Genomic DNA, 61,782 nt, shown 5'->3' with positions numbered 1-61,782 from the left:
TTTGCAGACAGATAAAACTGCAGATACTTATTTTGTTCAGCTGAAACAGGTGCAATGTGATAGCCATTTGCTGATTCATTCCACAGGGCAGTGCCTTGACCAGAGTCAAGCTGCCTTTAAATGTCAAACAATGCTTGATAGTTCCCTGTCCGTCACCACCAATTGGTGCATTCTCCATGGCAACACCTCTGCCAATTGAGTCTTTTTCCAGCAATATTCTACAAAAACAATTATATTTGGAAATGTAGTTTCCAAAATAAAATTTAATATCTTTGCTTGCATTGCTGACAATTATTGTAGAGATGTGGCCGATCAAAAACTTTACGAATCCTTTCCTGTTCTGAATTTTAATTACGTTCAATCATTTCTAGCAGTATTGTGATTCTTAAGTTTTTATTGCTGGCTTAGTTTTTCAATTAGAGATGTGAAATTATGCACTTTGGTAGGAAGAATAAAGGAACTGAATATTTAAATTGAGGGGCTGCAGAAAGCTGCAGCACAGAAGGTTTGGGGTTCCTCATGCATAAATCACAAACGGGTAACATGCAAGTTCAGCAAACAATAGGGAAGGTAACTGGAATGTTTGCCTTTATTTCAAAGGAACTGGAATACAGAAATAGCGAAGTCTTGTTAAAACTATACAAGATGCTAGTTAGATCACACCTAGAATACCGTTAACAGTTTTGGTCAAGCTATACCGGCATTAGAGGTAGTTCAAAGGAGGTTCACTAGGTTGATCCCAGGTTTTGGGAGGTGGGGTTGGGGTGGGGGGGGGGAAAGAGAGTTTCTTTGAGGTTGGGACTGTATTGGAACTTAAAATCAGGGGCAACCTTTTTGGGACACATAGAATTCAGGGGATGTGACAGGGTGGATGCTGAGAGGTAATTTTCCCTTGTGGGAGAGTCTAGAACCAGAGGGCATAATCTGACCAAGGGGTTGCCCATTTAAGACAAAGATTGGGAGGAATTTCTTAGAGGGTTGTGAACCTGGAATTCTTTACCAGAGAGCTGTAGAGGCTGGTTTGCTCAGTATGTTCAGGGCAGATTTTTAATCAGTAAGGGAATCAAGGGTTATGGGGATAAGGTAGGAAAGTGGAGTTGAGGATCATCAGATCAGTCGTAATCTCATTGGTGGAGCAGACCCGATGGGTCGAATGACCTACTTCTGCTCCTACATAGAGTAAAATTTATGGCAAATTGAAAAATAGTTTTTATAACTGCATTCAGATAAATTTTAGTTTATTGATAATGCCGACTTAATTCTGCACTGAAAAACCACTATGCAGAGTCAACTCTCGATCTGAATATGTCACCATTTTTTTAAAAAATGGATGCCGGTCAAATGTTGACTTGTTTTGTAACCCAAGACTTGATTGACCAGAAGATTACTTCCAGTTAATCTATCGCTTTTAAATCTGTGGCGGAATCAAAGGCCATTCAAAACAGTGAAATATACAACTTTTCTACAAGTGAGAGATTCTATCCAAGTGCCATGAGTTGAAAGTGTCACTTTTTAAAAATAGGAAAATTCTTACCACTGAAGCAAAGGAAGCTAAGGAAATGGTTCTGTATTTGCATTTAAACAATAGACATCAATCTGATTTTAGACATTTACTGGATTTCATATATTCGTACCAAAAGTATGAATGTTTGGAATTGTGGAGACATTTAAAAAAAAACACTGCAGCAACATCATAGTAGAATGATCATTTCTGAAATATCTAATTCAATAACATGATTTTGATTGATAGACGTGCATTCATATGAAAAAGTGTGTTGCAAAGCAGTTCTCAATCTGAGTGAGGCTAAATTTATGTTAAAAAATACACAAATTCACTAACTCTGTATAAACCTCAGTTATACAATTGGACACATTTAATTTTGCTGAAAATAACATGCTGTCACTGCTTTTAGCCTTGCACTCATCAGGACAGAAACAATGCCATTTTCTTTTTAAAAAGCCAGTCAAATGTTGGCTTGTTTTGTAACCTGAGACTACTGCATGAAAAACAGAGTTCTGATTGGTTGGCATGTCATGGCATTGCCAATGGAGAATGCAGGGAACTATTGTCCTTGTGTCTTTGTTTAATTCAAGGACAATGCCTGGATATATTACTTTTGTCTGCAGAGGATAGGTCCCTGCATATGAATGTATAGAGCTTCTACCAGGCGCAAGTGAGCTATATTGTGAGCCCAACTAACAGTCACAAATTGGTTGCAAGTATAATTCTTGCTGAGCAACCCTGAGTGCACTAAGTGCTGAATCACATTTAAAATTTGCAAAAAACACGGACTGATTGAGTACAGCCAGGACCTGGCTTATTGTAATGGACTTGCTATAATAAAGGCAAAATACTGTGGATGCTGGAATCTGAAACAAAAACAGAAAATGCTGGTAAGACTCAGCCAGTCTGACAGCATCTGTGGAGAGAGAATAGAGCCAACATTTCAAGTCTGGATGACTGACAAAAGGTCATCCCGACTCGAAAGGTTGGCTCCAATCTCTCTCCACAGATGCTGTCAGACCGGTTGAGTTTTACAAGCATTTTCTGTTCTTGTTCAAGGGACCTGCTGTTTGCTACAATCAAGTCAATTATAGGGAGGTATTCCCTAGGTACCTGGCATCACAACTGCACTGAAATTTATACATCATGTTACTTATTTGTGGTAAGCAGAATGCATTTTTGACTTGACAGCAGCATCCTGTTAGTGGAAAATGCCACTTGTTATATGTTGAATTTCTGTGTGCATCAGCCCAAGGTTGCACCGATGTTCATTTCCAAGCATATTGAATATGCCAAAGTGAGATAGTCCTATGCTATAGTCCCGGATTATTGCCCGATGGCTCTGACATCCATCATCATGATGTGCTTTTGAAAAGGTAGTGATGGCACAGATCAATTCCCCTTCCAGATTGCCTGGATCCACTCCAATTTGCCTATCGCTGCAACAGATCCACAGCAGATACCATCTCCCCAGTCCTGCAGTCAATCCTGGTACACCTGGGCAACACTAATGTCAGACTCCCATTTATTGACTACAGCTCAGCCTTCATTGCCATTTTTCCAACAAAACTCATCTCCAAACTTCGTGGCCTGGGGCTCAGCTCCTCCCTCTGCAACTGGATCCTAGACTTCCTAACCCACAGACCGCATTCAGCAAGGATAAAGCAAACACCTTATCCACGATTATTCTCTACACCGGTGCCCTGCAAGGCTGTCTCCTCAGCCCCTCACTATATTCCTTATACACCTATGACTGTGTGGCTAAATTACCCTCCAACTCGATTTTCAAGTTTGCTAATGACACCACCATGGGTCAGATCTCATACAATGATTAGAAGGAGTAAAGGAAAGAGATACAGAATCTGGTGAATTGGTGTGATGAAAATTATCTCCATTTTACTGACATTGAGGGAGAGATTGTCATTGACTTTAGGAAGCATGGTGGAGGACATGCCTCTTTCTATATCAACAGGGATGAAGTGGAAATGGTCAAGAGCTTCAAGTTTCTAGGTGTCCAGATCACCAACAACCTGTCCTGGTTCCTCCACACCAACACTATATACTTATGAAAGCCCAATGTCTCTACTTTCTCAGGAGACTAAAGGAAATTTGGCACGTCTGCTACGAATCTCACTAACTTTTACAAATGCACCATAGAAAGCATCCTTTCTGGTTGTATCACAGTTTGGTATGGTTCCTGCTCTATCCAAGGCTGCAAGAAACTACAAAACGTCGTGAATGAAGCCCAGTCCATCACACAAACCAGCCTCCCATCCATTCACTCTGTCTATGCTTCCCGCTCCCTTGGAAAAGCAGTCAGCATAATAAATGACCCCATGCACTCCAGACATACTCTTAAAGTTTATGTATTAGTCACAAGTAAGGCTTACATTAACACTGCAATGAAGTTAGTGTGAAATTCCTTGAGTCGCCATACTCCTGCACCTGTTCAGGTACACTTAGGGAGAATTTAGCATAGCCAATGCACTTAACCAGCACGTCTTTCAGGCTGTGGGAGGAAACTGGAGCACTCGGAGGAAACCCACACAGACACAGGGAGAATGTGCAAACTCCACACAGATAGTGACCCAAGCCGGGAATCGAACCCAGGTCCCTGGCGCTGTGAGGCAGCAGTGCTAATCACTGCTTCCATCGGGGAAAAAAAAATACAAAAACGTCTGAGGTCATGTACCAACTGACTCAAGAACAGCTTCTTCCCTGCTGCCAGACTTTTGAATGGACCTACTTCATATTAAGCTAATGTTTCTCTACACTCGAGCTATGACTGTAACACTACATTCTGCACGCTCTCCTTTCCTTCTCATGAATGGTATAGCGCTCAAGGAACAATACTTTCCACTGTACACGAATGTGACAATAATAAATCAACTCAAAAACTAACATCTGTGAAAAATAAAATGAATAGATTATAGCCAAATAATCTGGAAAAGCAAAACAACATGGTCTACTAGTTAAACAGTACACTGAAAAATTCCTCAGTCAAAACCAATCCAGGAGATCACATGGACCAAAGATTTATCTGTAATGTAGAAAATAAGAGTAGGCTATTCAACCCTTCAAGCCTGCTCCACCATCCAACATGATCATGGCTGATTCTCTATCTTCTCTGACAATGAGTCTAGAAATCTATTTCCTCCTTAGATATATTCAGTGACTTGGCCTCCACCGCTCTCTCCTTCGAAGTTCCAGAGAAGGCTAGGAATCAGTCTGATGAACCTTCATTGCACTCCCTCTATGGCAAGAATATCCCTTCTTAGATAAGGAGACGAAAACTGCACATAATACGCCAGGTGTGGTCTCACCAAGGCCCTGTACAGCTGCAGTAAGACATCCTTGCTCCTGTACTCAAGTCCTCTTGCAACAAAGGCCCAACATAGTACTTGCCTTGCTATTTGCTTGTTTTCAGTGACTGGTGTACACCCAGATCCCTTTTTATGTCAACACTTGCCAAGCTAAAATTTAAATACTCTGCCATTCTGTTTCTCCATTTATTCACACTCTGCTAATTCTAACTTCATGCCAATGTATTACCCCAGTCTCATGTGCTTTAATTTTGCACACTAATCTCGTCATCAAAAGCTTTCCAAAAATCCAAATACACCACATTCACTGGTTCAACCTTATCCATTCTATTAGTTACAGCTTCAAAAATCTCAGGTATGTCAAATATAACTTCCCTTTCAGGATCAGGATCAATAGCCATACTATCCAGCCCTTTAAAGATAAAGATCACCATCAGATCACCTATAAGCCTATGCTGCTCTAAAGTAAATTGGTCAAGGCCCTTAAGCCCTTCACAAGCTCTTGCGAGTTGTCCAAAGCATCAGGTCTCAAGTTGGGAATAATTATTGAAGCTCATCTCTCGACCCAACTACATTACTTTTGTGGGTAGATCAAAACTGCGCACAATATACCAGATTCAGTATGATTAATGTTCTGTATATTAGCAAAATCATGTTTTTTGATTTGTACTGAATGCTTGTATTACTATAATCCAACGCCCTGTTAACATTAGCCACAATTTTTCCACGTTGTTCATGAACCTTCAGTGACATCTGAAATTTGTCAACATTTTTCAATATTGTTCCCTGCAAATCATACATTAGCCTTACCAACATGCATGCCACTACATTTCCCCAAATAACATTTTTCTAGCTTATCCAAGCCTTTTGAATTTGATTCAATCCTCTACTGTGACAACCCTTGCAGAATAAGTGAAGTACCGATGTGCTTCCAGCAGACAAGGGGCAGCTCTGGGAACATGAAGTTGAAAAAGTTACCAATGTTTGAATATCTTAAATCACTGCCATTGTAAATAATTTTAAACACAATCCAAGCAAAGTTCATAGTATGAATGCATCTCAAATGATTGACGCAATTGCACAGACTCCAACATTAACAATTTCAAACTGCCAAGATCTAACCGTACATACATGATTCAATTTGTTGTGTCGGTGCCAGCTTTCAGGAAGAGCAATTAGAGTTCCACTCCCAAATTGTTTCTTGTAGCCCTATTTCTTTTCACTTCAGATAACTATTCATTTATCTTTTAAAGACCAGTCTCCACCACACTTAACAGGTAGAGCATTCCAAATCCTAACCATGTGCTGATTTTGCTAATATACAAACCAGTGGTCATACTGCATCTAGTGTACCCACAATTGTAATGTAGTTGGGTCCAGAGGTGAACGGAATACAGAAAGCTATTCCTCATATCATTGTTGTTCCTAATACTGATCACTTTAAATTTTGTTTTCTGGTTCTCAATACTTTTGCCAATAGCATAGTTTCTTCCCATCTAGCCTGCACAGACCCTCTATCAAAATTCCTTAGTCTTCTCTACACTAATTACAGCCCCAGCTTCTCCAGTCTGCCCACATTGCTTAATTCCTCATACCTGGAACCATTCTCATGAAATCTTTTCTGTAGCTTCTAATGCCTTCACATCCTTCCTAAAGTCTGACCAGAAATGGACACAATACTCCAGCTAACAAAAGAGCAAATTTGGGTTTAATGCAGATTCATAAAACTTTTGTTTTTGTATTTTATGCCCCAAAGATCGCATATATATATGCTTAACTACCAATGTTAATTTGCTCCATCACCTTCAATGATTTGTACAGACATCGCCCCCCAGGTTCCTACACCCATTTTAGAATTGTACCGTTTATTTTATATTGCCTCTCCTACCAAAACATATTACTTCATACGTCTCTGTTAAAGTCCACCTGCCACTTGTCTGCCCATTCTTCCAGCCTACCCAAGTCCTCGAGTTTACCTGGGTTATACAGAACAGATGATCAGAATGAAATTCACAGTAGGTCAATAATTCACACTATTAAATTTCATACATCACCTGGAAATATTTTTATTAAATTTTCATTGCTTGTCTTATGGCAAATGTATGTTGTTTTATGTAATCAGTCAGAGCAAATGGATTAAAGTGGTTGACACTTGTGCTAACATTTTAAAAAGCTATCAAATTTGGCAAGGAGAAAGCCCAAGTGACAAAAAGAACACAAATTCATATACCTGTAAACAAAATTAAATTGTACATTAAGAAAATAGTCATTGCTGCTGAATCCTTAACGTCAAGGTGAATCTTCTAGCTAACACCTTTCAAACATGATAAGGGACCAATTAGTTATTTTTAAAAATGCTCAAAATGTAAAAGACTTTAAAAAACTTGCATTTATGGAGCACCTTTCATGACCATCATTCTTTATTAGAATTTTTGAAGTATCACTGTTGTAATGTAGGAATCACAGCAGCCAATTCCTCCAACCAATAGTGTCATAATGATCAGCTCACCTGTTTGAGATTTTCACTGAAGGATAAATATTGGCCAGGACACCAGGAACAACCCCTTTTCTTCTTCCAAATAGTGTTTTGGAATATTTTATGTTCATCGGAAAGGGCAGACAAGGCCTCAGTTTAATGCCTGATCTGAAAGCCATTACCTCTGGCAGTGCAGCACTCCTTCAGTACGGCACTGGATTGTCAGCCTTCGTCAAGTGTAGTTTTTTTTTGTCCTATAAAAGATTTGCGGGTTAGGTTGATTGGCCAGGTTAAAAATTGCCCCCTAGAGTCCTGAGATGCGTAGGTTAGAGGGATTAGTGGGTAAATATGTGGGGGTAGGGCCTGGGTGGGATTGTGGTCGGTGCAGACTCGATGGGCCGAATGGCCTCCTTCTGCACTGTAGGGTTTCTATGATTCTATAAATGATTCCATGGATAACCTAAACAGAGTTGTTTAAAGAATACTGCTGAAATTCAATTTGCTACATCTATAGGATATATTAATTTATACCATGAATCATTGTCATCTTAATATGGGACATGCAACACATGCGAATAAGTTATCACGAACTCTGAACTCCCTGCCACAAAAGTCTGACATTTCACATTATAAAAATGAAACCAAAAAATCAAAACTATTATACGGACAAAATATGCCAGACTCCTCCCCCCCTTCCTAAATCATCTTCACTTATTTGTCAATCGCAAGAAATATAACATTTCAAGACTGGTCCTACAGCCTGCCTCGGAAATCTACGATTCCAAAGAGTGCAACATTTAATAAAAAATAAGGATGAGATAGATTTCAAAACCAAGATTTACAAAATAAATTCTTTAAAATATATATATATTTTTAGAATAGAAAATTTGTACCTAAATTTTTTCCAAGCCATTAATTGCAGAAATGCTATTTGGCCACATCAATGAATCTTGGCAAAGGCTAATTTGAACAGCATTCCCTGTGGATCTTCTCCCCCCAAAAATCCTATTGGTAACAGTGATACCACTAAAGCTGGACTATACTGGGGATAACATGTTCAAAAGATAAACATAAATTTGAACTGGGTAAGATGTGCAATGTTTGCTCAGGGCCGAATTGCTCCAACTTTCTTCCAAGCTCAGTGTCAAAGACTGGATATTGCAACTCCTCAATTAACATGGATTTGGCCAACACAGTTCTGTTAAAATGTCACGGATACAATATGGAACATATGTTGTTCAGAGCAGGTCACTAAACAGAGGCGCCTTTTGGCTAAGATCAAATGTAGTGTCAACATGCTGTGCTTGGTTGGAGTCCATTAGGTTACATTTTAACTTCATTTGAAGCAATTTTTAAAAGCGACATCTCGGCCTTTTGGCTAAGATGCAAATGAGATCAAGCCTTGGAGGAGGAGCTATTCCTACTCCAATCAGCTTGGATCACGTAGATCAAACCCAAGACAGGCGAGAGCCCTGTCTTGTCAGCTTGGATCGGGAATGTCTCAACTTGTTGAGACTCTGAATTGGAATAAAAATACAAAAACACAGGCATTTGTAGACATTGACCAGTTGCATCAAGACGCAGCATTCCTAGCATCTTCCATCAAGTATTATTCATGCTATGCCATTTTGACACATTTGGAAGTGTGTGATCTGTATCTATTTATTGTAATTCAGTGATGCAATTCTTAGAGAGTCAAAATGCTGAATAATTGATGGAAATGAGTCTGGTAGTAAGAAAAAAGATTACTTTAGAAGTGAAAGGTTACAGGTTTTAAAGCATTTTAAGGCTGGAGGATAAGATGTGTGGAGGGTGCTTGAATTATCTCCTACCATGAGAACAATCCATGGGTTGACAAAATCAAAGGGTTTAAAAGTGCACCTTTAAGTGTTAGCAAGTCTTAAATCATCATTGAAAATATGGAAAGGCTCTTGACCACCTGGATCGAAAACCAAAACCAACGCAATGTGCCTTAGTATGAGGGCCATTCAAGCAAAAGCTTGTATAATGATTTAAACAAATCAACAGGGTGAGGAGTTCAGTCAGAAAGTTCGAGTGCTTGATTGAAATGGTTTAAGAGGCACTGCAATTTGCAAAACAAAGTGATAGGGGAAACAGCTAGTTCCAATACTGATGTGGCTGATCCAATTGCTGAAAATTACCAAAGGTGGCTACTTACCAAAACAAGTCACTGAGATCAGGCATTATTGGAAACGATGCCACAAAAGAACATTTATTTTTCCAAGAGGAAAAGCCAGCACCAGCATTTAAACCCAAAGATAGCTTTACTTGGTGGGAACACTGCAAGTGTGCAGGTTTAAGCCCTTAATGGTGTACCACTCAGATACCAAGCCTTTTGAAGAGCTATTGGCATTTGAAAGAACATCTGAATGTTATTTGCTGATCAAATAAGAAAGCCTGGATAACGGGGACATTTTTTCAAGAATGGTTTTCTCCATACTCGATCCCTGCTTGGAAGGAATATTGTGCCAAAGAAAATATTGACTTCATGATATTAATTGTCTTAAGATAATGTCTCAGGTCATCCCATCAACTTTGATGACTTACTGGAAAATGTTAAGGTTGTTTCCGTCACCCAACTTCATGGCTATAGCCCGAGTCAAGGGGCAATAGCAACTTAAAATTATTTATGTCATACCTTCTTCCAGCTCATTAAAAGAGTGAAAATAAGCCAACCATCAGGGTATTTTGGTGCGATGACAATATCTAAGGGTATCAACAATATTGCTGATTCACGGGATGAAGTTAGGGTAGTGTGCATGAATGATATGTGGTGAAAAACAGTCCAAATGAGTTTCATTGTCCCCCAAAGTTCAATTCAAAAATCACTAACTTAGCCACACAAGTTGGTTCTGAAGAAGTGAAGGAGGCAGACGTGGTGCAATTACTTGAGTCCCACGGAAAAGAATTGTTGAATGAAGATTTAATGCAACTAGAAATACAATGAACTGAAGCAAACTGTTGAAACACCAGCCCCTTGAATGTCAACAACAAAATGATTGTCAAACTTCTAACTTATTGAAGCAGCAATGGAAATCTTCACAAAAGCGATCTAAACAAAGAACGCAGTTCCAAAGTGAATTAGGCAATAATGAAATTCACTGTTACAAGGAGCTTTACCAACAAAAGAAAAATCATCCAACAGCCTTTGGGTAAATCTTTCAAGCTCGTTGATGATCCTGCCCCTCTACCCCATTAACTCCACAACTCATTCCTTCACTTTACCCCACCTTCTACAACCATCACTAGTGAGTAGCATTGTATTTAAATTTACATTTTTATTTTAAGTCATTTAATTTAGCAATGTACTGCACAGGTACAGTATTGCAATTTTTTGATGCAAAATGTCAAGAACCTGACTCCAGATTATACATGAATTCTGATGAAGAAATTCAGATTTGTTTAACATTGTTTCACTTGAGGTTACTCTTCAAGAATGCACTGGCAACGTGTAGCTGATTTTAAAAAGGAGCTGTTGCCTGTACTGCAATATTGCTCGTAGAAGAATCATTATCTACTGAAATTCTGCCATTAATAACCTTTATTACCCTTTGTTTTCAGATATTAATTTACTGCCCCAATTTCAGCTCTCATTTTACACAGGAAATCAAAGTCAACTGTAGATGTGTACAGCTGGTCACCTCCACCCTGATCCAATTCACCAGGTAGCATGTGGCAAAATGTCAGATGCAAAAAAAATAGGGTTGGTATGGTAGATGCCAATTTACTAACATGGAAACAGAGGGAAGAGAGGTCAGTTAGATTAAGTAATAGATCAAACTAATTCTAAAATTGTACAGAGTAGCAGAGAATCCAGTGAATTGCCATGAAATGTACAGATGATTCACTCTGCTTGCTTTGGTCAGCTGTTGATTCCAACTCTGTCTTGTGAAAATATGGTGGCATGTGACCTGCTCCCAAATCTTGGTCCAAAAAAAAAGGGAGAGTGGAACAACCACCACTGAATGACACTTCTGTGCCTCTAGAGCAGCTGACTGGCAGAGGCCTGGATAGCAAGTTGTCAATGTCTCTAAAGAATATGCAACAGAGCAACATCGAGGGGAAAGTATATTAATTGGATTCATCTAATCAATAAAGAGAAAGAATGGCATGTTAAAGTTATATTTTAGAAAGCACATAGCCACTCCTTTATACAATTGGAGCTCGACCAGTGCAACTCATACCCCTACAAATGGTAGCAAGTACCAATGAAGTAAAGAAATATGCATTAGTCACAGTATCACGAATATGGTCACAAAACTGTACTAACTGCATACCCACCATGACTGTTAATATTCATGTGATGCAGGCATGGCACAGACAAACAATTTCAGCTTTTGGGACTCTAGCCTAAACCAGTAGTCCTTTTCTTATACAACAGGAATTTGAATATCTGAATGAACATTGGTAGGTCATTAGAAGGTGGAAGCGATGAGGTCAGCTGAACAGCATAATTGCCATTGATTTGCATCAATGAAAGATTTGTAAAGTGACAGTCTTCAAAAATACACTCTTGACAAGCAATTTTGTTTGAACCTCTTGTTCAGATTTTGCTATGATTGTTCTTCATGGCTTTTCAGTGCGAGCCATTTCTTCCATCACACTTCTCTCCAGTTTGCACTCACTAAACCATTGGGCTACATTGCACAATACCGGAGGTAAGGAAAGCTGGGGCGGGCTCCTTATTTTAATCTTTTTCTGAAAAGAATGGCAGTTACATTGCCCAGAACACCACTCCTAAGTGGCAAGAGGATTTTAATTAAATGTGAACTAACAAGCAAAATGATTTCCGGTTCTAATGTACAAAGTGCACTAAACACATCTTAAATGCATACAGATATCAGAATGGGTTCTAGAATAAACCTCTACTCCATGACTTTCCAGTGCATTTACTGTATACTAGTCATTTCGGTTGTTGCCAGTGTAGTTCCAACATTTCCTACTGCTGAATTGCTGATTTTTCTCAGATGCAATATAATTCACTACCAATCACAGATCCTTATGTGCATTAACTTAAATGTCTCTGCTTCACAATTCCACAGAAATCTTGTCTAATTTTCACAAGAGCGTTTTAAAATATGGAGCTAGAAAAAAATTCTTTTACATTATGTTTAGAGTTTCCACAAAGTAAAGATTAAGTAGTTCAGTAGATCCCGTCTCACTGGTGCGATGGGCCAGATTGATAAAACTGAGCAGGAGGAAGTAATGTCCATATCAAACCAGCCATCTCTCAATTAAACCACAGTAAGGAATGATCACAATTCTCATTCTAATAGATCTGTCATTAATTATATAAAATGCAAGTGAAAAGTTATTAGATGCAGGGCATTACTGGGTACACAGTCCATCAGTTTACCTACATTGATATTGCACCAGTTTGATTTTTAAACAAAAAAAAAAATCAGCAATATTAAACATCACAACAGAAAGAACAGAGCCACAGCAAAGGATACAAGTATTTAAGATGGAAGAGTCAGGTGGTGCAAATTTGCTGAGTTTTCCCTAACCCCTATTTGAATGTTTATATACATATATTATTATACACACAAGAATACAACCTTCATATATAGCATACTTTTTGTGTGGTTCCCAAATGTAGCTTTGTAGAGTGTGCTGTATGTAAATACGTGCTTTTCTATACACCTACATACAACCTTTTGTTAATAAGAACCATTCAGCTTTCTGAGCAAGTTCTTACTAGCATCATTCACCTGTATAGGTGTATAATCATCATTGTGTCCAGGTGCAGTTCCTTCTTTCCCCTCCCACAAACTTGTCAGTCCCAACAGCGCTGGCAGAAGTGTGTGTGCATGTATGTCTCAAGTGGAGTCAGTAGTCCTCTGTGATCGTGTTTACAGCTGAAACCCTTCCATCTGAGCTTCATGCGGCTGAAAGATGTATTGCTGTTGATTAAGATCAACTTGTGGAACAATATTGGCATCTTCCTCCTCTTCTGTACCAAAATAATGCTCTATTAGATCAAATGCTTTTTGATAAACATCTTGGTTTTCATGGCTTTGCAGGAATTCAATCTTATCCAAACCTAAAGAAGATTTAAACAAAGGAAAGTGAGATATTTCTCTTTTAGACACTTTGGACAGAGTTTTTACTTTGGGTGCAACTGGGAACTTGCAATTTTTACAAAGCGAAGTTATGGTTCAGACTTCTACATGAATAACTTTGCATAATTACAAATGTAAAATCTTTAATGAACCAGTCTTTTGGGTCAGCATAATAGAACATAACTGTTTAATTTAAATATTCATTGCTGTATTTAGGTGCGATATCCTGCAATTTTATTAAAAGTAACTGAATATTGGTTTATCATGGATATATTTTCCCAAGTTACCCACCTGTAAGTAACCAGAATTTAAAATCACTGAAGTTCACTTTTAAAAGGACTATATTGAGCAATTACTAATTTCATTGGTTTATTCCACTCAATTTCAACTTGTGCCTGTATAGATTTTAAAAAGCACAATTTGAAAAGCCTCCTTGAACAGCTGCAATCAGCTAAAATTCACCAGCTTCATTATTCTGATCAGAGGGAGAAACAAGTTTTGGGTCACTTGGTGGTTTATTACACGAGATGAGAGATATCCCAAATCAAAAGTAAAATGTTAGAAAAGATAAACTAAAGGAAGCAAATGTGCCAGGATCTGGTGGGACACATTCAAGATTGAGGGGGTTTGGTCATTAGACCCCAGCTATTTACAATCTATATTAATGATTTGGATACAGGGATAGTAGGTACCAGAGTCAAATTTGCAGATTACCCTAAAACAGGTGGGATAGTACCATAGGTTAAGTGAATGGGGCAAAATTTGACAGATGCAAGTTTAATATGGATAAATGTGAGGTTATCCATTTTGGTAGGAAAAATACAAAGGCAAATGATCTAAATGGAGAGAAACTTCAGAGTGCTTCAGTGCAGAGGGATCTGGGTGTCCTCATACATGAACTGCAGAAAACTAGTATGCAGGTAATAAGGAAGGCAAATGGAATCTTGGCATTTGTCAAAGGAATAGAATATAAAAGTAATAAAGTGTTGCTACTACTGTACAAAGCAGTAGTGAGATCACACTTAGAATACTGCATAGTTTTGGTCCCCTTACTCGAGGAGATGTAGTTGCATTGGAGACGGCTCAAAGGAGGTTCACTAGATTGATTCCAGAGAGGAGGGGCTTGTCTTGCGTAGAGACATTGGGCAGTTTAGGCCTATACTCCCTGGAGTTTAGAAGAATGGGAGAAGACCTAATTGAGGTGTACAAGATAAGGTGGATTGACAAATTAGACATGGTGAGGAAGTTTCCTCTTGTAGGGCAATCTGGAACAAGAGATTGCAGTTTTAGGATAAAGGGTGGCAAATTTAAAAGAGGAGAAGAAATTACTTCTCTCAAAGGCTTGCAGTGTGTGGAATTCACTTCTCCAGAGCTAGGACATTAAATTTAAGGAAGTAGTGGATAGATTTTTAATTAATAAGTGTTTGAAGGGCTACAGTAACAGGCAGGAAAGGGGAGTTGAGGCCAAGATTAGATCAGTCATGGTCATATTAAATGGCCGAGTAGGTTCGAGGGGCTAAATTGCCTACTCTTGCTCTTTGCTGTAATGTTCTTATATTATGAAGGAAATGGGGGAAAACAGCAAAAATCCTAACAATTATATTTCTGGTTTTAAGTGCAAGTGTGCCAGATGACTGCAGATTAGCCAATCTAATACCCATTTTCACAAAAGAAAGATTGGTTAATCTGGGAAATAATAATCCAGTTAACATCCATGGTAGCAACAAGTTTGGAATCTATATAGTTTAAACATTTAGATGGAGAGGAGCAACCAACATGAATTTCAGAAAGGAAGAATGAAAAGTACCACGTTTGAGGAAGTTACAGATATGGTAGATGGGAAAAATACAGTGGATGTATGCACACATACTTTTAAAGCATCTTTGACTCAAGACTATTGGACCAGATTAAGGGTACGAAATTATGAATAGCAAATTGGATTCAAGTGGTTAGGAGGAAATAAACTGTAGAAAGTATGGGCAGTTTCTTTGTTTGGTTCGATGTGGTTTCCTCCTGTGCTGCAATTTAGGATTTTAATCCTATAGCCCAGATTTTAGACTACCACATAAAACAATGTTAGCTTGTGCACATGTTTAGGTTTTAAAAATCTTCACCAAAATGCTGGATTTGCAAGCAGTTAACAAAATTGAGCAAAATGTGGATCTGGAATCTTGGCAAACAGGGCATACATCTGTATTGCCAATATTAATGAGATTAAAGAATTATAAAAACAAGGATGAGAAAGAGGGTAAATTTAAATGAATGAATTCAATGTCAAAACAGGTACAGAAAGAGAATTAAAGAACATTGGATAGAGGGGAAACGATTGAAAGGAAAAAGCATTAAATATTTTTAACATTTCCAACAACTCAATTCAAGTAAAGTGTGGAGTCTCATCAATTGCTCACTTTTGGGGCAAAAGAGCATGATTGCAGTCATTAATAATTGTCACATTGTTGAAAGCACAATGGCAATTACTAGATTTTATGTTGCTTGTTTAATGGTTAATGTGCAAATGCAATAACCTCATTGCAAAAACTGAACCTCATCAGGATTTCAAAGGTTTTGGCAGAGCAGCATAAATTAGTCAGTGATTTAGAATTCACATTCTCCTCTTCACCAAAGTTGCTGGACAATTTTCAGATTTATGCTTTGTTCACAGGCTATTTTTTTTCAAATGTTTAAAAATATTTCATAGTAGCTCAAAAAAAACCACACAAATGTTGAGGGAATGGTTAACTTCCGTCTCCTCCTGTTACAGTTCAACTTCAAGACTGGGCCATAGACAAATTAAACAGTTGAAAGTGTTAAATAGTATTTGTTAACAAAATCTTTCCTATAATGAACAGAAATACTCCTGCACGATAGCTTATTTTCTATATTCAAAGAACATTAGCATTTTAAAAGTACCATTCCCATAATGTACTTTCTTCAATTGCACAAAACTTCTTAAGCCTCTATGCAATTTCTGTTAATTTATCTGTTAATTGTACATGAAACAAATTCACATCAACTCACCATAGGCTTCCTCTATTAATGCACAGTACGGATTTATTCCAGTTCCATTTTGTTTCGCTTCCTGCTCGCCCAGTCTAAGGATATTCTCCAAACCATTCAGTGACACTTGAACGATCTTTGCATCCATAACAGTCAGCAAGTCGCACAATGGTTTGATGCAACCCAATTCCACTATATATCTGAGAATGATTATAGAAAGGATACAATCAAATCTCAATCCCAGACTGGCGCACATAAAATATTGTTACAAATTCAGTATTGGTTAATGATTTCCTGGTCCAGGGCAACAGAGGGTCGCGGTCAGTAAAACATTTCATTTATAAATATGGTTTATCAAATGCCCACACAACACAGGTGCTTTCATACTTAAATCAGAGTGCATGCGATTTCCTGAGAGAATAGCTGGAAACTCAAAGATGATTCCTCTTCCATTCACTAATCACCATCCTGATCACCGCAAATACATCCATGTAAACCATGAATTCCAATTTATAATTTAGCCTCATTAAAGCAACCGAGCACAGACTCTCTTCAACCTAATAAAAGAGCATTTCTAACTAGGGTTCAGACTACCGAGTTTTGAAGGTATTCATGGATAAAATCCATTGTCAGTTATGGTCCCATAAACTGTCCAGAGATGTTGTCTTTCACATTACTTGTTAAACTACAGTTCTGTTAGGTGACAAGGTAACTGTTAAATATACTCAGTCAGGGATTAATATGCTCCCTTTGTGACATTTATGCATCTTTTAAAAAGTTTTTTTTAAAAATCATGTCCTCTGCAGCTCTCAGCCTCAGCTTTTTTCATTGTTGCCGGACTGTTAGGAGGAGTCTTTTAATTGCTACTTCAATTGTTTAAATGGGGTTTTTACTCTGGGATCTTTTATGGCCTTGCATTGTGTGTGGGGGGGGGGGGGGGGGGGGGGGGAAGATTGATTGACAAGTCAAAATCAGGTGGTTCCTTCCTCAGAAAAAAAATCTAAGGATTCATTTTTAATTTAGAGAGGGGTGGACATCAAGCTGATTTTGGAAATTCTGCTGTTAATTGGAACGAGTTCCTGGTCTTCCTGGAGTAGAAAATCTGCTGTTGGTGGTTGGCTTGACGAGAGTCTCCCTGGGGTTTTGGGGTAAAGTGTTAGCATGGATTGAGGATGGGCTATCTAACAGAAAGCAGAGTGTCGGAATAAATGGGTGCTTTTCCAGTTGGCAATCAGTGACTAGTGGCGTGCCACAGGGATCGGTGCTGGGGCCTCTACTATTCACTATATACATAGAGGATCTGGAGGAGGGGACCGAGTGTAGGGTAACAAAGTTTGTGGATGACACAAAGATGAGTAGGAAAGCAACTTGCGTGGAGGACAGAGTCTGCAGAGAGATTTGGATAGGCTAAGTGAGTGGGCAAGGATCTGGCAGATCGAGTATAACGCTGGTAAGTGTGAGGTTATCCACTTTGGAAGGAATAATAGCAAAATGGACTATTATTTAAACGGTGAAAAATTACAATATGCTACTGTGCAGAGGGACCTGGGGGTCCTTGTGCATGAATCACAAAAACTCAGTTTGCAGGTGCAGCAGGTAATCAAGGCGGCAAATGGAATGTTGGCCTTTATCGCGAGAGGGATGGAGTATAAAAGCAGGGAGGTTATGCTGCAACTGTACAGGGTACTGGTGAGGCCACACCTAGAGCACTGTGTACAATTTTGGTCCCTTATTTAAGAAGGATATATTCGCTTTGGAGGGGGTACAGAGAAGGTTCACCAGGTTGATTCCAGAGATGAGGAGGTTAGCTTATGAAGAGATTGAGTAGACTGGGCCTGTACTCATTGGAGTTTAGAAGGTTGAGGGGAGATCTTAGAGACATACAAGATAATGAAGGGGCTAGACAGGGTAGAAGCAGCGAGGTTATTTCCACTTACAATGGAAACAAGAACTAGGGGGCATAGCCTCAAAATACAGGGGAGTCAATTTAGAACAGAGTTGAGGAGGAACTACTTCTCCCAGAGGGTAGTGAATCTCTGGAATTCTCTGCCCAATGAAGCAGTAGAGGCTACCTCGTTAAATGTGTTTAAGTCACAGATAGATTTTTAACCATCAAGGGAATTAATGGTTATGGGGAGCGGGCGGGTAAGTGGAACTGAACCCACTATCAGATCAGCCATGATCTTATTGAATGGCGGAGCAGGCTTGAGGGGCTAGATGGCCTACTTCTGCTCCTATTTCTTATGTTATGTAAGCTGTTCTGACTCCATGCTTGTCTGTGTGCCTCAAGAGAACTGCAGCATTCAACCGAAGGACTAAATTCCAGTATCACGTGAGCATTAGTTTTGCTGTGTTAAATCTGTGGCAAAGCCTTTATGGGATTTGTTTCATTGGAATGGTGTTTAGCGGTTAAGATTTATAGAATGATTTTTTTTGTTTCTAATTGGTAAAAATGTTATTGCTAATTTTCTTTCTATATATGTTAACTAAATTCTTAAATAAACTTTGTTTGATTAAAGCTCTCGTGGGTCATTTGAATCATACCTGAAGTGAAGCATTTCATGCTCACTCTAGCCAAATTCAAATGCAAAACTTATGATCCAAGTGGACTTCAGAAAGTCACTTTCTGATCTGAATTATAACCATCTTTAAATGATATCAAAAACAGATTAACTGGTCATACGTCTGTTGCGTTAGGTATCTTGCTGGGTGCAAACTGGCTGGGGTGTATGCCTCTATAACTTTTATTGGTGTGTGAAGCTTTAGAATGTTATTCATTCATGGTATGAGGGCATCACTGGCAAGGGCAGAATTCATTGCTCATTTCAAATTGACCTTATGGTAGTGGCGAGTCATCATCTTGAACTGCTGCAGTCCTTACTGTGTTGTTAGGGACAGAGTATTAAGATTTTGACCCAGTGACAGCAAAGGAACTGCTGTTAATCGATGGTGTCACTTGGAGCGAAACTTGCAAGTGGTGATGTTTCTATGCACCTGCTGCCTTTGTTCTAGGCGGTACAAGTCATAGGTTTAGAAGGTACTGTTGCAAGAGGGTAGGCGAGTTGCTGCTCTGCACTTTATAGATGGAGCAAACTCCTGCCATTGTGCACTGGTTGTGGAGGCAGTGAATGGAGTGTCAATTCAGTGAGCTGCTTTGACCTGGATGTTGTGGAGTTTCTTGAGTGCTGTTGGAGCTATGCTCCTCCAGGAAAATGGAGACTATTCTATCACATTCCTGACTTGGGCTTGTGGAAAGTTAGGGAGTGAGCTTCACATGGCAGAATTCTGTCAGTCAGTCATTGACCTGCTCTTGTAGCCACAGTATTTATCTTACTTAATCATCTTTGCCTGTCCCTCCCTCTCAAATCTTTAGAGACCAGGCATTTACAAAACAGTGAGATGGAACCGGGGCATCCAGTAACAAATTTTGCCCTGAAGTCCCAGTTGAGCCTTAAATGCACAAAGACCTCCTGAGCAGCTGAAAAGGGAAACCTGCACTTGAAGAAGCTTTCCACAGCAGTAACAGAGGAACAAATTGGAAATTGACAGATGATATGGAGGGAAAAACATGAAAAGTAATTAGCAGTGCAGGACCCAGATCAAACAGAAGGAGCCACGAGAAGAATGGACCATGTAAAAATTAGGCAGGTGGCCTAAAAGGATCAATAGAAAACATTTAAGGAGCAGGCGCTTGTTTAAATATTAGACTGTCTTTTCATGAACAAAGCCAAATATTCAATGCAGAAAATAAAGTCGTACTTGATCTGTTCAGGAGTTCCACCAGATGTTGCATTGGTAATGGCCCAAGCAGCTTCTTTCCTTGTCCGGAATTCTGCTGTCTGTAGAATAGTTATTAGGACAGGGAAGATGTCGGCATCTATCACGGCCTGCAAACATTACACAAGATGCTTTTTTGTAAAATCTAAAAAGTACCATTCAACTAGTCAGTAAAATTACAAGCTTTGCTCTTCCATGGAAATTCACCACTTTAAGCTCCAGAGAATCCACCATTTTTACATGGTATGCAGTTCACACCAGGACACAAACATGTGTGTGGAAGTAAAAACAATGCCAGTGCTAACTGATACATCTGCCGCAAATTGAAGCATACCTGTATCTGTGCTCTATTGCCTGCTGTAATATTTGAGATGGTCCAACATGCTTCCTTTTTGATCGACTCTTTTGGGCTGCTCAATAAGTGCAATAAACTCTGCAAAGCAGAGCAATTTAAAATTACCTGGGTGGGGGGGAAAAAAAAAGATCAATTAAGCATCATTTACAATGCCAGTTCATTAAAGTGTTTTTAGGTGTGTATCTACACGTTAGTTGAAGCAGTAAATTTGGGAACTGGCTGGAATGCATCCCAGAGTACTGAAAGAAATGTCAGAGGCAATAGCGGATGCGTTAGTGGTTATTTATCAAAATTTGTTGGATTCTGGGGTAGTGCCGGCGGATTGGAAAACAGCTAATGTTACGCCACTGTTTAAAAAAGGAAATAGACAAAAGGCGGGCAACTACAGGCCGGTTAGCTTAACATCTGTAGTTGGGAAAATGCTGGAATCCATCATTAAAGAGGAAATAGCAGGCCATCTGGATAAGAATGGTTCCATTAAGCAGACGCAGCATGGATTCATGAGGGGAAGGTCGTGCTTGACGAACTTGTTGGATTTTTATGAAGATGTGACTAGTGCGGTTGACGGAGGGGAACCGGTGTTTTTGGATTTCCAAAAGGCGTTTGATAAGGTGCCTCACAAAAGGTTTCTGAAGACGATTGGGTCACATGGAGTTGGGGGTAGGGTGTTAGCATGGATTGGGGATTGGCTATCCGACAGGAAGCAGAGAGTCGGAATAAATGGGCGCCTTTCTGGTTGGCGAATGGTAACTAGTGGCGTGCCGCAAGGATCGGTACTGGGGCCTCAACTATTTACCATTTACATAGACAATCTGGAGGAGGGGACTGAGTGTAGGGTAACAAAGTTTGCAGACGACACAAAGATAAGTGGAAAAGTGAATCGTGTGGAGGGTGTAGAAGGTCTGCAGAGAGATTTGGACAGGCTGAGTGAGTGGGCGAGGATCTGGCAGATGGAGTATAACGTTAACAAATGCGAGGTTATTCACTTTGGAAGAAATAATAGCAAATTGGATTATCTAAATGGAAAGAAATTACAACATGCTGCTGTGCAGAGAGACCTGGGGGTCCTTGTACATGAGATGCAAAAACCCAGTCTGCAGGGTGCAACAGGTGATCAAGGCGGCAAATGGGATGTTGGCCTATATCGCAAGGGGGATAGAATATAAAAGCAGAGATGTCTTGCTGCATCTGTACAGGGCATTGGTGAGGCCGCAGCTGGAATACTGTGTGCAGTATGGTCCCCTTATTTGCGGAAGGATATATTGGCCTTGGAGGGAGTGCAGAGAAGGTTCACCAGGTTGATACCAGAGATGAGGGGTGTTGATTATGAGAGACTGAGCAGATTGGGTTTGTACTCGTTGGAATTTAGAAGGCTGAGGGGGGATCTTATAGAGACCTATAAGATAATGAAGGGGCTGGATAGGGTAGAGGTGGAGAGATTCTTTCCACTTAGAAAGGAAACTAGAACTAGAGGGCACAGCCTCAAAATAAAGGGGGATCAGTTTAGGACAGAGTTGAGGAGGAACTACTTCTCTGAGGGTGGTGAATCTCTGGAATTCTCTGCCCACTGAAGTGGTGGAGGCTACCTCGTTGAATATGTTTAAATTACGGATAGATGGATTCCTGATCGGTAAGGGAATTAGGGGTTATAGGGATCAGGCGGGTAAGTGGAACTGATCCACTTCAGATCAACCATGATCTTATTGAATGGCGGGGCAGGCTCGAGGGGCTAGATGGCCTACTCCTGCTCCTATTTCTTATGTTCTTAATCCAAAGCATGCTGGATCCAAGCGATGAGATTTTCCTGTTTTCTGGTGGTACTTGAATCCTGATTGATTAATTGATTGTTTAGTGATAAACCTTGAAAGTTACTCAAGAGTTAACTCAAGGATTCAAAAATTTACAAATCACACCCATCATTTCTACACACCTTGTGAAGTACTGAGATACTGCAGTGTTAAAAATGTTTTAAGTTAACATTTTATTAGAAAAAATGAAATTATATTCACTGATATGATTGTTAGCTTACTCATGCTGCTTTCCTTTTTACACAACATGCTTCTTCACAAAGATTATTAATTTTGCCTCCGCTTACCTGAGTCTGTATATCATCGCCTGTTACAATGTTTCCTACTGCACGTAAAGCTGGTGAAATCACCTTATAGTCACAGTGCCTGTCAAAAAAAAAGAAAATTACTAAACAAAAAAAACCTTTAGATCCAAAGTTTTACTTGCATATTGAGACCCTGATTTGGAGATGCCGGCATTGGACTGGGGTGAGCACAGCAATAAGTCTCAACACCAGGTTAAAATCCAAATTACAAATAAACCTGTTGGACTTTAACCTGGTATTCTGAGGCTTTACTGAGACACTGATTGGGTGACCAATTGTCCCCAAAAGCACCAAAGCTATTTGTACTATGCCTGTAGAAAGTTGGTACTGGTTTTTCGGAGTACGCTATTGGAGGAAACGTAGTATAGGAAAATATTGGAATTTAAATGGTATGAGGCATACAAATAGAGTCCTGGAAATGGACACAAGCACAATACTGGAACATCTTCAATACAATAGAGTGGTTAAGAAGGAACTTGGAACTCAATAAAAGTCATGCAATAAATTAAGGGAAAGCAGAACTATATGATTATTTTTCTAGTCACTGAGGAACATGCTGATTCACTGTCCAAATACTATGACTTGCTTATCTTGCCTACTCTAGCAATGAATGCAGGGAATCAGCTGAGAGCATAGGTTTCTGGGTAAATGGAGCTGCTTCAACAAGACAGCAGTCAAACAGAAATAACAGGATCCTCAAAAAAGGGTGGTGGCAAAAAGTGGTGTAAAGTTGGGATATTTTTGTTAAATTGGATTTCAAAACAGAAAGTGTTATAAAATGGGCAGAATTAAAAATGGGGCTTTTCTGACCAAATTTCAAAATTAATACTGGGGTCCAGTAGCCTGAGAGACAGGCATGGCTGTTTTGATCCATATACGCATCAAGTAATTGAAGAGGGTTTGTCCCAATGGTTTATGCATCAACAGGTTAATAAATAGATAACATTAAAAAAAACATCTGTTTCTCATGCCATGGAATGATATGCCCCACTGTGTCATTGGCCTTAATTCATTTTGGGCTGTATCCTTGAGGGTTTTTGACTGAAGTGTTCTAGTTTATTTCTAAATTAACATGGATTTGGAAGATACTAAAATGAGCCTTGATGAGTTCCTGCAGTGCATCTTGTAGATGGTACACACTGTTGCTACTGTGCATTGATGGTGGAGGGAGTGAAGTGTGGAGTTTGCACTTTCTCCATGTTTCTGTATGGGTTTCCTCCGGGTGCTCCGGTTTCCTTCCACAGTCCAAAGATGTGCGAGTTAGGTTGATTGGCCATCATAAATTGGCCCTGTCAGGGGGATTAGCAATGTAAATGTGTGGGGCTAGGGAAATAGGGCCTGGGAGGGATTGTGGTCGGTACAGACTCGATGAGCCGAATGGCCCCCTTCTGTAGTGTAGGGGTTCTATGAATGTTTATGGATACAATGCCAATCAAGTGAGCTGCTTTGTCCTGGATGGTGTCAAGCATCTTGTGCTGTTGGAGCTGCACTCGTCCAGGCAAGGTGTGCCCCATGGACAGGCTTTGTGGAATCAGGAAGCAAGTTACTCGCTGCAGGAATTCCTGTCCACTGACCTGTTACTGTACTTACATTATTTATATGGTCAGTCTAATTCAGTTTCTGGTCAATTGTAATCCCCAGGATGTTGATAGCAGGGGGACTCAGCGATGGCAACACCATTGAATGTCAAAGGGTGATGGTTAGATCCTCTCTTGCTGGAGATGGTCGTTGCCTGATACTTGTGTGGCACAAATACTGCTTGCCAGCCCAAGTCTGGATACTGTCCAGGTCTTGGTGCATTTGGGCACAGACTGCTTCAGTATTTGAGTGGTCGCGAGTTGCATTGAACATTTTGCAGTCAGTGAACATCTCCACTTATGATGAAGCAGCTGCAGATGGTTGAGCATAGGGCACTATCCTGACAAACACCTGCAGTGATGACCTGGAGCTCAGATGGCTGACCTCCAGCAGCCACAACCATCTCGGTGCTAGGTATGACTCCAACCAGCAGAGAATTTTTCTCCCCAGTTCCCACTGATTCCACTTTTGCAAGGATCCCTTGATGCTACATCCTGTCAAATGCTGCCTCGAGGTCAAGGGCAGTCACTCTCACCTTAGGGATTCAGATCTTTTGTCCGTGCCTGAACGAAGGTTGTAATGAGATCAGGAACTGAGTGAACCCAAATCGAGCATCAGTTGAGGTTTTTGCTGAGTAAAAAATGCTGCTTTATAACGTTGTGGATGACCCCTCCCATCACTTTGCTGATGATTGTATAGACTGATGGGACGGTAATTGGCAAGGTCCTGTTTTTTTTGACATACCTCGGCAACTTTCCACATTGCCAGGCAGATTCAAGTGTCATTGCTGTACTGGAGCAGCTTGACTAGAGGTGCAGCAAGTTCTGGACCACAAGTCTTCAGAACTATTTTTGGAATATTGTCAGGGTCCAAAGTCTTTTCAGCATCAATAAAAGAGGATGTTGTTTCAGTTATACTCCTGTGCCTTCACATCAATTTCTGACTTTACCTGATGCACTGTTTAATACACCAGCTGTGTATTGTGTCCAGATTGCAGAGTTAAACTATATTGTAATTTGTGTTTTTCCTCACAAAACTTGTAACTGGCGTCTACAGCAGAAGAGTTTCCAGGAAGAGACTCGAATTCCCTTTCCTAATACTCGTGACAATTTTGAACTACTAAATTTCAGTTCTTGGAAAACATTTGTATTTTGTTGTAGAAACTGGTTTCCTTACCTCCCTTTACCTTTGATGAAGGAGGTGGCTGTAGTGCATTATAATTCTGATTCTTATTAAGCCCAGTGGGCGAACAGTTTGTTAAACCTCACCATGCTCAGACATGAAAAACAATCACGATGAGAAGGCTACCAGATGCTGCAGAATTATAATGTAGCACAGCCACCACCTTCATAAAAAAGGTAAAGGGAGGTAAAGAAACAGGTTTCAACAACAAAATGCAAATGTTTTGAGAACTGAAATATTTAATAAAATAAATTTAGCAGTTCAAAATTGCCACAAGAGTATGACTAATATATTAAAGGGAATTCAAATCTGTTCCTAGAAACTATTCTGTTTAGACATCAGTTACAAGTTTTGAGGAAAAACACAAATTACAATACAGTTTAACTCTGCAATCTGGACACAATACTCAGCTGGTGTATTAAATAGTGCATAAGGTAAAGTCAGAAATTGATTTGAAGGCAAGGTATGCCAACAGGACACAAATTACTTTTCATTCTTTTTAGAAAGTGGGTATTAGACAGAAGAAGCAAATACACAAAGAGTGGATGACATTTGGAATAATCTGTCACGGTCAAAATGCAGCTGGATGCTGGGTTGAACTGGCATGAGCTAAGAATCTATGCAAGGTCCCATCCTACTGTGCCTATAATTAAAACCACAGAAACAAAATGGTACTTGTGCTGTTCTCAGGTCTGGCCCAATGCTGTAACTGGAAATGATTTACTGTTAAAAAGGTAAAGTATCTTGTGACTGAGGCCAAGGTACTCTAATTAACTCATTTGAACAGCCCAAGTGCAGCATGCACTTGATTCTTATTCAGCCTGGTGGGCGAACAGTTTGTTAAACCGCACCATGCTCAGACATGAAAAACAGTCACTATGAGAAGGCTACCAGATGCTGCAGAATTATAATGTAGCACAGCCACCACCTTCATAAAAAAGGTAAAGGGAGGTAAAGAAACAGGTTTCAACAACAAAATGCAAATGTTCTCAGAACTGAAATATTAAAATAAATTTAGCAGTTTAAAATTGCCACAAGAGTATGATTGTAATATACAGGCATAAACAAATGTATCAAGTCATTCACCAAAGTTTAAATTGAAATATTTAGAAAGTAACTTGCATCAATAGTTCCACTAATCTTCTGCAAACTCCCGAGTCTATTACTGCTTGGATTTTATCATTGGTTCCATCTGATAAATACGACAAAGCCCAGCAGGCATCAGCCAGAACATCTATGTCATTCAGAAATAGCAGCCAGGACACAACACTGAGGCAGGGAGAAACCTGGGGAAAAAACGAAATAATAGGATACAACAACTTGTGGCTTATTTGTATGCTCCTGGATAAAACAGTTACCTGTGCTGACAATCTTATTTCAGAGACTCAACTAAAGTATGCAAATTTCTACTGAAACTACAGTAGGTTTAGGTGTGCTATTTATCCAAGAGACAAACTATGGTAATGGGCAAATACAAATTCTTTGAGATAGATTCGTACATGCTCGCATTGCATTCTATCACTGCTTCCTAGTTAAATTTGAAGTAGTTTAGCTGCTCTCAAGTTTCCTTCGTGTTGCATTTTGATTTAACTGTTGATCACTGCCTAAACCAATTCCATAACAGCATCACCAGGCATTGACTCCCTATCCTAAAATGTCTGAACTTAAGGTTATTTGCTTCCTTTAGTTGCCTATCCAAGTTCCACCCTGATACCCATTAATTTTGAGGATTAGTCATCCGATTCCCAAGCCTCCGCTGATGTCACTAATTGACCAGTTGTTAAGGGTGGAACATTTTACTTTCCCTCCCTCATTGGGAAAGAATGGCTTTAATCCAGCAGCCCCTCCGACACAGGAATTGAAACCATGGTATTAGTGGATGGGGGGGGAAAAAAGAGGCAGGATCAACTCTCTTCACAACTGATGAGACATAATCGATCTGAAACATTTATTTTCTCTCTCCACAGGTGCTGCTTGGTGTGCTGAGTATTTCCAACATTTTGTGTTTTTATTTCAGATTTTCTGCATCGACAGATTTTGCTTTTTGATGTTGTAGGATCAATGCAGTGTCAACTCACTCCCTGACTCTCTGCTGGAACTCAGCATCAAGCTCTCTCAAAATCTACACGCTATTAAATTATTTCAAATTCTAATCTCCTACCGTCTTGCAGCTTAGAAAGTATGTGCTGACAATCAATGGCCATCAGTAACTGACTGCTGAGATTCATTATTTTTACTCACTGAATTCTCTCTGCTCCCCTTTGGAAAATCTAATCCCTTAAAGTTCAACTTTTCATCACATGGTAAGCTGAGTACAAGGCCACAGACATAGGAGCAGTAGGCTATTTGGCCCATCAAGTGTGCTCTGACATCATTGAGATCATGACAGATCTGATGTGATAATCCTCAACCCCACTTCCCCACCACATCTCCAGAACCCCTGATTCAATATCTGTCTATCTCAGCCTTGAACCTATTTAACCACCCAGCCTCTTCAGCTATCTGCAGTAAAGAATTCCACAAATTCATTACCCTCCGAGGGAAGAAATTCCTCCTCAACTCTTAAATTATGCCCTCTGATCCTAGACTCTCCCATAAGGGGAGACAACCTCTCAGCATCTACTCTGTCAGGTCCCCTGAGAATCCTATATGTCTCAATAAAGTCACCACTCATTCTTCTAAACTCCAATGAGCACAGGTCCAACCTACTCAACTTCTGGTATAGAACATTACAGCGCAGTACAGGCCCTTCGGCCCTCGATGTTGTGCCAACCAGTGAAACCAATCTAAAGCCCCTCTAATCTACACTATTCCAATATCATCCATATGTTTGTCCAATAACCATTTGAATGCTCTTAATGTTGACGACTCCACTACTGCTGCAGGCAAAGCATTCCACGCCCATACTACTGAGTAAAGAACCTACCTCTAACATCTGTCTTATATCTTTCACCCCTCAATTTAAAGCTATGTCCCCTCGTGTTAGCCATCACCATCCGAGGAAAAAGGCTCTCACTATCCACCCTATCTAATCCGCTGATCATCTTGTATGCCTCTATTAAGTCACCTCTTAACCTTCTCTCTAACGAAAACAACCTCAGGTCCCTCAGCCTTTCCTCATACGATCTTCCCACCATACCAGGCAACATCCTGGTAAATCTCCTCTGCACCCTTTCCAACGCTTCCACATCTTTCCTATAAATGCGGCGACCAGAACTGTACGCAATACTCCAAGTGCGGCCGCACCAGAGTTTTGTACAGTTGCAGCATGACCTCATGGCTCCGAAACTCAATCCCTCTACCAAAAGCTAACACTCCGTATGCCTCCTTAACAACCCTATCAACCTGGGTGCCAACTTTCAGGGATCTATGCACATGGACACCCAGATCCCTCTGTTCATCCACACTACCAAGTATCTTACCATTAGCCCAGTACTCTGTATTCCTGTTACTCCTTCCAAAGTGAATCACCTCACACTTTTCCACATTAAACTCCATTTGCCACCTCTCAACCCAGCTCTGCAGCTTATCTATGACCCTCTGTAACCTGCCACTTCCCTCCACACTGTCTACAACTCCGACTTTAGTGTCATCCGCAAATTTACTAATCCATCCTACTACGCCCTCATCCAGGTCATTTATAAAAATGACAAACAGCAGTGGCCACAAAACAGATCCTTGTGGTACACCACTAGTAACTGAACTCCAGGATGAACATTTCCCATCAACCACCACTCTTTGTTTTCTTACAGCTAGCCAATTCCTGATCCAAACCACTGAATCACCCTCAATCCCATGTGTCCGTATTTTCTGCAATAGCTTACCGTGGGGAACCTTATCAAACGCTTTGCTGAAATCCATATACACCACATCAACCTCTTTACCCTCATCCACCTCTTTGGTCACCTTCTCAAAGAACTCAATAAGGTTTGTGAGGCACGACCTACCCTTCACAAAACCGTGCTGACTATCCCTAATCAAATTATTCCTTTCTAGATGATTATAAATCCCATCTCTTATAATCCTTTCCAAAACTTTGCCCACAACAGAAGGCTCTTACCAGGGTTGTCCCTACTCCCCTTCTTGAACAAGGGGACAACATTTGCTATCCTGTATGTGATCTCTCTTGGCAGCAGGTATATATACACCAACAATTTGTGCCAGTGATATGCTTCATATTTCATTCTTCAAAGAGTGTTGTGTACTCATATCTTCCACATTTGCAAAGTTATTCTTTAAAAATGCATTAAAAGACTAATCAGTCGAATTAAAAAACAGATTTGAACAATTTACATACGACAATTACAGTTTGTGGAATTGAAACATTGTTTTCTATTGTATATTTTTACTTCTAAAAAAAGCTAAGAACAAATTTAAACTACAGCTCCATTGGATAGATACTACCTTTGAAAATTCTGGAGCAGGATTCTTCCCTCTACACAGGTTTGACAGTGCCCAAACAGCATTCCTCGTCATTGTCAATCGATTAGGTTTTGATAACAGCCTGAATATTTAAAATAGAGAAGTCAGGTTAACAAATAGGTGCACAGAAATACTTGGAGAAGTTTGGCTTCACTGCAGTTTTAAAATCAAGACACATGGGGATCATTATTTATTTAAATACTTCTAGAAAAGCTGCCCTCTACCAATTTACCAAGGCCAATGAATTAAGAATTACAGACAGACAGATCAAAATTTTCAGAGTCTGACCAGCTCTCATTAAGCTGCAACTTAAAATAGAGGAAACCTGTCAATCTCCACTTCTAGACGGAGCTTCATTATCCAAAACTGGACATTGGCCATAACATCACACAGCTAATTTTGTGACAAGCACTTCCATTTAGTGATTCATTGTTCCACTGGAGCAAGCAGAGGGGGAGTGATTGGAGGCAGGAGTGCTGGTGAGAGATTGATTGAATTATTTATTTATTTAATTAGTCAGTTAGTGTGTGTGTTTTTTTTGGCCTTTACTTTTGTAGTAGTATTTTTCTCAAGTTTAAAGTGAAAACCGGAAGTGGGCTGCTAAGGAGTCTGGGAAGGGTTTAAGCGCGCGAAGTATAAAAGGTAGGCTGCAGTATGCAGCGGGCAGCGTCGGGAGCGGGCAGGGGAGTGAGTGGGAGGCAGAGTGTGAGCTATAAGGGCTTTGGCTCACAGGGCTTCGGGGACAGGGCAAGCAGGGGTGAGTTTAATTCATTTTTGCTGTTTCTACCTGGTACTGGCAAGGTATCTAGAGGGGATGGGTGTGCAGGCAGTGCTGTGTTCCTCTTGCACTATGTTTGAGGTGAGGGACTCCGTCAGTGTCCCTGCTGATTACATCTGTGGGAAGTGCACCCATCTGCAGCTCCTCCAAAACTGTGTTAGGGAAGTGGAGCTGGAGTTGGATGAACTTAGGATCATTAGGGACGCAGAGGTGGCCATAGACAGAAGCTTTAGGGATACAGTTACTCTGAGGAATGAAAACAGATGGGTGACGGTGAGAGGGGCTGGGAGGAAGCAGTCCGCGCAGGGATCCCCTGTGGTCGTTCCCCTTAGCAACAAGTATTCCGCTTTGGATACGGTTGAGGGGGACGACATACCAGTGGTGAGCCGCAATGAGAGGATCTCCAGCACTGTGTCCGTCTCTGTGGCTCGGGAGGGTAAGGGGTAGAGCAGGAGAGCAATAGTTATTGGGGACTCGTTAGTTAGAGGGATAGATAGGAGGTTCTGTGGCAGCAAAAGAGACTCACGGATGGTATGTTGCCTACCGGATGCCAAGGTCCGTGACGTCTCAGACCGTGTTTTCCGATTCTTAAGGGGGAGGGGAAACAGTCACAAGTCGTGGTACACATTGGTACCAACGACATAGGCAAGAGGAGGGACGGGAATTTACAACCAAATGCCAACTTAAGTTTTATGAAAACTGAAAGAGGGAATAAAATCTAAACAGAACTAGTTAAGTATTTTGTTAATCCCAAAGGTGCTTGGAAAGGGTGTGGCTGCTTTTTCCAGCATACTGTACTTAAAATACAGCTTTGAAAATTTTGGAATGCAAATTACTTACTGAACAAGAGGCGGCAGTATGTTACAGTCTAACACGTAATCCCTGCACATGGTGCTGTCCCCTGCAATGTTGCCAAGAGCCCAGATTGCCTGCAATTAGAAAGAAAAAGTGAGCGACAAGAAATCTTAGATTATTTGATTCAACTCTTTTAGACAACAGGTACAACAGTTTTGAATAAACACTTATCTAAAATTGCTGATTAATCATAGATTCAACTGGAGGATGCATATACAAGTGTCCTTGCAATACAGAGCAATTCAACTGATCAGTGATGAGGGGATAATGTTGTTCAGGGCTAGGTCATTAATATCAGCGTGCTTATTTGCACCACAAAGCATATCACCAAATTAACGGAGCTGTATCTAGATATGCCAATATACTACAATCATTCAGCCATTTATCTTAATGTTGCACTTAACCACCAAATAATGTACAACCGTCCTTGTATTTGTGCAAAACTGCTTCATGAACCTTCCTTCCTGACATTAGGTGATTCTACATACTCAGAACCAAGGAAACTAACCTCTAGAATAGTGGCTGCCCTTTAAAAATGTGCATTTTTGTTGTAAAAATCTAGCAGTGCACCTAATTCATGAGGAGATTGTCAACAATATTCAGTTCTCTCCCCCATGATTCTCAGTAAATTTTCTAAAAGTGAAAATTTAATATGAAGACACTGACCTTCTACAATATTTTCAGAACAGTATTCAAATAATCAAATACGTTTGTCACGAATACCTAAACGAACTCATGACAACGCAGAGATTGTTACAAGATACTCAAAATATCAAATGAGCTGCACGGTGGCACAGTGGTTAGCACTGCTGCCTCACAGCACCCAGGTTCAATTCCTGGCTTGGGTCAGTCTGTGCGGAGTCTGCACGTTCTCCCGGTGTCTGTGTGGGTTTCCTCCCACAGTCCGAAAGACATGCTGGTTGGGTGCACTGGCCATGCTGAATTCTCCCTCAGTGTATCCGAACAGGTGCCGGTGTGGCGCAACTAGGGGATTTTCACAGTAACTTAATTGCAGTGTTAATGTAAGCCTACTTGTGACACTAATAAACTTTAAATTGAACACTTGGAGAAATAAATAATCCTTCCAGTCATATTAACTTCCCTTCCATTTCACATTTATCCTGTAAAATACAGAAATACTCTAAATACTTTCTGCATTAAAAGTTCATATGCTGTACCTGTACAAAGGATAGTCAGCAATCAATGTTAATATAAAAGCAAAGCAAACATGCATGTAAATCTATTCTCTGTACTACAGGAATATCTCAGTAGCATAATTAAGATTTTTGGAAATAAAGTATTACAAAATTAATAGCCCCTACTTTTAATGTATTAACAATTAGTCATAGGCCTCAAACCCAAATTAGCTCCTCTTATTTTAAAACTGATAACCATGTTAACTTTGAAAAGTGAGCAAATCCATGATGCGAATTACCTGTTCTTGTACATCTTCAAAATCTGATGTTAACAGTTCAATAAAGACAGGCACAGCACCAGCCTTGATAACCTCACGAGTCTGTAATGAGCTTCCTGACGCAATATTTGTTAGTACCCATGCTGCTTCAAACTATATTGAACAAAAAGAAAATGAGTGGAGATGATTCACACTGGTATCAATATCTGCCAATGTTCAAAGTGAAAACTGGGAAATTGGGGAATCATGTTGGGTTTAGAACTTAAGACAGACAAGTAATAAAATTTGAAAATTGGTGGATCTTTATGTACGAAACAATTGTAAAGAAGTACATAGTTTCTCTCTTTTAAAACTCTACATGTACCAGAGAGAAAAAGAGAGAAAAAACAGACATCAAGCAGCTTTTTCCATTTACAAAGAGATCTCAAACCACAAAACAAAAACTTTAGGAAAAGTACAAGAGTAAAATATGTGGGCCTTTATGAAATAATTCTAAAATTAAACTACAAGTTTAAATTAATCTTTGATCATATCAAGCCAAAGATATAAAATATAGGCTGAATGTTCATGCTAAGTAAAGTACTTAAATGTACGAGGTAGATCAAGAAAGCTCACTGGAAAGTTGTGTGTCAGGTCTTATTTGTTCAACTTCCAGATTGGACCTAGTTGCACACTTGTGTAAAGGGCATATCTGCTCACTATTGGCGATTTTATTTTACCCAAAATAGCAAAGCGATTGTACCATATTTATGAATAATCAGATTTTTTTTTAAAGAGTAGTTTAGTAAGTTATCCACTGTAAACCTAGCATTTCAAGTAACAAAACAAAATGCCGTGCTGTAAACAGCAGTGTTTCCAAAAACAAAACATGTTATTTTTAAGAATTCACTAAAAATATAAAGAATTTTCATAGAAGAATTGTGCCAGAATTAATGTACGTACACTTTGCTGGTATTCTATGCAAACAACTAGAAAAGCCACAAAATTACAGTTAGGGTTGGGTAATAAATACTGGCCTTGCCACATACCAGAATGAACAAAAACAAAGTCCAGAAAAATCTTGGAGGTACTCAAAAACAGGCCTGCGGTACAAACTGACGCCCTGTTTCATATGTGCAAGGTGTTTACTATTATGTTCATGCTATTCACTGCTATGACTATTACATTTCAATGAATTGATTGCACAGGTGAAATAGTGATGTAGAACGTCGTGGTTTCTGAAGTAGTAAGTTTGCATTTTCTCACACCACAATGTTGAGAGATTTGATTTTCATAAGACAAAAATAGGATGTTTTAACATTTAAAATTTCACATTATGAAAAATATTGAATGTTTTGAGTTAGCTGGATTGGAGATCAACTGGATCATTCTTGTCTGTTGTGCATTAACAGGCCATGAATGCAGTGTAGAAACATAGAACATACTTGGAAGAAAAATGTACTGAAGAAATAATCATGGTTCAGTGTGCATATACTATTCTGGTACAATATAAATTGATTATATTAAAGACTGCATGATGTTCTGAGATTACCTGCAAAGTACAATTTTCCCTTCTTTTGAGGAATTCTACAAATCTTTCCACTACTCCTTGTGTGTTGATCACTTCATCAATTGGAGGATTTGGTTCTGTTCAAAAATATAAATGCTGGGATTAAAGGTTTCCTGTTATGTTCAGTTACCTTTTGATCAAAACATTGTCTGTTTAGTATGAAAAGTAAACAGAATTGTGCTGCGGATCTTCCTTCAGTGAAAACTGTATCAAGATGGATCAAAAATAACTTCATCTCAGAAGAATTCTTTATCTGACAATTAAAAAACACTAACAGAGGTAAAAATGTTAGTGCTCTCAAACATGTATTAGGTCTCACCAGATCATTAATATATTTATGCACTTCACTCCAGACAAATTTTTAAACCTGGGCCATTGGTGACAACCAATATTAAAAATCCTTTCCCCAATAGAATTCTGTAGCATACAAGCATGGAATTACATTCAGCTCATTACACCTCCCCCACTGTCAACTGGACCCATTTCAAAACCTATTTCCTTGCCTTTGCCTCATTCTTCCTTTTTGTTTCAGCATCGCTGCTGTTTTGTCCATCCCCAATTGCCTTTGAAAATGCATGCCGCCTTCTTGAACCATTACCGTCTGCGGCACAAGTACAACCACATTGCTGTTAGGTCAGGAGTTACAAGATTTTCATCCAGCAAGGATGAAGGAACAGAGATATAGTTCCAAGTTTAACCAATGTGGTAAAGCCATCTCAAAAAATTCTGATTACCCCATTTGTCCTTTAGTGATAACATTCAACCCTTGCCACTTCATTGCCGATTTTCAACCAACTGAAAAAGTCACTACAATAAAAGCAAAATACTGTGAATGCTGGAAATCTGCAATAAAAACAGAAAATGTTGGAAAAACTCAGATCTGGCAGCATCTATGCAGAGAAAAATGTCAAGTTTGTATGACTGAAAGGAGAAATGTGATGGATTTTATGCTGTTTGAGTATAAAGTTTATTAGTCACAAGTAAGGTTTACATTAACACTGCAATGAAGTTACGTGAAATTCCCCCAGTCGCCAAACTCCGGCACCTATTTGGGTCGATGCACCTAACCAGCACATCATTCACACTGAGGGAGGAACCGGAGCACCCGGAGGAAACCCACGCAGATACAGAGAACGTGCAATCTCCAAACATGACCCAAGCTGGGAATTGAACCTGGGTCCCTGGTGCAGTGAACCACTGTGCCACTGGTGCAGTGAACCACTGTGCCACCATACTGCCCGTATAAGAGGGAGTAAAGCAAAATATTAGGTCAGTGATAAGTGAGAGCTAGGAGAGATTGCACAACGTTTAGGGCACAAAACAAAGAAAGTGGTAATGGCAGTGTCAAGGACCGGAAGGTGATTAAAGTGGCATAAAGGTAAAACAGCAGATCTAAAGGTCAGTGCTTAGTTTTCACCCACCAGCTTCCATATTCAAAGGATCATCCTCTGCCATTTCTGCCAACTCCAGCATGATGTCACCACAAAACACATCTTCACCTCATCCCACCTTTCTCAACATTCTGCAGGGAGCGCTCCTTATGACACCCAGGTCCCACTTTTCCATCACCTCCAACACTCAGCCCTTTGCCATGCAATCACAGATAGTGCAACACCTGCCCCTTTACCTCCTTTCTTATTATCCAAAGCCCCAACCTCTGGTGAAGTAGCATTTCAATTGCACCTCCTTCAATTTGCTCTACTGTATTCACTGCTCTGAATGCAGTTCTCCTCTACATTTGGGAGACTAAACGTGGATGACTGCATTGCGGAACACCTTCACTCAGTCCACAAGCATAACTCCAACCTTTCTGTCGCTTGCCATTTCAACTCACCATCTTACTCTCATGCCCACATGCCCTTGGCCTGCTGCAATGTTCCAGTGAAGCCTAATGCAAACTGGAACACCACCACCTCATTCCGATTAGGCACGTTACAGCCTTCTGGACTCAACAGTTGCATTGAACAACTTTACACTGAGCTTTCTCCTCCATCTTGAGCCCCTATTCTAATCTAACATTTTTGCCCAACACAACCCCTCTCCCAAACGGCCACCTGTCACTTATTCTTAAAAACTGTTTACAGTGACACTGACCTTTGTTCTTCTATTAACACAGTCTGCTATCTTACCTTTATGCCACTATTAGTACTTTCTAAAGTACATCGCACTGCCATTGACACTTTGTCTTGTGCCCAAAACATCTTTGTACAATCTCTCCTCACTCACACCTAGCACTGCCCTTCTATTTTGCTCAAATAGTACAAAATCCATCAGATTTCTCTCTCTAGTTCTGAGTCAGACTCAAAACATTAATTCTGTTAATTCTCTATTCTCGGATGCTGCCAGACCTGCTGAGTTTTTCCAGCATTTTCTGAAATAATCACTGCTTACTCTCTCATCTTTTCAAAACTGCAACACACCTGTGAAAGAAAATCCTAACTTCACTCTTCCCCATTGTCAGGAACAATTTAAAATTTTTAATCCCTAGTCACCAACTCCCAACGAAAGGAAATTGTATTTTGACATTAATATGGAAATGCCAATATGAAAACAACAGTATTTAGCCTTCCATCTTCCAATGGACACTGTACCACAACTATCTTTTAAGTCTGGTTTCCAATCTTTGATCATTTTTAATACATAGAAATGACAGCACAGAAGCAGACAATTTGTTCAGTTAGTGCAAATCGGTGTTTATTCTCTACATAAAACAGCCACACAGGGTGGGGAGGGGGATCTGAATCATATCTAGTGCCAAAGCGAGATGGTTCTGGTTTTTGGAGAGCATCTCAATCCCATGGCATCCCTGCAAAGGTTCTTCAGGTCTGACCATCTTCAGCTGCTCCAACAGACCTTCCCTCTGGCATCAGGTTAGGTCAGATGTTAACTGATGATTGCACAGCTGATGGTTGAGCAACTTTGCAAATACTGAATCATATAATCTCTACATCATAGAAGGGGCCCATCGAGTCTGCACCAACACTGTCAGACCCTATCCTCACACATTTACTCTGCTAATCCCCCTAATCTACACAGTTTGGGACACTAAGGGGCAATTTATCATGTCCAATCCACTTAATCTGCACATCTTCGGAGTGTGGGAAGAAACCAACGCAGACATGGGGAGAATGTCTGTGGAGTTTGCACAGTCATCCAAGGCCAGGATTGAACCCAAGTCCCTGGCACTGAGAGGCAGCAGTACTAACCACTGCCACCGTGCTGCCCATAGCAATCCACGTAGCAACAACTAGGCAACATTCAGGCTTTGGCTGATGTGGGGCACCAATACTATTTGCCACTTGTCAGGCAATGACCTTATGACAACATATCACTGATCCAGCGACAATGAAGGAACAGAGGCCTGGATCTCTCCAAAAACACCGATGTATTTTCACCACATGGACTGCAGTGATTCAAGGTGGCAGCTGTGACTGTGTGCGATAAGAAAAGCAGCTGAAAGCTTGCCAGACTGAAGAGTAACCAAGGCAGTTCTGTGTAATTTTTTTAATATTTACTTACTATTGAACTTATTTCTAATCCATATGCATGTAGATGCATGTATTTTACCATTTTAGCAGTAAATAAAATTACCTTAACTCAAGAAAGCCTGGTCAAATTGGCTCCTTTTTAAATACAACTTTTGGGTCTGGAAAAGACATCCAAGGAAAGGGGAACCTTGTTAGATTAAACGCTGTTGCTAACAGCAGAGGGAGTGTTGAATAAAGACAGAGCCAGTCACCCCTTCTTACCCAAGTTTGGAACATCTTTGGGAGTAAACCAGCCAGATGGTGGCAAATCGAGGGGTCTCACTTGGATCAACAATTTTTGAGGAATCTTACCCGGGGCTAGTTGTAACATTGGTTAAGAACAATGGAAAGGGTCCACCTTCCATGTCCTAATCTTTCAAAAGTTTAAAGAGATCACCCCAAATTCAATGGCTTCACTGAGATGCCAAAACTGCAAACATTTATTCTGCTGTGGCCACTGACATTTTGTATTAACTAATTTATTTAGCTTTATCCATTTTAAAACCCACATTTTATTGGCCAGTGTTATAAACATCTGTACTCTGATGCAGGGAATTACACATTTGAATCCCCAAGTCTCTGTTCACCACAATGCCCAGCACATTTCTATCGCTGCATCAAAGTCCAATCATTTATATGTAATAACTGAGCACAGAACTGACCTCTGGGTTACATCACTCAATCATTCTCCAGACTGAGAAACACCCAAAGTTCAGTTAAACATCTACAACTGAAACAATTCATAAGAAAAATCAATGTTAAGATGCTCAGGATTGTAACAAATGACAAAATCTCCAATAAATATGTCCTTTTCTTACACAAATAGCTTTGAATCAATGTTTGACAGATCACCAAGTATGATTAAAAAGGCAACACGTTACACCAGAGCACTCATGCTGTACTTGTACATTTTGAACCTGATGCAGCATTAGCACAAGCAAGAGCAGAGGTTGCCATTTCACCATCTCAGGTCAAACACTGTTAATAACATTTAACACACTAAAAAATCTAGGATAATACTACACAAACTGCGTTTTCACCTTTGGAAAGGAGTTTCCGAAATTTCTGGGTAGCAGCCAGCTGCTGTTCAGAATTATTAGAGAAAATCATCTGTACCATATCCGAGGTGATTACTCCAGTCTGTATGTACACAAGGGAGAAGACAGCAAATCAGAATTGATAACAACAAAAAGTACTTGGCATCGACAGGACTCTTCCTTTGTGAGCAATATCTAAACTATTTCTAGGACCAGAGTTATCCTGAATAAGTCTGACATTTTAAATTTACTACTATTGGAAGATTTAAAAGGAATTTCAAACCAAAATAAAAGGACTTGCCTTTCTATAGAACCTCAATGTCAAACTATCTGCATCTGACCAAATGGATTGCTTTTGAAGTGCAGCCAACTGCTTATATAATTGCACCTGTAGATTGCAATTGTGGCCGAAATTTCCATCAAGTCCAAAAAAACGAGTAAATAACCAGTTAATCTTGTTCCAGCGGTGTTGGTTGAGAGAAAAAAATTGACATCCAACAATCCAGTCCCCCTACTAACATACCGGAGAGTCAGCTTAGAGAGGAACTGGAACTCAAAATGTTTCAACTTGGAGGCAGCAATATTAACTGAACTAAGATGAGTTGCAGAATCTTTATAGACATTTCACCAGAGTGACGTAGTAACTCAAGTACTGGAACACTAGCAGGGAGAGAGGAGGGACCATTCCAGAGGCTACAGAATTCTGAATATCACATATCAAGAGAAAGCAAACACTAGCAATTAACTCAGTGGTGTCAGAAACTGCCTTCAAGTATTTCATCTGCTTGCCTGTCTTTTCAGTAAGAAGTTTAACAACTTCTTACTGTGTTTACCCCAGTCCAACACCGGCATCTCCACATCATGCCTGTCTTTTCAACAGTGAGAACACAAAAGGGCTCATATCTTTATCAAAGAAAAATGTTCTTGGATGGAAAATGGTATAACAACTTTCTACCAAAGTCCAATATTTTGGTGGGCCTCCCCCGGTGCTGGGGATTAAGCAGGCCTGCAGGGATTTTGGATCAAAGTTTCATGTGAAAATTTACTATTTCACATCACTGTCACTGGAGGTGTATTTAGAATTCTCAGGGATAGACACTAACAAGTGTCCAGTCAGTAGCATCTTTGTCACGTGATACCCAGCAACAACAAATAGCATTCAAAGATCAGAAAACTTAATCCTATTTGCACTTCTATTTCTTATGCTCGTTTGCCCTGTATGAATTTCATGGGCCTGGAGGTTCACATTTGCCCCTTGTGGGGAAATTATAATCCAAATCTATTAGCATTAACAAGTTAAGATACGCACAAGTAATTTTTATGGACTTAAATTCCAAGAATGCACCTATATAACTCAAGAAGAAAAGTCTCAACGAACAGCTCAATTGGCCCATCATTTCTACTAAACCATACAACTACATACAGATAAACCCTTTGCATCAATTTATAGTATGCTCACACGCAAAGGCTGGCTGCAAACCAATACACATGAGCATTGATAACTTAAAGATCAGTACAGAAATTCCAGTGACATAACAGCACCTACATACCTGAATCTAAGATAAAGTTTCAAATAACCAAAAAAATTATTGTACTTTTAAAAGCATGCACAGTTGAGTGAAATTAAGGGCAAACAATTTTATTAATTGTTCAAGAGAACATATCCAAATCCTCAGTCTTGTTCAATAAATACAGTCTTTATAATCTAATGGAGCAGCAAGCTTAATCAAATTATTTTTAAAAAAGAGCTGTGGTAGAGTAGTGGTTTCAATTATTTACTAAGCCACCTTCATAGGTGCTTCAATACCTACTTTGCTAACTTACTTCAGCAGCAAAAGTTGTTGGAGGAAAACGTGACACTCCCTTTTTATTTATCCCAAGCTTTACTGAGGGAACGGTGTAGAAATCTATATCAACTTGCCTTATTGGTTGGCAATAACTTGCCATATTGCAGCAGTACATGATACAAGTGGAACCCCGATTTTACGCGCTCTGATTTAGCGTGAAATCGGATATGATGCGATGGACCCTTTTTTTTTGCTATTCCCGGTTTAGTGATTTAGCGTGACCCCGATAACATTCGCAACATTTTATGGACCCCAACCATCGCGTTAAAATGGGGCTGCACTGTATATTGCTTACCAAAGCCATATCCATGTTTACTTGTGACTCATGGAATCCACTGTCACTCATTACCTCTTCCTCCTCCTCTTCCTGTTCTGTATTTGCAACATTTCTACGTTTGAATAGCTAGAAAAATCGAAAGCAAACATTAAAATACACAACTGATAGGGGAAAGGAAGAGAATAAGTTAATTTGTCATGGTATTTGAGATATCCAATATTTCAGCACTGAAGAGCAAATTGCAAGTCAGTTAATTGCAATCAAACGAGTACAAAAGGGTAAATATTTAGAACTATAACAGTTCAATTATATTAGGACATTTACAATTTTCTCAAAACTATGCATGGATAACTTGCAATAAAAGAGGATTAGGCCATTTGGCCTTTCAAGCCTCCTCAGGATTTAAAATCCTCATGGCTATTCTATAGCTTATTCCACATATTCTTTAGTATACAAAAATCTCTCTCTGCCTTGGATACACTCTGTCTAAACATCCACAGTTCCCTGGGTTAGAGAATGCTAATGATTCATACCCCTTGGAGCCAAGAAATTCCTTTTCCTCTTAGTCCTAATGGCTGACCGCTTATTCAAGAGTCCTAGTTCTACACCCAGGAGAAACATCCTTCCAACATCTACCTCAATGGAGGTCACTACTCATTCAAAATTGTAAGGAATATAAGCCTAGTGCGTTCAATCACTCCTCATATGACAGCCCTTGCATCCAAAAATCTATCCAGAGACTTTGGGCGGCAGTGGTTAGCACTGCTGCCTCACAGCACCAGGGCCCCGGGCTCAATTCTGGCCGGAACATTTTCTTTGAGTACAATATAGAAAATCCAAACAACTCAATTTCACATGCTGATATAATCGAAATGATTTTCACTTTTACCTCTCTCTATTTTTTGTATCTAGATTTTTCAACAAGGTTCCAGGTGTTGGAAGGTGATTAGCAATATCAAACTACAACTAGTTGCATAGAGGATCATGAGTAGGACCAACTTATCTTTCCTCTTCTGTCTAAGGTGCAAAGATGCTTCCCAGATAGTGTCCATGATTCAGAACACATGGCCATAATCAAAGGAAGTGGGGATTGCAGCATTCAAGGAGGTTGCAGAAACAAGGAGCAGCAAAGCCACGAAGGATTCAAATACTAAGTTGAGAATTTTAAACTTGGAAGTGTTAGAGGACTAGAGGCCACTGCAATGCTGCAAGGGCATGAGTGATAGATGAGCAGGACTTGGCATGTAACAGTATAGGGGTAAGAGAGTTTGGACTAGCTAGAAGCTTGCAGAGGGTGAAAGATGGGAGGCCAGCATTGGAATAAAGTTAATCATAAGGTGACAAAGACATGGATGAGGGTTTCAGCAAAAGAACAGATGGGGCAAAGGCACTTGGGTGGAAGAAAGCAGTCATTAATGCATAGGACATTGGGTAAAAGCGCAGAGTGGAGCCATATAGGTCACCAAGTTTGTGAACAGCCTAGTTTGGCCAGATTCAGTGATCAAAGAGAGAAAAAGTCGGACACATCCTCAACACGAGAGCACAACTTTGTGGTAAATAATAAAGACAAAGACATTGGTCTTCCGAATGCTTAACTGGTAGAAACCATGGCTTATCTGACACTAGATGCTGGACAAACAGTAAAGGAGCTAAGAGGCTCAGAGCCGAAGAGTCATACGGACTCGAAATGTTAACACTGTTTTTCTCTCCACCGATGCTCCAGACCTGCTGAGTTTATCCAACATTTTCTGTTTTGCTTTTATTTGCTAACATTTTTAAAAATTGATTTCCAGGATGTGGTCATCATTGACAGGGTCAGCCTTTAATTCCCTCAAAGGTGGCAGGGAGCTTCTTACTTGAACTGCTGCAGTCCGTGTGGCAAAGGTACACATCATTTTGTTCGGATGGGAGTTTCAGGATTTTGGCCAATAGTGAAGGAACAGCGATATATTTCCAAGTCAGATGGCGAGTGGCTTGGAGCCAATCTTTCAAATGGTGATGTTCCCATGTATCTGCTACCCTCATTTCTTTTAGACAGTAATAGTAGTGAGCTTGGAAGGTACTAAGGCATCTTGGTGAGTTCCTGCAGTGCATCTTGCGGATGGTACACACTGCTGTTACCGTGTGTCAGTAGTGGTGGGACTGAATGTTCGTGGAAGGGGTTCCAAAACAAGATGGGCTGCTTTGTCCTGGAAGGTGTAGAGCTTTTTCACTGTTGTTGTTGTTGGAGCTGTACTCATTAAAGTTTTAGTCACAAATAAGGCTTACATTAACATTGTAATAAAGTTACTTGAAATTCCCCTAGTCGCCACACTCCGGCGCCTGTTTGGGTCAATTCACTTAACCATCCAGGTAAGGGGACAGTATTCCACCACACTCCTGACTTGTGCCTTGTTGATGGTGGACAGGCTTTGGGGACTTAGCTGGCGAGTTACTCACCACAGAATTCTTAGCTTCTGACCTGTTCTTATAGTCGCAGTATTTATATGGCTAGTTCAGTTGAGTTTCCAGTCAAATGGTAAGCCCAGGATGTTAATAGTATAGGATTCAATGATGGTTATGCCATTGTATGTCAAGGGGTGATGGTTAGATTCTCTTTTGTTGCAGGTGGTCATTGCCTGGCACTTGTATGGTGAGAATGTTACTTGCCATCTGTCAGCCCAAGCCTGGACATCATGCAGATCTTGCTGCATTTGGGCATGGACTTCTTCAGTATGAGAGTCACCGCAAATGATATTGAACATTGCACAAGTCATTAGCAAACATCCCTACTTCTGACCTTATGATGGAAGGAGATAATTGATGAAGCAGCTGAAGATGGTTGGGCCTAGGACACCACCCCAAGGAACATTTGCAGTGATGTCCGGGAGTTGACAATCATAATCAATCTTACTTTCTGCTAGTTAGATATAACTTCAACCAGAGGGTTTTCTCCCCATTTCCTATTGATTGCAGTTTTGCTTTGGCTCCCTGATGCCAGTCAGTCAAATGCTGCCTTGATGTAAAAGGACAGTCACACAACTCATCTCTGGAATTCAGCTTTTTCGTCCATGTCTGAACCAAGGCTATAATGAGGTCAGAAGCTAAACGACCCTGGTGGAATCCAAACTGAGCATCCACGAACAGGTTATTGCGAAGCAAGGGGGCGGGGGGGGGGTCAGTTTAGGACAGAGGAGCTGAGGAGGAACTTCTTCTCTCAGAGGGTGGTGAATCTCTGGAATTCTCTGCCCACTGAAGTGGTGGAGGCTACCTCGTTGAATATGTTTAAGTCACGGATAGATAGATTTCTGATCGGTAGGGGAATTAAGGGTTATGGGGAGCAGGCGGGTAAGTGGAACTGATTCACTTCAGATCAGCCATGATCTTATTGAATGGCGGGGCAGGCTCGAGGGGCTAGATGGCCTACTCCTGCTCCTATTTCTTATGTTATGTTCTCAAGTGCTGCTGAAAACCTCTTTTGTCACTTAACTAATCATTGAGTAGATAGAGGGGCTGGTAATTGGCCAGATTGGATTGGTCCTGCTGTGTACACACAGGACATGGGACTAATTGGATGATAAGGAATTTAATGATAAGATCAGGGAGCTAAAGATGGGACTCACTTGAGATAAACTCAGAAAAGACCTGGGTGGTTATGACAAACTATTAAGAGTCACCGTGTCTCCAAATTTCCTATAAGTTTCTAATGTCAAAGGTTCAACACCACATCTTATACTAGTACTAGTATCAGTGGGAATATGAATGAGTAGGAACAAAATGGCTTCTTGCTAAAGTGGCGCACGCAAGACAAATGAACATACATGCGGACGTAGTTTCAGTATGGCAGATGATCTGAAATAAAGTTCATCCCTCCTACCCTAAAATCTAGCCAATGACAGCAAAAAGAAAGCTTCAAGTCTACCTGTTCCTCACGTTTCTGTTTCCGTAGTTGTAGCCCTTCCTCTTCCCGTCGCCTTCTCATTTCATCAGGATTGAGGGAGTTGTTTTTGTAGCTCTTCAGCCGAAAGTTTTCCTTTCCTGCACTTAACATGGCTTTGGGAAAACTGCGAAGAGATAATTTTAGAATGAGTAAATTAAACAGAATTACATGTATGGCCCCTTTGCTTACCAAGATAATAAGCTCAGTGCCACCAAATAAAACTGAAAATAGGATCAGGAGTAGGCTATTCAGCCCTTCGAGCCTGCGCTGCTATTCAATACGATCATGGCTGATCCTCTATCTCAACACTCTGCTCCAGTGCTCTCCCCACACCTCTTGACACATTTACAGTCTATGAATATATTTAAGAAGAAATAGATTCCATGATTTGGCCTCCACAAGTTCACCACTGAGTGAAGAAATTTCTCATCTCGGTCCTAAATGGCCCATCCTGTATCCTGACATTGTAACCCCTTGTTATAGACCCGAACCCCCTCTCCCCCCCGCCCCCAATGTTTTTCACATAGCAGTTGAAAAACAGAAAATGATGAAACACCAATTAAGAAAAATCCAAGCTTTAAAAATCTGGAAACGTCAAAGCAATCAGCTATACAAATTAGCAATGGAAACTGTTCTGGTTAATATTGCTACTTGTGCACAAGATTACTGCTAGGTTTGTTGACACAAGTAATTGTGCATCAAAATATTGTGCAAAATGCTTCAAGAAGTCAAAGACATGCGCGAGGCTAAATAAACACTTACCTCTAATGACTCTATGAAGACCTCATGAGGATTTAATAGCTCCATGACAGTACGTAAAGAATTATCTGTGTGTAAAACTTCAGTAAGAAGTTTAACAACACCAGGTTAAAGTCCAACAGGTTTATTTGGCAGCAAAAGCCACACAAGCTTTCGGAGCTCCAAGCCCCTTCTTCAGGTGAGTGGGAATTCTGTTCACAAACAGAGTTTATAAAGACACAGACTCAATTTACATGAATAATGGTTGGAATGCGAATACTTACAACTAATCAAGTCTTTAAGAAACAAAACAATGCGAGTGGAGAGAGCATCAAGACAGGCTAAAAAGATGTGTATTGTCTCCAGACAAGACAGCCAGTGAAACTCGGCAGGTCCAGGCAACTGTGGGGGTTACAGATAGTGTGACATGAACCCAATATCCCGGTTGAGGCCGTCCTCGCGTGTGCGGAACTTGGCTATCAGTTTCTGCTCAGCGACTCTGCTCCGTCGTGGGTCGCGAAGGCCGCCTTGGAGAACGCTTACCCGAATATCAGAGGCTGAATGCCTATGACCGCTGAAGTGCTCCCCAACAGGAAGAGAACAGTCTTACCTGGTGATTGTCGAGCGGTGTTCATTCATCCGTTGTCGCAGCGTCTGCATAGTTTCCCCAATGTACCATGCCTCGGGACATCCTTTCCTGCAGCGTATCAGGTAGACAACGTCGGCCGAGTTGCAAGAGTATGTACCGTGTACCTGGTGGATGGTGTTCTCACGTGAGATGATGGCATCTGTGTCGATGATCCGGCACGTCTTGCAGAGGTTGCTCTGGCAGGGTTGTGTGGTGTCGTGGTCACTGTTCTCCTGAAGGCTGGGTAGTTTGCTGCGGACAATGGTCTGTTTGAGGTTGTGCGGTTGTTTGAAGGCAAGAAGTGGAGGTGTGGGGATGGCCTTGGCAAGATGTTAGTCTTCATCAATGACATGTTGAAGGCTCCGGAGGAGATGCTGTAGCTTCTCCGCTCCGGGGAAGTACTGGACGACGAAGGGTACTCTGTCCACTGTGTCCCGTGTTTGTCTTCTGAGGAGGTTGGTGCGGTTTTTCGCTGTGGCGCGTTGGAACTGTTGACCAATGAGTCGAGCGCTATATCCTGTTCTTATGAGGGTATCTTTCAGCGTCTGGAGGTGTCTGTTGCGATCCTCCTCATTCGAGCAGGTCCTGTGTATACGGAGGGCTTGTCCGTAGGGGATAGCTTCTTTAACGTGTTTAGGGTGGAAGCTGGAGAAGTGGAGCATCGTGAGGTTATCCGTGGGCTTGCGGTACAGTGAGGTGCTGAGGTGACCGTCCTTAATGGAGATGCGCGTGTCCAAGAATGCAACCGATTCCGGAGAGTAGTCTATGGTGAGTCTGATGGTGGGATGGAACTTGTTGATGTCATCATATAGTTGTTTCAGTGATTGTTCACCATGAGTCCAAAGGAAGAAAATGTCATCGATGTAACTAGTGCATAGCATCGGTTGAAGGTCCCGTGCGGTGAAGAAGTCTTGTTCGAACCTGTGCATGAAGATGTTGGCATATTGAGGTGCGGATTTGGTCCCCATGGCTGTTCCGTGTGTCTGGATGAAGAACTGGTTATTGAAGGTGAAGATATTGTGGTCCAGGATGAAGCGGATGAGATGTAAAATTGCATCTGGAAACTGGCAGTTGTTGGCGCTGAGCACTGAGGCCGTTGCAGCAATGCCATCGTCATGGGGGATACTGGTGTAGAGTGCCGAGACATCCATTGTTCTGCACAACCTCAAACAGACCATTGTCCACAGCAAACTACCCAGCCTTCAGGAGAACAGTGACCACGACACCACACAACCCTGCCACAGCAACCTCTGCAAGACGTGCCGGATCATCGACACAGATGCCATCATCTCATGTGAGAACACCATCCACCAGGTACACGGTACATACTCTTGCAACTCGGCCAACGTTGTCTACCTGATACGCTGCAGGAAAGGATGTCCCGAGGCATGGTATATTGGGGAAACTATGCAGACGCTGCGACAACGGATGAATGAATACCGCTCGACAATCACCAGGCAAGACTGTTCTCTTCCTGTTGGGGAGCACTTCAGCGGTCACAGGCATTCAGCCTCTGATATTCGGGTAAGCGTTCTCCAAGGCGGCCTTCGCGACACACAACAGCGCAGAGTCGCTGAGCAGAAACTGATAGCCAAGTTCCACACACACGAGGACGGCCTCAACCGGGATATTGGGTTCATGTCACACTATCTGTAACCCCCACAGTTGCCTGGACCTGCCGAGTTTCACTGGCTGTCTTGTCTGGAGACAATACACATCTTTTTAGCCTGTCTTGATGCTCTCTCCATTCACATTGTTTTGTTTCTTAAAGACTTGATTAGTTGTAAGTATTCGCATTCCAACCATTATTCATGTAAATTGAGTCTCTGTCTTTATATGCCCTGTTTGTGAACAGAATTCCCACTCACCTGAAGAAGGGGCTTGGAGCTCTGAAAGCTTGTGTGGCTTTTGCTACCAAATAAACCTGTTGGACTTTAACCTGGTGTTGTTAAACGTCTTACTGTGTTTACCCCAGTCCAACGCCGGCATCTCCACATCATGTAAAACTTCGGTCAGATACTGACAGCATTTGAATAGTTATGCAAAATGTTGCAGAAATTTCCAAATGCGGCTACCATTTTTCTGGCAAACTATCCATGAAGAGGAGAGCTTTGACTCCATAATCCTGATTGTCAACTCAGCTGAGGCTGTGCTGAGATAAGGGATAGCTAATTGAATAGATAAGAAAGAAACAAGAGGTTTTGCTAATAATCAGATGGAGAGGGTAGGAGGAGGTTCACCTGAGCATACAATTCAATATGGACCAATTGGACTGAATGGCTCATTTCAGTGCTATGTATGCTAAATAAAGCTGTATAAGCCTCGGTTCCAGAACAGAATTCATGTTAGAGGAATCTTTCTCGTTGGCAGGCTACATTTCTACTCTTCTGTGGAGTTGCCAGTAGGTTCAACCACAAACGTCAGCTTCATTCTGAGAATCTGCCAGTTTGTTCAGACCTTTTACGCTTGAAGTCTGAACTTACAATTATACAGGTGACTTAGTAGATGCTACGCTTGTGCGGATTCTTGTCAAATTCCCCAAGACAATATCACCAAAATCCAGAGACGCATCCTTATCCAACATGGAATGACTTCCTTAGAAAAAAACTTTGACTAGATTAGTCAGGCATGACCTACGCTTCACAAATCCATGCTATTCTCTGATCAGTTAATACTTCTCCAAGTGCTCATCCATTCTATGATATATTTCAGTAACTTCTACACAACTGATATTAAACTGACAGGTCTGTTACTTGGTTTCTCACTCTTTTTAAAAAAAATTATGGCGTGGCATTTGAAATTTGCCACATTTATTCATTAACCTGGCCAAAGCCAGCTGAAAGGATAAGACTTGTAGGAACATGCAAAAGAAAGTTGGATGTGTAGCTTAGAGGAAATTTGGTTTGACAGTGCATTTACTTTGCTTGGCTACTTTGTCATGCATGAGACCCAAATCGATTATGAACAAGGGGGCACTCAGAAGATATCCTTGCCATGCTGTGTTAACTCAACATTATTACAATTACACAACTCTTCTTGAGGCTTTCCCCTGCCTGGTTGATTTTTTGTAACTATAAAAGCTGAAAGAGAGAAATCTTTTCATTAAGAGTTTTCATTTCACTGAGGTGGCTTCTGGCTAATCCATATCCAAAAGCCTGCTCTGAAAACTCTGCTCACATTTTGACAAATTCCACCACAGGAGCTGAGACAATATACAACAGTCTAAATAAAACAACTCAGTATCCTAAAAAGTCTATTTGTCATATCTCGCAGTGTTAAGGAGTCCTTAAAATTTCAAGGATCTGGATTCAGATGCTCACCAAAAACTCATCAGGCTTGGAGGGCCGAAGGGCCCGTTTCCTGTGCTGTACTGTTCTTTGTTCTTCCTTGTGCCATACCATATCTACCAGGTTTCACCAAAATCCATCCATCATGGAGATAAATTGTTTACAAAAAGACTAACCAATAAGGGAAAACATCTAATGCCATTTACTCCAATGCTGGACCAAGTGTCATGATGTCATCAACGCAACTGCTTTCTCATTCACTACTTTCAGATTATAGGAACAAAATGTATCTACAAACCAGAACTGACCTATTTCTCACAACTATCAGAGGCAAAATACATTAACAACAATAAGATGGTGAAAATAAGATTAATTAAGCATGAAATTCCACATACTCCATTTTTGGCCAGGTACAAAGGCATTAGTAGGAAAATGCTTTCCAAATTGTTGGCAGAGCCAATACCTGGAAAGAAAAGCAATCTAGCAAACCCCATTATACAAACAAATTCATTCATAATATACGTGCTACTCCTCTCATGCTCAAGAGAATTTTGATTGCTCTGTGCTCAGCCTGAACCTTCAGTTTTGCATACCACTAGTTGGCAAGGTATTCCCCAATTTAAACTGCTCCACAAGAATCTACTCTCTTTCAGTCAGACTCAGGGGTGAGGAAATAGGTACAAGGGGAGACCAATCATCTCTGCAAACCTGTTCCATCATTCAATTAGATCATGGCAATGGTCTGTATCCCAACACCATTTGTCTGCTTTGGTTCTGTAACCCAGAGTACAAACATATATCAAGCACAGTTTTGAAATGTTCAATTGACTGGTCTCAATAACTTTTTGGGAGAGTGGCTCAGATTTCCCTTTATGACGTCTTCCGAATTGCCTGAGGTTTTGGGCTCCACCATTCATTTTGATCATCAAATTCAATATTCTGAACCTGCCTTCCCCCCCATATCATAGAATCACTATTTCAGGCAAATGGTGTGTTGGCCTTCACAGCAAGCGGATTTGAGTATAGAAATAGGAATGTTTTACTGCAATTGTACAGGGTGCTGGTGAGGCTATCGCTGGAGTACTGTGTGCCTTTTTAGTGTCCTCATCTGATCCTGGAGGATGTCCTTGCTAAAGAGGGAGTGCAGCAAAGGTTTGCCAAGTTGATTCCTGGGATGGCAGGTCTGTCATACGAGAGACTAAGTTGGTTAGGATTCTATTAACTGGAGTTTAGAAGAGTGAGGGGGAATTTTATAGGAAGTTACAAAATTCTAACATGATTAGACAGGGTGCGCACGCATGTGGAGAATGAAATCCCTAAAAAATGTTTTCATACTCCCTGGTTTCCAAATCCAAGTGACATTGTATTCAATCACTAAAAAACCCCAACCTTTTTATTGGTATATATCCCTGAAAGTGTAATTACCCTAAAAAAAGCAAGCATCTTTTAATACACTGCGTTTTCTTAATATGCAATAATACTTGCAGAGGAGGATTTAAAGTGACAAAGCTTGCATAAAGAGTGATTAAATGAACATTATGCCATTGTAATGATTTTGAATTTAATTCAAAATGAATAATGTTAGGCCTTTAATGTTAGGACTTGGGCAGGTTAGTTGTACAATACAGTTAAATACTGTAGTTTGTGAAGACCAACTACTAGATAACTTGCCTTTCAGAAATGGTTAGTTATTTGCCTGTGAAGTGTTATATGTAATTAAATGGACTGTGTTCATCGCAGTACGAATTGAACATGGTTTGTTGGCTAACCCCCAATCCAGAAAATCTAAGTGTTCAGGTTGGGCAGCATGTGTAGAAAAAAAGTCAATGCTTCAGATCCTTCTGTAGACCCTTGGAATGGGATGAGTCTTTCGCTGTTGCTATACTTCATTAATTAAGTTTTCCAATCCCTACTATGAATGCACAAGAACACATCACAGGACACTGAAATCACTACTCCAGTAAAGACAACCACAAACACACAATATGGACAGGATGTTTCCTCTTCTGACAATCTGGAACTAGGGGTCAATATTTGAAAATAAAGGGTTACCCATTTAAAAAGATGATGAGATGAAGGTTGAATGTCTTTGGAACTAAAAGGCAGTGGAAGCAGAATATCTGAATATTTTTAAAGTAGAGGTAGATAGATTCTTGATAAGCAAAAGGATGAAAGGTTATTGGGGATAGGCAGGAATGTGGAGTTGAGATTACAATCAGATCAGCTATGATCTTATTGAATGGCTGAGTAGGCCCGAGACCAAGTGGCCTCATCTTGCCCTATACTGGGAACCATCCAAAAATTCAGTTTAAAAATCAAACTTCAGATGGTTCCAACTGCCATACAGCCATAAGTACCCAGAAAAAGTTGGAATTAAAACCATTGCTAGCTTCTGAACAACTCGTGCACGACCTCCCTGACCTTGCCCAGTCCGATTGGGTGAGATAGGAGCAGCTAGATACCAAGGCAAGTAACTGCAAGTGGAGTAGCAATCTGACTCAATTGCCATTCCACCCGAAAGACTAATGGAAACTCAAAACTCTTTTCTTTCTTTAACGTGATGACTTTAGCCTAATCTTTCCCTTCACCAGCCCCAGCCTTCCATTCAGTTTGCACATGTTCTCATCCATGCTACTTGAAGAACATGGGACAGGCATAGGCCTTTTGGCCCTTCAAACCTTCACCATTCAATAAGATCATGGCTGATCTGACTGTTGTCTCTTTCCTCTCTGCCCCTCCACCCTCATAACCCTTGTCTATCAAAAATCTGTCTAACTCTGCCTTGAATAAATTCAATGACAAAGCCTCCACTACTTGCGAGGAAGATTGACAGACTAGCGAAAAAAATTCTCCTTACCCATCTGAAAAGGGGAGAACGCTATTCTTTGAATAGAAAAGAGTATACAGGTACCCGAATAAAATTGTCCCAATAAAATAAAATTCATGTCCAATGGCCAAGATTACACAACATATTAGTTGTTTTTCCAATCCATCATTCTACCTTCCTGAAGGCGGCAGTGACATATTGGACTATGCTACCACAAACAGCTGGCTAGTCCTTCATGCCTTTCCTTTAGTTCTGTGAAATTAGGACATGTATAGCAAACCAAAGTAAAAGTTTGAATATTTCCCATTGATAAATGATACTGCATACAATTGAGAAAACTACAATTGCTGTTATATTTTGCTTGCCGTCCAAGCTCCCGATAATTAGATGTTGTGCAGCCAGCTGTAACCTGGAAGTAAATTTGGAAAATTTAGCAAGGTTGGCAGAACAGAAGATCTGTCTGAATATAAACAAAGAAAATTCTGGCTAGATTCAAATGGCAAACTCACTCAATAATACCTGCTTTCCAACAGAATTTGCGCTTCGTTATTAGAAACAAAGTTGTGTGTGCTCGATTCAAAATTAGAATTGAATGGTTTTGGAAAAGAAATCCAGGACAAGGAATGCTGATGGACAGTAAAACACATCTTTTTTACTAACTTGTGAAATAAAAGGCCCATCAATACTGATAAACCACAATGCTAAGTGGAATGTCAGAAGGTAGATTCAAATTATTTTTTTCTGTTAAGCCACAAAAATTAAGGAAATAGCATTTTTAAATATATATCAAAGATAATATCAGTCAACTATAACGTGCTGCTGCTGCCTATGATATATATTGTACAACTTTCTGCAGGTCATGCATGCTAAATAGGATTCAAAACACTCAAGATTGCATATTCATTAGTGAGTTATAGGTAGAATAAATATATTACTTTTCCATCTATGTTATACACGTATGCATCCATGGGACAATTGGTTTTGAATGAATGTTACAAAATGGAATTATTACAGCAGTACAGGCGGAGATGAATGCAAAACATATATCAATAGCATGCTCTAACATATAGCTAAAACAATAGAATACTAGTTGCAGAAAGTGATGTCTATCCTGCACAAAACTGCAGGCCACATTTTGAGTGCTGCTTTTAATCTGGTCACTGAGCCACAAAGGAAACAAACCCTGGAAGCTGTTTACAGAAAGGCCATAATACTAACTCCTATAATATAGCATGCCTCTACAGGCTATGCCAAGCATTGGGGATTTTGGGTTCTTAATGGATGAATGAGCTAAAATGGTTTATTACAGCAGTCATTTGTATCTTCAATAATCAACTTCCTTCCAGACGACCACTGTTGAGAACAGAAACAGTGACATGGGAGCTCACCTCCAAATCACACAACATTCGGACTTGAACAGATATAATCACTGTTTTCATTGTTATCGGGTCAGTAGTCTAGAATTTGCTATCCGTATACCACTGTGGGAGAGCCATCACTAAAAAGGATTGCAAAAGATCAAGAAATACAACTTCACCAGGCAATAAATGTGCCAACATCCCAAGGCCAAAGATGTATATTTTTTTAAACAGTGTAAAGAAAGAGAATTCTGCAATCCGAAATAAAAAGGCATCAGAAATGCAGAGGACATTTAACGTTTTCAAGTGAAGATGAGTTTAACATTTCAGATAACATCCTTTATCAAAACTAGCCAGGTCAGGCACAAGTTGCTTTAAAAGGCTGACAAAAATTGAAGAGGGGAAAAAAGGAACAGACAGATCTGAAATAAAAACAGAAAATGCTGGATTAACTCAGCAGGTCTGACAGCATCTAGAGAGAAAAAACACAGTTAACGTTTTGAATTCATATAACCCTTCTACAGAACTGAAGGATAGAAATGTAATATATAGTTGGAGAGGTGGGTTAAGCAAATGAGGCAGAATGGGTGGTCAGGGATAGGTCAGAGCTAAGGAGAGATTGACAAAGATGTCACGGACATGGGACAAATGGGGTGTTAACAGTGCCACTAGGACTGAAGTGTGTTAAAAGCTAGGATAGATCTCAAGTCATTTATCCAACATTCACAAATAAACAGCTGATGGTTTAACTGCTTGCACAGACAAAATAGCGGCATTATCAGGCTTCATTACATTCTCGTCTTTTTACAAAAATTTATGCCAAGATACAATTCTATGATCACTGACATATCTCTAAACCCTGTATCCAAGTGCCCATTTGTTATGCATGAACACAGACTGTAATAAACATGCATTAAGACTTTTTTTCCCACTCTGGGGATCATCACAACTGAACCAAAAATTGTTCTCAATAAAAACTATAGTCAAGCACTTTTAGTATAAGTTGCTAGGCAAGAATGAAGGATTGAAAGGTACTTTTTTTTTGCTTTAGATAGTTCTGGGGGAATGGGGTCAATACTATACCCACAATGGAAACAATGGCAAGTTCATATTACTCAGGCCAGGGATTGAAACTTCCTGCCACAACTAGGTTACCAACCATATTGTACTGCATACTGCTTTCCTCATTAAACAAATTATGCAAAAGATCACAAGTCGCTATTTGAAGAGAAGGAGTTCCCCGATTTCCTGGTCAATGTTCAACCCTCAACCACCACCACAGAAATTTGCAATTAATTACCTCATTTGCTGCTTGTTAGGCCATTCTGTGCACAATCTGGCTACTGTGCCTACAAAACAATATGGTCCTATGAAGCACAGACACAATAGACTAATTAGCATTGTCACTGACTTCAAATATATACTGCTCTACAGCAGGGACAACACTCCAAAAAAAAAAAAGGTCACTAACTGTGAAGCACTTTAAGATGTCTCAAAAACATGCTATATAAAACGAAAGGCCTCCGATTCTATTCTTTAACATAATTATTCTCCCATAGCCTTTATAACAAGTGTGCCAATATGGTCCCTTTGCAACCCACTTCAAAACAGCCTAGTGCTGCTGCAAAGATCAGAGCATAGGTCCAGCCAAATCCCTGTTCCTCCCAGGAGGATGGTTAGATTGCAGCTTGTTTCTCCTTAAAGATACTGGGATTACATCTTTTTGGATAAGAGCTCAAAATGCATCTGATCTGCAGGTACCATCTTTTCTGGTTTCTCTGCATGAAAACCAGGTGAGCAAAATCTGATATCACCTGCCTTGGCTGGCCAATTCCACAAATATAGAAGCTCTGCTCACTAATCTCGAGCCACCACAGGCGAGATATTACATGCATAGCATTTCTTTCAGAAAACAAAGGCACCCTTAAAAATTTTGCTAATTGAGAAGCACCATATTCCCCACTGTACAAGGTGATATGCACAGTAAGAAGTCTCAACACCAGGTTAAAGGCCAACAGGTTTATCTGGTAGCACAAGCCACAAACTTTCAGAGCACTGCTCCCCTTCATCAGGTGAGTGGGAGTTCTGTTCACAAACAGGGCATATACCAGTCCAACGCCAGCATCTCCACATCAAGGTGATATGGCCATGAAATTAGACACTCAGCTTAATGTCAATCACAACATTGATAGGCAGCCCAGAAAATGTTTGCGCGCTTATGAAACTGTTCACATGTAAACAGAAGGCAAAAATCTGATCGAGATTCATTTATCAAACAATGCAAATCAATATGATCAGGAATGGTGAAGTTAACATTAATCACCCAATGCTGACCCAGTCACTCATGGGCTGGCTTTTCTGGGTGTATCCCCCCCTCCCCCAACAATGTTGATTGGCAGTCCACCCATCAAAAGGCTGGCTGTCCTGCAGTGGAGCAGCATTAATTTACTCAAAAGCGAGACCTTTGCCATCAGCTGGGGAGGAAGTTTGGCCTTAGAGAGCTGCTGGTCAATCAGCTTGGCCAGCAACACTATAGTTCCAACAGCACCAGCTTTGAGCAGTGGCCACTGCTGTGAATATAGGTAGTCCCCAAACAAGAGGAATTGTGGAGCTGGACTTCAAGCTAAGTCTACTGGCAGATCAGTGAGGAGGGTAGGGGTCTGGGTTCGAGTCCAGCGGAAGAGGGAAAAGGGGAGAATATGACGGGGGCGGGAGGTGCGGAGAAAACAAGAGCAAGTGCGTCTCCAATAGGAGAAAGGAACACTTTTCAGCATCAGCCCATGCAGCTTAAGCTGCCAGGCTACTTACTGCCTCAATGTCAGGGACCCCGATTTAATTCCAGCCTTGGGACACTGTCTGTGCAGAGTCTGCACGTTCTGTATGAGTTTCCTCCGGGTGCTCTGGTTTCCTCCCACAGTCCGAGAGACATGCTGGTTAAGTGCATTGGCCATGCTAAATTCGCCGTCAGTATATCCGAACAGGCGCCAGAGTGTGGCGACTAAGGGATTTTCACAGTAACTTCATTGCAATGTTAATGTAAGCCTACTTGTGACATTAATAGACTTTTTAATTTTGCACTTCTGAGACAAAGCTTTATGCTCCAAATGAACAGCGACTTTCAACATTGTTGGAAACAATGGTTCAAGAAGCTCGGAACTTTAAATTTTGACTTTAGTTGATGTTCCTCCACCATGAGTCAATCTAATTCTTTTTGTAAAGATTTAAAGGTTACATTTTCTTCTATTCTGAATCAAAACATTTGTCAATAAAATGGGTATCTCCTTTGGATAAGATGTTAAACTATAGCCACACCCATTATAGTCAGTTTTGCAGGACAGAAAGAGGCCCTTTGGCCCATCATGTCTGCGCCAGCCACCAAGCGCTGATCTCGTCTAATCACATTTTACAGCACTAGGTCCAACTCATGTGGGTGTGAAAGATTCCATGGCATTATTGCAAATTAGAGCAATTAAGTTCTCCTGGTGCCTGAGCAAATGTCCTTCAACCAACATTAAAACAGATTGTGGTCATTACCACATTGCTATCTGAATCATTACTGTGTGCAAATTGGCTGCTGCATTTCCTGCTTTACAAAAAGTGACCAAAGTCTTTTGTTGTCTGTAAAGCATGACCTGAAGTCATGAAAGGTGCTATGTGAATGAAAGTCTTACTTTCTGGGGCTAGGCTTAGTGTGAATCATGGGACCAATTTGTCAGTATTTTTGGTAACTGAGTTTCATGCTTTCTAGTTAGGAAATCCATGGGGCCACAGTATCTTTAGCGGTATGCCCACAATCATCCTAAAAAGCATGATGGAGATGCCAGCATTAGACGGAGGTGAACACAGTAAGAAGTCTCACAACACCAGGCTAAAGTCCAACAGGTTTATTTGGAATCCCGAGCTTTCGGAGCGCTGCTCCATCATCAGGTGACTCACCCGATGAAGGAGCAGTGCTTCCGAAAGCTCTTGATTCCAAATAAATCTGTTGGACTTTAGCCTGGTATTGAGAGACTTCTTACTGACCCTAAAAACAGGTATCCAAGTTTTTAAATGCAACAAATACACAGGCACATCCTTACTAGACAAAGTTCATATCTTCAACTTCAAAATTTGAAGTGTTGAATAATAGGAAATATTCTCACCTTTCTCAAATTCTTTTACAAAAATAAATTCTGATTAGAAAAAATATTTATACTGCTACAATACAGAAGATTTGACCTTTTGACTCTACTGAAGCTTTTATCACAAACAGGAATTCAGTCACCTCATCTCAGCTAACAAAGCAGAAAAATTGGAATCCATTCGGTTTCCAGTTGCCATCAGCAAATCAACTCATTCCGAGGTAAATATTGTTGTGTTGACTGGCATGGAAACTATTTTGTACTGATTCTACTTCCTGTAATAGCATCAAATAACATTGTATACTATAACCATGCTACAACAGTGCGTAGAGAAATCCATCTGGATGACCCAATATCTTCACAGAATCACACATAGATGGAAGGTAATATCCCACATCAATTAGAGGGAAGTATTAAAAACCACTTTTAGCTGCAACCACATTACATATTAAACATAACCGACGCCACAGCAAATGCTATAAATGAAATTCAGAGAGAAAACCGAATGGAAATATATTTAAATCATATTTATCGACTAAAAAAAAATGGGAATGAATGAGTCAAAATTACTAAAAGAAAATACCTCTTCCAGGATAAAGACCTAAATTCTGACACTCCCAAGCTCCTTCAACAAAATAATCTGGAAAGTCTAAGATAGGAGCCGCCCTGACTGGATATTTAATCAGTTTACACTAATGGCAATCCCGGGGCTTCCACCCACTTTAGGCCTTTGCCGGAATTTTAACACCTCACACCATTCAATTAAACAGCACTGGGTGTGTTGTTAAAAAAAAATATGATTCAACTTCCACCCTCACGTCGATTATATTCGATGCTGCCTCGGCGTATTTAAAACGGCGTCAGCCTGCCCTGACTTACCGGCTATCTCCCCGGTATCTGGTGCTCAAGAGCCGCGCTCTCCGCCTTCACCACCCGGCGCTTTCAGAAACCCAGAGCCACCCGATCCCAAATGCGCATGTCCACGACGTCGCCACAGGGCCGCGCATGTACAGAATAAGTCCACCTCGCTACGCATGCGTTATCACGGCATTTCCCCCCACCCGTTACGCATACGTTATCACGGCATTCCCCCCACAGTTACGCATGCGTATGCTCACCGCTCACCTCCCTCCCCTTCGCCTATCCAGCTGCGCATGCTCACATCACGCTCCATTTCCCCCGCCCCCCGGCTGCGCATGCTCACACCTCGGTCTGCTCGGCTCGCGTTTCTCCGCTGACATTCCAACCCGCCACCTCCACTGCGCATGCTCCTCAGGTGGATACATTGACCAAATCTCCATCCCCCGCCCCCCCGCGGATCAGCTGTTCCTCGGAGCCAGCAGCAGCAGCAAGCAGCACTGCAAAGGGAATTCAAAACCCTTACATCAACTAGCTCGAGTGTGACAAGAAAATGAAGGATGAATCAGCCCGCCACTGACTAGGATTCTGAACACTACCAAATGAAATGTGTGGGAGGCATTGCACTGAGCGACTCGACTGCAGGGGCAATCTTAACAGTGGAAACAGAGCAGTCATTAGGCAAATGTCATATCCTATGCATTCACTAATCTCTGTTATTCTAGATTTTCAGCAGCTTCAGGATTAATTTCGTTCTACTGTTTCTTCCATAGTCTTCTCTCAAGGGTGTTACTTTTAAAGTTAATTTGTCCCTTTGGTCCTGTTCACCTTTTATTCCAGTGAAATCCGGATGAGTCAAATTCGGATGAGGTTGAATTCTAGATTAGCCAAAAACAGAAAATGCTGGAAAATCTCAGCAGGTCTGACAAGATCTGTTGAAAGGTTGGCTCTGTTATCTCTCCACAGATGCTGTCAGACCTGCTGAGTTTCTCCAGCATTTTCTGTTTTTGTTTCAGATTCCAGCATCCGCAGTATTCAGTTTTTATCTAGATTAGCCAAATTTGTCATGTGACTGGGCTGATCAATTAGAACAGAGTTGACCACCCATGAACCCAGAATCATGGGGTGCTGGGCAAGATCTCCCTGTGAAATGGTGTTTAAAAGCTGTGAGCATGACTAACCAGTGAGAAAGTTAAAAGGATTGTTGTCTCCTTTCTTTGCGACTGGATCCTAGACTTCCTAACCCACAGACCACAATCAGTAAGGATAGGTAACGACAGCTCCTCCATGATTATCCTCAACACCTGTGCCACACAAGGCTGTGTTCTCAGCCCTTTACTATACTCCTGAGACACTGACGACTATGTGGCCAAATTCCGCTCCAACTTGATTTTCAAGTTTGCCGATGACACCACTGTTGTGGGATGGATCTCAAACAATGACAAGATGGAGTACAGGAAAGAGATAGAGAATCTGGTGAAATAGTGCGATGACAATAATCTCTCCGTAAATGTCAGTAAAACAAAGGAGATAGTCATTGATTTCAGGAAGCGTAGTGGAGGACATGCCCCGTCCCCATCAATGTGAAGAAGTGGAAATGGTTGAGAGCTTCAGGTGTCCAGATCATCAACAATCTATCCTGGGCTTTCATGCCAGTGCTATGGCCAAGAAAACCCACCAACGCCTTTACTTTCTTGGGAGGCTAAGGAAATTCAGCGTGTCCGCTACGACACTCACCAAGTTTTACAGATGCACCATAGAAAGCAGCCTTTCCAGATGTATCACAGCTTGGTATGGAATTTCACAGTAACTTCATTGCAGTGTTAATGTAAGCCTTGTGACTAATAAATAAACTTCACTTTTACTCTGACCAAGATCGCGAGAAACTACAAAGTGTTGTGAACGTAGCCCAGTCCTTCACGCAAACCAGCCTCCCATCCATTGACTCTGTCTACACTTCCCACTGCCTCAGAAAAGCAGCCAAAATAATCAAGGACCCCACGACCCCAGACATACTCTCTTCCACCTTCTCCTGCCGAGAAAAAGATACAAAAGTCTGAGAACACATGCCAACTAACTCAAGAACAGTTTCTTCCCTGCTGCCATCAGACTTTTGAATGGATCGATCATATATTAAGCTGATCTTTCTCTTCACTCTAACTGTAACTGCAACACTATATTCTGAACCCTCTCCTTTCCTTCTCTCCTATGTAGTCTATGAACAGTATGTTTTGTCTGTACTTCACACAAGAAACAATACTTTTCACTGTATCCCAATACATGTGACAATAATAAATCAAATCAGTGCAGCCAACATGAAAAATGGTTTTTGAGTGAGATGCACTCTGGGGCCTTTCTAACCATCTGCCTGCCTCCCTTCTTCTGATGAGTGGTCACCTATTCCCTTTCTGACTGCACTTCCTTAAATTGTGGGGTGACCACATCAAAAAGTGTGCTATCCACACAACTCTCAGCTTCGTGGATGCACCTAAATGCCTCGGGCCGACGCTCAAGCTTCAAAACCCGTAGCCCAAGTTGGTCAAACCTGTGGCGCTTCCCGCACATGTGGCCATCAGACTACAAGGAGCATCTACGAATTCCTACATGCTGCAGGCAGTGCAGCACACAGGACTGAGCTCCCCTGCCATAAAGTTAGTTTAAAGACTCTCACGTTAAATTTATGCCCAGTAGAAATTTATTTAAGGCTCATTGTTTTATAAAGCTTGAACTCTTACCTTAATGTAGCTTTAAAGTGGAGAAGACAACTTAGCCACTACCTGCTGTGTGTGTAGGGAGTGCTCTGCTCTGCCTGCTACTCCCTCACAGGTCAGTTCTTCCAGCTGTAATTTAACTCTTATTATCTATCTTCCTCAGTTGTTTATACATATATGCATCATATACATTGATTTTATTTACTAGATCAAAGAACAAAGAACAAAGAACAGTACAGCA

General features: G+C 40.7%; 1 protein-coding gene across 1 annotated transcript; it reads right to left on the bottom strand.

Moving 5' to 3' along the window:
• Positions 1-10,231: 10,231 nt before the first annotated feature.
• LOC144506502 (importin subunit alpha-5) lies at positions 10,232-58,940 on the bottom strand. Its single transcript, XM_078232707.1, has 14 exons — positions 58,852-58,940; positions 44,996-45,137; positions 41,113-41,220; positions 38,974-39,073; positions 34,389-34,483; positions 32,879-33,010; positions 31,429-31,517; positions 29,793-29,892; positions 26,511-26,674; positions 22,611-22,689; positions 20,495-20,620; positions 20,143-20,270; positions 16,405-16,583; positions 10,232-13,367 (listed from the first exon to the last, which is right to left on the bottom strand). Exons 2-14 carry the CDS (start codon positions 45,122-45,124, stop codon positions 13,177-13,179), a joined length of 1,620 nt encoding a protein of 539 aa, XP_078088833.1. The 5' UTR covers positions 45,125-45,137; positions 58,852-58,940; the 3' UTR covers positions 10,232-13,176.
• Between the last annotated feature and the right edge of the window lie 2,842 nt (positions 58,941-61,782).

Source organism: Mustelus asterias, chromosome 17 (genome assembly GCF_964213995.1).
Source record: "Mustelus asterias chromosome 17, sMusAst1.hap1.1, whole genome shotgun sequence".
In the NCBI taxonomy this organism is placed as follows: Eukaryota; Metazoa; Chordata; class Chondrichthyes; order Carcharhiniformes; family Triakidae; genus Mustelus; species Mustelus asterias.
The sequence above is the reverse complement of the archived record's forward strand: the minus strand, read 5'-3'. Positions and strand labels throughout refer to the sequence as shown.

Excerpts from the sequence above, each read along its gene's own strand:
- LOC144506502 (XM_078232707.1), bottom strand. The coding sequence starts at position 45,124 with ATGTTAAGTGCAGGAAAGGAAAACTTTCGGCTGAAGAGCTACAAAAAC. Across the intron at positions 39,074-41,112 it reads TAAACATGGATATGGCTTTG|ACTGGAGTAATCACCTCGGA; the intron begins GTAAGCAATATA and ends GTGTACATACAG. Across the intron at positions 34,484-38,973 it reads TCGGAAACTCCTTTCCAAAG|AACCAAATCCTCCAATTGAT; the intron begins GTGAAAACGCAG and ends ATTTTTGAACAG.